The sequence below is a fragment of the Chenopodium album genome, chromosome 22 (genome assembly GCF_948465745.1).
Source record: "Chenopodium album chromosome 22, dcCheAlbu1.1, whole genome shotgun sequence".
Classification (NCBI taxonomy): Eukaryota; Viridiplantae; Streptophyta; class Magnoliopsida; order Caryophyllales; family Amaranthaceae; genus Chenopodium; species Chenopodium album.
The window spans coordinates 9,817,775-9,885,503 of NC_137855.1; the positions used below are offsets into that span (position 1 = coordinate 9,817,775).

Consider the following 67,729-nt stretch of genomic DNA (forward strand, 5'->3'; position numbering starts at 1 on the left):
TCAGGAATACTTATTTGACAATATTCACTGATTTCTGAACAACCATCCAAAATTTATAAGCAAAACAAACCAATACAGTAACCTAATCAAATAAAATTTCCTGAAATAAGCCATTTCAATGTCAAATCACATAACATCTGTTATCAATCAAATTGTTGGGACAACGGGGATAAAAAGGAATGAAATTGGAGGTGAAATTAAGCAAAATCAAGAGTATTAATATAAAATAGCACTGATTTTAGCAACTATGTTTGAATCTAATTAGGGATTTTACCTGAAAATTTTGGGGTTGTAGGAGAATTAAGATTAGGGTTTGCGGCAGAATATTCTCAGTCGTCATCTTCTTCGTTAGCAATGGAAGAATATTGGTAGAATGATACTCCAAGTCTCCAAGTTTCACTGGGATTTTTTCTTTTTTTTTTTTTTCCAATGAACTTCTTAATACGAGTAATAAAGAGTGAGTTGTTATTTGTCGCTCCCATTTTACCGGGTAACGCTCCCTTTTTTTCTTGAACTTCCAATTTTACCCCTAATATATAAATACGGGTTTTTTCCTTCCCGACCAACATTTCTCACTTCTTTACTTCTCTCTCTAACTCTCTTACTCTCCAACTCTCTTACTCTCTAACTCTCTAAAATATTTTTTTGTTTCAAAAAAAAAAAATTCCAAAATTGTTCTTAATTTTTTAAAAAAACAACAATCATCATAAACACAAAAGAAAATGGGTGATTCGAGGCGGATTAGGCTGAGATTCGGAGGGAGGACCCTCGGCGGCGGCGGTGGCAGTGGCATCGGTGGCGGCGACGGTGACGAGGTAATTTTTTTTTTTATTTTCGGATCCAGGAACTTCCGCCCAAAATTTCCGGAAGTTCCATGGAGGATCCGCCTGGAATTTCCGGATCCTCCATGGAACATCCGGAAATTCTGGGCGGAAGTACTAAATTTACATATTAAAAAATAGAATTTTAGTATTACCTGGTTCTTGGTCACCACCACGTTGAGTGTGTTGACGGTTCACATGCTCGAAATAGCTACGATCACGCCTGGTGTTATTTCTTCTCGGTCGACCTCGAGGGTTAACGTTGATATGTGGTTCTTCAAGGTGTGAATGATCTGGATGTAGCTCCTCCTCAATGATTCGCGTAACATTTCGACGTATGGCCGGGTCACTTTCCATGACTTCGTCGATCAGGGACCGAAAATGTGCAGCCTCCTCCGTCGAATCATTTACCACTTCAGGAATGTTAACACCATCACCGAAAAGAACCAGTGTCTTCCAGAAAGAATGAATTTGGCTGCTATACAATCCCGTCTGTGCAACTATCGATTCATGTATCTGGCAAGCACATGGAAGACCATGGGTCAGACGCATAGCACATCCACACCGTTCATGGACCTGGTAACTCAAATCCCGCATTCTTTTCATCTCATTATCCAGAACTTTCAAGCAATGTTGAGACACTTTGCCATTTATACGTGACAGTGGCAACTGTTTGTACATCTGACCAATTTTAGACCTTGATGCCTCCAAGTCATTACGAATTTGTATGATGCGATTACCGATATGACAATGGACTCGGGCCCATACGGTATCCAAAGCACCTGCCAATGATTCTAATTAGTAAATTCAAATACAATTACAATTAAGACAATTACAATTACGTAACAACGAGAACAACTAATAAAATAATACAACTAACCTGTGGATGATTCTAACCAAGTTTTCACTGCTGAATGTTGGCTCTCAACTCTGCAGTTGGTGGTGTTACCAAAATGAAGAACCTGGTTCGTCCAAAATTTCACAAATTTCTCCTTATGACAAAGCCAAGTTCTCTGAACATACTGAATCACTTCCGGATATTGTCCCCACCTCACTTGCATGGCAGTTAGAGCACGATCATACTCCGCTTGTGTTGTTGCATTCACGATTTTGAACCATCTCCCAGCTCTAAAACTGACACCAACCTTCTTGTTTCCAAACATTTTCGTCACCTTAGCCTCCACATCTCTGTTGATGTGCCATAGACAGAGTAAATGTGACGTCCCTGGAAAGACTTCTCTCAAAGCCGCACATAGGCCAAGATCACGGTCTGAAATAAATACAGATGGCTCTTTATCAAACCCAATCAACTCCCTTAATCTCTGCAACACCCACCGATAGCTAGCCGTGCACTCGTCGCGCATGAAAACATATCCAACTAGAAAATTCTGATTTGTCGGTGTCACGCCTACTATCTCAAAGAAAGGCATGTTATATCGATTGGTCTTGTAAGTAGAATCCATACCTATGACATGTGGGTATGTGCGGAGTATGTTGACCATGATCGGGTGCACCACAAATGCATGTTGCAAAACGTTGTAATCATCATTCGTGAACCAGTAAATGTATTTACTCTCTCTCGCCAGATGAAGAAATTGCTGAACAACTCCTCTTCCTTCGGACATCTCCATCCTGAAGTCATTTCGGCAATTGTAAATGTGTCGGATGTTTGGATGATCATCAGGAAATTGCTCGGCAATTGTGGACATGATGTTACGGGGAGCAACCTTGGACTTTGTCAAGTCCCGCACAACCTGTTTTGCACCCGGACTCAATCCGCTCACTTTATGGTGACCCTCTGGGTACACAATCATTGGGTGGTTATGTGTCCCGGTTTGATCATTTTTCGCAATGATCTTCCAACTTTCGGTGCTGACATCATAATATATCTTGATGTAGAATGGACAACCATTAGCTTTGGTTTTGGTGTCCTTCCGTATCGCGTTCTCCAAATCTCTCGGCTTGCTCCTTCGTGACCGATCACATCGCAAATACCGATACGGCCGACCATTCCTGGTTTTGTTATAAGACGATTTCACCAATATAAATCCCAAATTTATGGAAACACCATCAGCCCATGTAACAGCATCGTCAAATGTAGGAAAAAACGTATCGGTGAATTCCCACTATAATTCAGACCGTCACCGCCTTCCTCAGATTCCATATCCTTTACAAATTAAACAAAACATGCTTTAGGTCAAAATAATAATAATAAAAACAATAATAATAATAATAATAATAATTAAAATAATAAAATTAATAAAAACAATACTAATAATAATAATAATAATAATAACAATACTAATAACAATACTAATAATAGTAACAACAAATACAAAACAATAACAATATTAATGATAATAAAAAATTATAACAACAAACAATATCAACATATTACTAATAATAATAATAATAATGATAATAATAATAATAATAATAACAATAATGAAACAAAAAATAAACATATTACTAATAATCATATTAATACAACAAAATTACATTAATTATCAAATACTAAATCACAACAATAATCACAAGACCACGACAAAAAAAAAAACATAAAAAACAAAATTAATAAACTTACTTAAAAAAAAAAATTATAGGGACATCCGCCTAAAATTTCCGGATGTCCCTAGGTACATCCGCCTAAAATTTCCGGATGTTCCTACCGGATGTACCTAGGAACATCCGGAAATTTTAGGCGGATGTACCTAGGACATCCGGAAATTTTAGGCGGATGTCCTAATTACAGAAAATAAAAAATAAAAAAAAACTTACAGAATGATCCGACGCATTCTCCGGCGTACGTATGTTCCACTCGTCGTCCATGACCCAAGACCCGTCGGCAAATTTAACGATTTTTGAAAATAGAAAATTTAAGTGGTCGTGGGGACCGATTTGGGTCGTGGGGACCAATTTTGGGAAGCTCGGGACAACAATGTCGTGAAGTAAGGGGACCGTTTCATGTATTGTGTCCAAATGGGGAACAAGGTCCTTTTTATAACACAAATTGCATAAAGGGCATAGTGGTCCATTCAACTAAAAAAGGGAGCGTTACCTGGTAAAATGGGAGCGACAAATAGCAGTTGAGGTAATGAATTAGGGAAATTTTGTGTAAAAGTACCCTAAAGATAGGGTCGTTTGTGAACAACTATCCATTTTTTTTATTTGTTTAGAACTATCCTCAAGTTTGGAAACGTTTGGGTAGCACTACCCACTAACGTTTTCCGTCCAATTAAAGTGTTATTTTGGCAATTTTTCACTTTATCTATTACAATGGCCAATTAATGCTAAAATAAAATAAGCAAAAACCCCAATTCAATTAAACCTCCAAACCTTAGAAATCAAAATCCCCAAATAATTCTAAACTCATGAACCCTAAAGTGAATTCTAATTAAAACCCTAATTAGGTTAATTAAGGTGAATTAAAACCTTTAAACAAATTTGGAGAGTTAATTGGGTGGCAAAAGTGAGAAAAACGGGCTCTGATAATGTCTTGATTGGTCGAAAAATATTAATGGGTAGTGCTACCCAAACGTTTTCAAACTAGTGGGTAGTTAAAAATAAATAAATAAAAAATGGGTAGTTGTTCACAAATGAGCCTATCTTTAGGGTAGTTCTGCACACAATTTTCAATAAATTAGAGTAGTTTCTTGCCTTAAAAAAAATATTAGACTAGTTTCTATCAAAAAAAAAAAAGAGAGAGAGAGATCTATAGAGCCATTTCTCAAAAAATATATAAATAAATAAATAAATAAAATTAAATTAAAAAAAAAAGGTCTTTTATGTGGCTTACCACGGCCACATTATTTATATGAGTAACCTTCATTTATACGAAGTATGTATGAGTAAACTTATTCTTTTTCATAAAAGTTACTTTAAATTGTCTATAAAAGTAACTCAAATTCATTATACGAGTAAAATCAGGTAATTTAAAAATTAGTAACTCCATTTGTTCATTCGGGTATAGTAACCCATATTATTTAGTTTTTAAAAATAAAAGAATAATTCTATTTATTCAATAGAGTAACCCCTTTTTCTTATTTAAGTAACCTACATATATATACGTTAAAGTAACCTCATTTGCTAATCACCGTGACTCCTATTAGGTCTTGTTCTCTTCATCTTACAAAAATAATATTAAGTAAAAATAATACCAGTTCAGTAAAAATAAGTTCAGCTCAGTAAAAATAATTTCAGTTCAATAAAAATAAGTTCAGTTCAGTAAAATTCAGTTTTCTTAAAGAAGAATTATAATAGAAAATCAGTAAAACAATTTCAGTTCAGCAAAAATAATTTCAGTTTAATAAAATTAATTTTAATTCAATAAAAATAATTTAAGTTCAACCAATATAATTTTGTTTCAGTAAAAATAATTTCAGTTCGGCAAAAATAAGGTGAAGAGAACGGGGTCCTACTTAATTAATTGTCTTATATGTGATTATGTGAAATGGCTAAATTTGTGTTTTTACTCTACCTTATTTTTTATTGAATTAACATTACTTTTACTAAATTGAAATTATTTACAGAGTCTTAGTATTTTATTTCTTAAATACTACGTAGTAAGGTACTCATTACTACCTTTATTGAATATTATATGCAACAAAGGCCTTAACACGAACTACTCGGCAAAATTAATTTGATTGTGAGTGTTATATGGAGACGTGATGAAGAGAGTGATAGAGAGAAAGGACAGCTTAGTAAAATAGAAAGAAAACATTTGTTGCACATAACATGAAGCATTAATTTTTATCAATATTGTACATACTATGGATTTTTTAATGTACCAGTATATTTAGTTTCTCTTATGTATACATTGTACTTTCTCTGCTTTTTATACTTGTAATAGTTCGTTACATTATTCATATGTTCTACTTTTGGCTAACTTTGATGATTTATTGCTAAGCAAAGATATAGTCATGTGGGATATTATCAAATTAGTCTCGATATATACTATTTAATGTTTACACATAGGTATATAAAATATTAACATTTAAAATAATGCATTGATAAGCATTAAAAGAGAATAGTTACAACAAGTATTCAAAATTAATAATTTTTTTTTTTTTTTTTTTTTTTTTTTTTTACAAAAAAGCACTGTATTATTTTCTTTTTTTTCAGGATTGTCCTTAATAGAGCTTTGTGACTCAATTGTCAATTTTAAATCAATGTTTCATTTCTCGGGTCATCATTACATGAAGTTGACATTAAAATACTAAATTTTAATTTATGACTCAGTTTTTTTAATTAAATTTGCTATTCATACTGTCATTTACTACATATTAATATTTTGTATTCAACAAACAACATAAAGTGTGATGACATAATAATTTGGTGGTAACTGGTAAGACATTTGAGATGTTTGGTTCATTAATAGGAATGGATTGTTATGGGATCTCATACTAGAGGGGTATGGATTTCTAAAACCTATAATTCATTAATATAATAGATTGTGAATCTTAGGGGAAGAGATGAGTATGGTATTCTATAGGTATGGGGTGAAATTAAAACCCCTTGGGTATGAAATTTCATACTCCCACCGTATTTTAATAAGTATTATACTTTGACTAGTACAAAATTTTATGCAATTTAATTGACTTAAAATAAATAAGAAGTAAGTGGGGTAGTTGAGTATTAAAAAAATTGTAAAAAAAATATGATAGTGGGGTTAATATTTACGAGTTATAATTTCTTGAAAAGTAATGAATGTAAAAGAGAAATAATAAATAAATAAATAAATAAATATGTAGTAATGAGTTTAGGTGGGGACCGTGAAAGGAGAAAAATATAATATTTTACTACCTCTGTTACATATTAGTTGCAACTTTGGACAGTATTTGTGAGTTTTAAAATATTCCAGAGTTGCAACTAATATGTAACGGAGGTAGTATGTAGTTTTTTGCTAAAAAAAGTTTAATATTTATTAAAACACGGAAGGAATACTTAAAAAGTTCAACCAAACAAAAAAAAAAGATGAAATGGATTCTAAGTTTCCAACTAAATGACCCCTTATTAGTTTTACAATTAGAAGTTGCAAGTTCATATCTCATGGATAACTTTTTTTTTATTATTATTATTATTATAAATTGATGACATTTGAAAAACATATGGAGGAGAGTGCCGCATGACATACTATCTCTGTTTTATATTATGTGCAACGATTAGACATTTTTCCTCTCTACTTTATATCAAATCGTTGCAAATAATATAAAACGGATGTAATCTATACAAGTACTTTGTTTGGAACGCCTTTTAATACGAAGTATTTAGTAGAGATTTATAATCTTTGAAATTTTCTTTGGAATTGGATGTTGCTGAAATAAAATTATTTTTACATCAACTTATTATCATTTTTAAAATCCTAAAACTCTGTGCCCATAAAAATGGAGCAAGTAATAAGATACAGATGGAATATTTTTGTTTCAAGTTTTTTGTTCAACATGTTTGTCAAACTACGCGATGTCTTCGTTTGTCCTATCGGTCTAAAATACATGACTCTGCCATTGTGATCCGGTCCATTTTTTTTTTCCCGAATCGATTTTTGAACACTCCAAGAAGGTGTGTTACAACTAAAAAATAGAGTTATTTATTTTCTCAACCAAAAAAAAAAAAAAAAAAAAAAAGAAAAAAAAAAAGAATAGACATTAATGTATATCAGCAAATAATACTTGATCCCAAGTCATAGACACGAGTGCACGAGCCACCTTCCAAGATTCTACCAAGGTAATATATACTTCGTATGTAACATATTGGAAAGTCCATGACTTTGACTTGCAAATAGCATTGTTGCATGAATAAAGGGGAATGGTACAAATAATGGTACCAACCCTCACTAATATTGGTCATGTTTGAAAAAGACAACATAGAGCATAAACTAATTCAACTATAATGACTATTATAAAAAGAAAAAAAAGTCAACAAGAAGGATTGCCTGTGGTTTATCATCTTCTATATCACCTAAAAAAAAACCTGAAGTCCAACGAACCTCATTTACATGGGCAGGTTGCAATGCGCAAACAACCAATCTGTAGTTCTATAATAAATTAAATGTGAAAACTTAACAACAACCTCATCTCAGAGACAAAACTCAGAGAATGTAGTTCCTGCAGACTAATAATGATCTAAACGCTGTATTAAACTAAAGAAGATGATAAATGACTAAAGGGCCAAAGCCTTTACTGCTGCAGCCCTATGCAGTTGGGGCTTCAACCTTCCGCGCATATGAGATGACCATCACGAACTCCTTGGCAGAATCACCGACAACAGTCTGTATCTTCTTTTGGGCTGGTGAAGCATGAAGCCATGCTTCTAAAAGACTGCTTAGTAGCAAGTCGGGCTGCACTGGTTGTCCTTGGAGCAATATCTGGACCTACAATGATTGATTACTCAAAATTATAAGCATGCACAGAAGATAAAAAGGGAAGGTAGAGACTAGAGAGGATATCTCATTTGCATAACGAGGGGAAACTTCAAAACGTAATATTATACTCAACAGCTCATCTGGAACTTGCTTCTATAAGAAATACTTTTGTAGCAATTCCTATTGCTGCATGTTTGCCTCCCTAAGGTTAAAAGTGGTGACTTCTAAAACACATCATGAGTTCATGACATGGGGAAGAAATTAGAAAGAGGAAGACAGGACAAAAGGACATAAAAATACGTATTACCCATTAAAGAAAACTTACAAGCTAAACCAGAGGACATCCATGAACTCTTCACATACATACCTTTCAAAAAATTGCATGAACATCAAAACTACTCCGAATTGCATGTACAGTTGTACAGACTAAAAAGGCACTTCATGCAACCTAAAGAAATCCCTATACCTTATTTGCTACTCTCTCCAAGGGTATAAATAATACAGGCAAAGGTAAAAAAGGCAAAAAGATACGGTGTACACATTCAAGAAATCTATGTGCCACCATTTATTCAAGTATGCACTTGTGCTAGTGTGATAGTATGTCTTTCCCTATAAGGCCGTGCTAAGAGGCAGTTACCAACATCTTCAAGGAGCTACCATGAATACTTTTTACAGATATACAAAAACAAATTATGAGTATCACAGTTCAGTCATTTATTAATTAGAGGTTTAAGAGCTACAGACTACATTACCTCTCAGAAAAAAGTAACGTTAAAAAAGGAACATTGAATAAAACAAGATAACAGGGCATGTTAATGAATTTCTTTATTGGGAATGAAATATGAAATGGATTAACTAAGTACTCACTTCTGCCTCACTTGCGAGATCAAGTTTTTTGACGATATATTTCTGAATAGAAGAGATAGGCATGTTTCCATCCCTGTAGACAGACCGAGAAACAAAATATAGAAGGGATAAGTACACCAGTAATCAGTTATTGATTATCTGCAGATCACAACACTAAATAATAAGATCCTTGTATAAAAAACCGACTGGAAGATATTTTACCAAAACTTCATATATTCTAACATTTCTTTCTTTTATTATATTTTATTTTTTATATATAGGGTAATAATAAAAAGCTTCCTTTAACCCTCATTAGTAATGACTTTCTTTTAAAGTTTTTGAGAAAAACAGAAGATCTACATCATAAACTAAAAATCAAAATTGACTGCACCCATTCAAAATTCATTGAAACAAGGATATGCCACCAACATGCAAAGGCACAAACAATCACCAACCTCTACACACATATTACACACACACGTTTCACAATTAAGAGAAACAAATTTAAGAAATATATTGACCAAAGAAAAAATAAAATATAGAGTTAAAACTATTCTGTAAAAGAGTTAATAAACTCACTTCACTCTCAAAAACGCTGCAGGAATTTGTGGCAGGGGTTCACCTCCTTCCCTAAATCATTTAATATAAAAGTCAAGTTAAGGAGATAAGAAAAATCAACTTCAGATAAATGTTAGAATACTACTAACGGCTAAAGCCAGATGTTGTTAACTTACTGATCCTCAGCAGCAACCAATGTAAACCAGATTGGACCATCCTTCCAATTTCGACGAACCTCACTAACCACAACTTGTGGACTGCTTTGTTCTGCAGGTGCAGATGACCGGTTTCTATTGGATGGACGCAGCCTCTTACGTTTTGCCGGCCCTGGGACAGTTGGCACAGCATTCTTATCATCCTGGCCTTCATCTCTCTGTTCGTTCTCCTCATTTCTGGTCTTATTCATACTTATATCAGCATCTCCAGAACAAGATGAGTCTGTTTTAACATGAGAAGACCCTTGCAAATTAGACTTAGAAAACTTGCTTCTATTTGCAGCCTCAACAAGAGTATTTAAGGGCTTCCACAAATCAACTTTTCCTTCCCGACCTTCATTGCTATTCTCCAAGTGTTCACCACGATTCTGATCATTGGATGATTTGGCAGAAGAGCTCTACAGATGGCAGAAGAACCAACATATTAGCCATTACGTAACTCATAGACTATAAAATCTTGAAAAGCATTAGCTATGTGATTCTAATAGTAATTTATAACTCAAGTCCCCATATGGATTATGGATACTCGACAATCAGACGCATACATAAACAAGTAAAATTTTATTCAGGGCCACAAATTGGCCAAAACTAACTATACAAGGATTTAAATTTGACAACTCTGGCAAATCTAAGTACCACTAAGGAATTGGGCATATTATCTTTTTCCCTACATCCCACATTACTTGCTAGCTTCAAATTTTTTGAAGCACAACTTTTATGGGGCAGACGGAACACAATCCTTGTTGGCCTGAACAGACGATGATTCTATGATATTCACCTGTTTCTTATTCTGTATGATTTTATTCAGTGTCTCAGGTGAGCTTGATCCATCAACGCAATCTTCCATGGAATCCTCCTCTTTTTTAGGAGTTTCTTCGGTGGCAGGACTTGCACCCCTTGGAGCAGAACCTTTTCTTACACCAGCTCTAGTCCTTCTACCAGTGACACCGGCCTGCATGGATACTCTGGGGGTGTTCACCACTAAAGATGACAACGATCTTTCCTTTCTCTTAGCTGGTGGGGAAACTGGAGGAGCAACTTCAGGTTCCTCGGCCTTTCTTCCTTTAGCAGGGAAAATCTTGGCAATGATATCTTGCAGATTGTGGTCAGGCCTATGTATGCCAAAGGTGAACATGAGTATGCTAAATGAATTCACATCTATGTGTACTAAGAAGCTAAATTAATACCACTCCAAAAGCAGAGATATTGCTAGTTTAATTGTAGCTCTTTTGGTAACAACAGGTAAGTAATATCAGTAAGGGAAACAAAGATTAAATGATTAATGAATAAGCAAGTAGACATGTCTAACCACACAAGGAGTTGTTCACTAACACTACTATTTTTCAGCACAGTGAATATAATGTAGCATCCTAGTAGAGTAATTTTGGCATTTGATCATGCAAGCAAATAACAGGTTTTCGGTCAATGATTCCATCAAACCATTTTATCAGGGTTAGTAAACAGCCATTAGATTTCACTTGACTAGCTTCAGATATCATAGAATGAGGGCAAGCTAAGGGAGCAAGAGAGAAAACGCAGTAGACCTGAGTTTTTCCTCTGGAACAATTCCCAGGTTAACATCACACACCGGACAGCAATCAACGTCCTCATCTGAAAGCTTGTCATAAATGCATTTCCTGCAAACTGAGGAAATTTCGAAATTATGATGCATCAGGATCAGATAAATCAGATACGTTGCATTCATTTAAGTTTAAAAAATTACTATACTTCATTCTTCTTTCCTAAAAGATGGAGCATTTTCAGTAACTCGTGCACATTAGCCACCAATGTAGATACAAGTTCTTTCAGAATCAAAAGCTAGATAGGTTATAGAAAAGACTAAGGTACACTAACAGTAAAATAAACATAGTATGATGCAAGCAAAGATATGATCATCAGAATTATATCAAACCAATAACAAATCCCAATAGATAGGATTATGCATTGTACAAACAGGAAAAAGGCTGAAGATACCCTCAGCATTGCAGAGGCAATAAAACAAGCCGATCTAAAGACTGCACAATTGTCAACTACACTTATTAAGAGATCGACCTTCAATCTGCCTACAACTTAGCAGGCTTTCACCTTGATAAGAAATCGACCTTCAGTCTGTTTACGAATTAACAGGCTTTCACACCCATGCAACCGATAGTCCATTTACGTAAACTAACCAACACAAAAATGATGTTAATTTTACCATCTCAAATCAACAAGACACAGTCATCACTTATCAGCTCACCACAAACTCAAAGCATGATTACAATTCAACAAATGAATAAATCAATCCCACAACAAATTGCAAAACAATGAATTGCAATTTGCAAACAAGTGAAACGACAGAAACAGCTGCTCATCAATTCAGAAATACAGCAGCAATTAACTCTCAAAACATGAAATTTACCAAAATCCAACAGAAATTACATGAGCATGGCACATACAATCCAACAGAAATTACATACTTTAGACACACGATAATAGTTCGATCAATCGAAAACTCGATTTCAAACTACAGCGTAGACCAAATACATAACTCTATTGACTATATCCACAAAACCAACAATCGTAAAGAACACACAAATTCAGTCATCGATCACTTACGTGTCACCAACATGAACAATTACAAATCACGCGAAAACAACATTTTGCATGATTAATACAGATTCAACTTCATTCACGTAAACAATTCACACTACTTTACGTCCAAATTAACGGAAAAAATCACAACCCCAGATCAGATAATTCAAGAAATTCATAATAAAATCTACAACAACACAATGTGATTAAACTCAATTCGTCAAAAAACCCGAAAACTCGAAACCATAATCAAATTAAACCAAATTAAACAATACCCAGTTGATAAAACCCAACAATTAAACAACCCCAGATAACAAAATCAAAAGACATTGGATAAAAAACAGCAAAAACAATACTAATATCATAAAACTTACATGTATGAAGGCAAAGAGAAATAGTAGTGGCTTCTCTGAGAAGCTGTTTGCAAAGAGGGCATGTCATGCATGCCTCTAATTTGTCTCTGCGAACCTGCACAACAAGCTGACTCGCCATAGTTGGAATTTGGTTAATTTCTCTCTCTAAAAACTGGGAAATTATTGGTGAAGAAGAAGGAGGTGAAAAGGGGGGTTTAAGTAATGGAATTGAAACGTACAGAAATGGAAAGAAAGCGAAATGGATCTGAAAGGATTATTTGGGGGGAATCATATAGATGTAATATCAGGGAGGATTTTGATTGATTTTTCTGTGTGATTTTGCTTGTAAATTTTCAATTTTATTTTATGGGAAGGAAACTAAAATAATTGTATTGTATACGTTGGGTTTTTTTTTTATTTATTGTTGATTTTTAATTTTGTTTTTTTGGACACAATGAGAGAGAGAGACGACTGAGTTTCAGTTACTACTAGATTAAGGGGAGAGAGAATCGTGAATGATGAATGTGATGCGTGTGTAGTTTAAAACATTTTTTTTAACTCATGTAATGCACGGGATATTATATTACGTACTGTAGTATATTTATATTACGTAGTATATTGAATGGTACATATTTTATAATTACATTTTACATTCGAGTGTATATAAGAACTTTTACAGCATTAGTGTATTTTGAAGAAGTTAGGTTAGAAAAACTAAAGGTTTTATTTTTTTGTTAATTTGTTACAAAAATGTGATTAGTTGTACATAATACGATTATACGGAGTATATTGTATGGAACGATCAGTTGGTCAAACTGACACTGAGAAAGTCCACGATAATAATTACTTTAATATGAATGACAATAACATGAAGTGTTCACTAGTACTTTTAACCTCATGTTGATACAAACATGTATTATTGTCATTAATGACGAGAGTAATTATTAGTTCAAACAACCTCAAGTGACACATAAGCACAAATTTATTTATGGTAACAATAATAATAATATATATGGTGCATTATGTATGGATAGGCTAATTATTGGTGTTTTCACACTTTTTTCAATTTGTAATTATTGTCATATGTAATCAATCAACATGCATTTAATTCCCTCTTTTTTTATTAAATACATGAATTTAAGATCAATATTATTGTTATTTTATTTTTTTTTGAAAATACGCTGCGAATTAATATTAAAGAAGATCAATTTCCGCCAAAGTTGTCAAGTTTTGGGGAAACGGACCAAGAGAAACACGTTTAATACAATCCCTTGTATCCCATCGTGCAACACTATGGGCAAGGGTGTTACTCGCACGCTTTACATAAGAGAAACAAAACGAACTAAAACATGAAGCCAATCTAGAAATATCATCATATAACAGGAAGATTAGAGAAAATCCCTTAGCACTCGAGTTCACTGCCTTCACGACACTTGCTGCGTCTGATAGTCTTTTATACTCCCTCCGTCCCCAGGCCAAATGATAGTCTTTATGAGCAAATTTTAGTCCCAAAATGTTTACCTCATTTGCTTTTTCCAACAACCATTAATATTAATCTTTACCAGAATTCTCTCAAATTTGCAACACTATTTGTTCAAATTTAAATTTTTCATGTAAAGTTTGTTTTCCCATGTACTTTTATTACTTTCTCCCTCTATTTTTTTTGCATATCCAATGCCAATTTATTTTTTCAATGTAGTTTTACTATTCTTATTTGTGTTTATTAATTCTGGTGAAAAATGCCCATAAGGGACTACCAAAAGGAGACGAAGGGAGTAGTAAATTTTAAGAGCCTATGTGGTTCATTTTAATTAATACTTAGTTTAACTTATTTTTGTTTATCTCATCTAAGCTTAATTAGTTTTTCTAATTTGACTAAAGTTTAACCTTATATATACGCTAATCTATCTAAGATCATAGAGGGAAAAAGTATCAAATGAGGTTTAATTAGATTTATAATGATATGTATTTTATTAGCATGTGTTTCAAAAAAAATTCATCACATAACATCCCGCACTTTGCCATTGACCTTATAAGATAAGACCTTCTTTGATCTGATCCGCAAATAACCCACACCGACCCTAACCTGACCTGTCTAATAACCAAGTCTAGCTATGAGTTATGACACAAGACCAAATTGAATTGGTTCCCAATTTCCCATATATGTATGCTTGGCTATGAATCTATGATGCATCACAAACTTTAGCCACCCTAAAATTATTAAAATACTTACCTCCGTTTTTTTAGTCGACACATATTCCTTTTTCGGAAGTTTATTTTAATTGATAAGTTTTATTTTTGGGTAGGTTTTATATCTTGCATTTTTTAGTGTACACCACTTGCTTTATCATTCTCTCTAATTCATTTTCCTGTCTTTAACATGTGTGCCAATATTGAATGCGCCGATGTTCAATTAAATAAAAACGGAAAAAGTACTAAGGAATAAGTAATTCCTTATGGGAAATCCAAGTTTATCTCTGAGATTAACTTGGAATGTTAATCTCCTATCACAAGATATTGTAATTATTTTATTTTCTAAATTATAAAAGTAAAATAATAAAGTGACACAAAAAAAAAACTTAAAGTTGTGAAAAGAGATTTACTTGTTAATCTTAGATACAATATCAGAGATTAAGGCCCTGTTTAGTTCGCCTTATATTTGCTTACCTGAACTTATCTGATCTGGTCTGGTGTGGTCTGATATCATCTGATTTGAATGTGAGATTTGACCAAACTTTGACCCTAAATATACGATAATCAATACGGAAAAAATGTATCAAGTGGGGTTTTGTTAAATTCAATATGTGATTTTCAGAATTTTTTTCATAACGAAATTAAATAAATTTAGCGATTAAAAACTGTACATAAAACGATGATCTGATTTGAATTTATTTTCTGATTTGATCTTATCTGAACTTATTTTTTCTGAAATAAGTATAAATAAGGTGAACTAAAGAACGCTTGACTTAGGCTTCCCCTTCCAATTTGACCCACTTTACCCTCATAGGCTCATACAGTCACACTAACTAAATCAGCCCAGTCATCTTGTTTCTCTCTGGTGGGCTTGATGACTGGGCTTGTTCGTGATCTTCCTCCTCTGTCTCCTGATCTCCTCCATTCAAGCGTACTATGAATTCTCCATTGAAGCGGCTTTTAAGCTTTCTCATTCCATTGAAACAGATTCTGAGGTATAGTCGGTTTTAGTGTTCTTCTAAATTGTACTATTGAACTATTTCGTTATAATTACTCAAGATTGATAACGAGCGATATTGTTGCTAAAATTTTTCTACTGCATACGTTGAGAAGAATTTTTATGCTATTTTTAAAGCCCAATTTTGAAAATTGAGTTAAATTTGGTTACTAATGTGTTGCAGGATTTTGTTTCTAACCCTTTAATGTTAGGAATTAAACTTTAACAAATCAGAATAAAGGAATCTAGGGTTTTACAGGGACCAGAAAAGTGGTAGAAGAGTTGAATTTGTTGCGAAACAAATGGGTCTAGAGTTGATTATCTGGGTTTGCTGCTCTTAGCCTGTTAGTAGTATGAATAGTTATGTTCTTGGTGTTCTTGAGAAAACTTTTCAGTCTAGTTCCCATTTCTGCTAATAGGGTATATTTTCCTTCATTTTTTTTGAAGTTCACTTCTTGTGATTTGATCCATGTAATGATGTAAATATGTAATTTATCGTCGATTAAGCTAGTTGGCATCCACGGGTTTATTATTTTAATGGTAATTCATTTTACATGAGTTTGTTTGTTACATTTGGTATTTGATTATGTTAATTGCTTTCAACAAAGAAATGTCTTTTTTTTGTTTGTTTGTTGGGTTAGTTGGTTGAGGAAGGGGATTATAGGCTTATAGCTGGTTGAATTTTGTTTTTGGTTGATTGATATCCATGACAATGAAAATGATTTGTGCTTGTGTCATTGTGTGGTCATTTCAGAACAACTTTGGGAAATTGGAGATTCTTACTATATTTCTTACGCATAGAAATTGAAGAATCTGGGATAGCTATGCGTTTAGAATTTATTCATGACATTCCCTGTTATATATAGCATAATGTTTTTGACCAACAAGAGTTGGCTCAAGTGGTAAGCAACTTGATGTCGCTTAAGGGAGGTCTCGGGTTCGAGCCTCGCCATATGCAGAAACTCTTGCTGGGAGACTCACCCACCATAAGCCAGGTGTGCTACTCGAGTCGGGTCCGGATGTAGTCGGAGCTAAGCTCTGGTGAACCGGGTGGGCATCCTAAAAAAAAAAATATATATATAGCATAATGTTTTTGAAGTAGACACCAATTTGAGCTCGACTCCTATTCTTGACATGCACCTTGTTGTTGACAATTTTCATGTATTCAGGATTTCAGGTTACTACCAATAGCTATTACTACCATAAGCTAGAGCATCACTTGTATCTGAAAAGGAACCCGAAGCTTCAGCCAAGATTGATGCTGAAGATAGAAGACTCGAAAGGATAAAACTTACTCACCGTTATGGTACCAGCTACTAAGGCCCTGTTCTTTAGAGCTGCTCTGCTCTGCTGAAATCTGCTTTGCTTTGCTCTGCTCTGCTGAAATCTGCTTTGCTTTGCTCTGCTCTGCTATGCTTAAAATTAATATTTATTATTGAATTATTATAATAATAATGTATATTTAATAATAATAAATACTTAATGATAATAATAATTAATATTTAATAATAATAATAAATAAATAATATTTATTAATAATAATTAATAGTTAATAATAATATATAATTAATATTTAATAATAATAATAACTAATATTTAATAGTAATAATAATAATAATATTATTAAAAATTAATATTTAATAATAATAATGTTATTAATAATAATTTTAATAATATTTAACAATTATAATAATAATATAATTAATATTTAAAATATTAATATTATTAATAATAATTAATATTTAATAATAAAATTTAATGATTATAATAATATTTAGTAGTAGTAGTAGTAGTAGTGAAATCTGCTCTAGCCGTACAACCTTTTTTCTTTGATATGTTGCTTTTGACTGATAATGAAATATCTAGATCAATGGCATTTGTTTTTCTGCGTTATCAATTAGTCAAAGCCTTAATCATATATGTTGACTTGAATGAACAATACAAGAGGGGGGGGGTGAATTGTATTGTGGAGGAACTAGGGTAATTTTTGCGGAATTATAAAAGAAACTTAAACAAAAACTTTAAAGTGCAAGAGAGATTTTACGTGGAAAACTTCTTGGCCATAATCAAGAAGAAAAACCACGACCACAAGGGATTTTAAACACAATTCTTAGTAATAATAGGGCAAGCAACCTATTACAAATTAAGACTCTAACCTTAAGTTCCTTTACGAACTTAAGTTCCCCCTCAACTGTTCCCTCAATCAGTTGAGCTCTCAAATCTCTCTCTTTCTTCTTGCTTCGCTCAAAGCAAACTTAACACTCTAGAGTTTACCCAAACTCTACCCCAATACAACTCAAATTAAAACTCTAAGATACTAAGTACAAAAACACTCAAGGACTTAAGTGGATTTTGACTCTTTTCCAAAAGCTTAGAAGATTGTAATGCTCAAGTGTACTTTTCAAAACAGAAAACTAATTCTATTTATATTAAAAGGAAATCAGTTGAAAACTCCCACGTCTGCCTTAACTCCCACTTAACCACAACTTCCATGAAACTAGGAAGTGCAGTTCGTGGAAGCTTGGGCAGCAAGTTGAGGGAAATGGTTTACTGCTTCCTTAAATATCTCAACTTCCTTGACCAAGTAAAAGAACCGTTAAAAGAGTTTGAAAAGAGATTTTACCAAGTCAGATTTTCCAAAACAATAGGATAAAATTAAAACAGAAAATCTTTAAATAAATAGAATAAAGTAAAAGATAATTTTCCGAAAAATAAAATAGAATCTTTTTAAACAAGGAAAATAAAATCTTTATAAACTGAAATTAAATCCACTTAAAATCCTATCAATAATCAAAGTACTTAGGGGGCGTTTGGTTCACGAAATATAGGTATGAGGTATGGGTTTAGAATGACTAAAACCCATACCATATGTTTGGTTGTTAAAAATATGAATTTCAAACCCATACCTCAAACCCATGAGGTATGGGGTTTAGAAACCTTGGGGGGGAGGTGGGTTTGGCTCATTCCATTCCCTTAGGTATCAAATAAAAGGAGAATAGTGAGATATTCCATTCCAGGATTAAACCAAACACATGGTATTAAGTATGAAGTTCCAACCCGATACCACCTTAACCCCATTCCTGATTCCAACCCCATACCACTCGGTGAACCAAACGCCCCCTTAACATATATACAAGAAGCCTAAAATAAGCAGTAAAGATACAATAGACTCCTTGGAACTTAGTGAAGCTTCGACTCTGGAGCTTCAGTTCCTCACTCGCTTCTGATTGTCTTCTATACTCGTCCATAGCTTTTCCTTTGACCTTGTTCCATGCTCCATTCTGACTCTAGAACTTCGTAGCATATAAACCTGTCAACACTTCAAAACTAATAGACAGACGTTAAAGCCCTTATGGGTTTGCTTAGGTTCCTCGAGTCATCATCAAAACTTAAGATCAACAATATTCCCCCTTTTTGATGAATGACAAACCTAAGCAAACTCATAATTAAAATTAAAAGACAATCAGAAAAAGAAAAACAAAAAAATGAACTAGTGAAATTAACAAGGAACTGTAATGAGAAAAAAATATACATTCTTTACTTAGATGGATGGAGAGCTTGTCAACAATTGAGTTTGCCTTCTTTTCCCCCTTTTGGCGTTCATCAAAATTAATGCACACAAATATATATATCTAAACACAGCACCATTGTAATGGTTTGTGTCCAAAGCATAGAACAAAGCACATATAGGCAGAAATAATATGCAAATAGTCATAAAGCAAACATGCAACATCCATATAAACAAACGGAACATCCAAAAGCAAACAAAATACCCTGTTTTAAGTGTCTACAGACCAAAAAAGGCAAAATAAATCAAAGTTTTCAATCCAGACCAAGTTCAAAGGTTAAACAGATTCATAAACAGGATAAAGAGAAAATAGGATTAGGCTTCAGGGGCAGTGGACTGGTGCTCCTCTCCTGCATCTTCAACTGGCACTTCTTCAAGCACCAAGTCCTCCAGTTTCTTCAGAATGTCAGCCTGACCTTGAGAAATGCTTGAAACATTTTGCTGAATTGCTGATGTGAGCTCAGTTGAGGCCTTTGCCAATTCAGACACCATCCTCTCCAGAGCCTCAATTCTTTGAACTAAAGCACCTTGTGCATCCACCAGCTTTTGCACTGTACCCTTAAGATTCTTCATTTCCAAAGCAGCACTGACAGAGTTGAATCCTGCAAAGCCTACACTTTCTCTTGCAGGAACAGACTGACTTTAGTTTCTTGCACAAAAGTGCCCTGTTCCCCTGAACTAGTACTTTCTCCTCACTTAGATCAACAAAAGTAGGAGCTCCAACCTTCATTTTTGGCTTAACAGCCAATCTTGTGCTCTTTCTTTTCCCTGCAACAGGAGCACTACTTTTCTTTTCCTTCTTCTCAGAACCAGAACCTTCTTCTTTTTCTTTCATTTTTCCTTTCTTCTCTCCCTCTTCCTCACTGTCCTCTCCTTCCAGCCACTTATCCAACTCCTCATCCTCAGTCATGACTTTCACTTCCTCCTTGGCTTTTGTTTGTTTTGGGATGAGCTGGGTGACACCATCAACAACATGTAGGTTTCTGCTTTCAAGGGTTCTGGGTTGGACAAAGTGATTTGTTTAGAGTTTGAGGCTTTCACAGTTCTCTACAGAAATCCCAAAACTCTCTATGAGAGTTATAATCAAGTTTGCATAACCAACTTTCAAATGATTTGAGAGGCAGTGAGTAAGGTGTTTTATCATGATGGACGGGAAATTGATTTGGATTTTGTTTTTAAGACAATACATGAGCACAACATCTAGATGGTTTGCCTCATGCTTATGCTGGGTTCTAGGGACAATGGCTTGATGGACAAATATGAATAACAGCTTTTGAATAGGAGAAAACAGATTATGGTTAGTTTGAACTTTAGACAGCTTCCCACCAATAGATTCCACAATATCTTTGATAGACACATCACCAACACCAAATTCAGTAGCTCCTTTAAAGTATTCATCAAACCCCTCATTCGGAGTTCCAAATATAGCAGTCAAATAATCAGCATCAAAACTAATTTTCTTGTTTTTGACTCTAGAAACACACACACCATCAACATTCTTGAAATTTGCACAGAATTCTTTCAAAGGAGCATGAGCAAGCACATTATTATAACTTTCACTAAATAGTTGAATCCAATTTTGAGCTTCTAAAATCTCAAGAAGTTTAGTATACTTACAAACTTCACACCAATTTAGATTGATGCAAAAACCATGAATGAAGCGATCAGAGCTTGCTTCGATTCTCTTGATAGAGGGAGGTTTCTCCAGCAGAATCCGTTCTCCCATCTCTACCCATCCTCGTTCCTCTGGTTCCTCTTCCTCCAGCTTGCGTTTTTTCGATTCACTCCGATCTACAGGCAAGTTCTTTGGCTTTTCTAAGGGTTACTTAGGGTTGAGTTTCTTGCTCGATGTCCATGGGTGAGTCCTTTTGTGAAGTGAATTGGGTTTTAGGTGAAATATCCATGGGAGAGTAAGATGAATCGTTGAAATGCAATATGTATTTTACGGAGTGAGGGGTTGAAGAACAATGATTAGGGTTTGGTGAGTTTGGCTTCATTTTATAGTGGAGGTAATTTCTAGGAAAATGGGAGACGGTGGAAGAGTGTGGAAGGTTAATTGAATGGGGTTTGTGTCGTTTGAAGAAGGATAGAAAAATTACTTTTCACTTGGTCAGATTAAAGAGAGAGATTCAATTAACGTGATTTGACATGAAGGGTCTTGATTAAATAGAGAAGTTTTGATCAGAAACTTTGAATTTAATTTCGAAAAGACTAGGGTATTTAATTGAAGATAGATTTGAATTTTAAAAGATAAGCTTGAGAGAGCAATTCAAAATTAAGATTTTTTCAGAAGATAGAAATTAATTAACTGACTAGCTAATTAATTCAAGAAAAGATAGGACGAAATCTTATGACAATATTAGGAGGAACTTGGAACAAATCAACATAATTTGTTAGTAGTACAGATAAGCAAGTGCAATTTGATTTCTTCACATACAGCCACAATCCCATATGCAATGCCATACATTCTAATACTCAGGACTATGTTTTCACATATACACGTTGTGTAAGACAAATATAATGCATGCATGATTGACTTATACCTTGGGGAAACTTGAGGTCTTCTAACTCAATTGTATCATACCAAGTTCCATGCGCATCTTTTCAAATTTGTCCCTGCTCAAAGGCTTAGTAAGAATGTCAGCAATTTGATTTTCAGTCTCACAAAAATCTAATTTAATTAAGCCTTTTTCCACATTATCCTTAAGAAAATGATGCCTTATATGAATATGCTTTACACGAGAATGACAAACTGGATCTTTTGAAATGCATATGGCACTAGTATTATCACAATAGATAGGAATGCAATTATACTTCATACCATAGTCCCTTAGTTGTTGTTTTATTTCAGAGCAACAGGCAGCAGTTGCCACATATTCAGCTTCAGCAGTTGACAAGGCCACTGTGTTCTGTTTCTTGGATCCCCATGAAACTAGACATGGCCCAAGAAACTGAATCATTCCCGAAGTACTTTTTCTGTTCACCAGATCCCCTGCATATTCAGCATCTGCAAAACCTTTTAAGTCAAACGTATCACTTCTAGGATAAAAGAGACAAAGATGGTCAGTTCCTTTGAGATATCGTAGGATCCTTTTCACTGCTGTAAGATGTGACTCTTTAGGATTAGATTGAAATCTTGCACATAAGCCTACACTAAAAGCAATATCAGGTTTACTAGCAGTTAAGTATAAAAGAGATCCAATCATACCTCTGTACCTAGTTTGATCTACACTAGTTCCTTGTAGATCTTCATCTAACCTTGTGCCTGTTCCCATAGGTGTATGGTTGGTCTTTGCTTGGTCAAGATTGTATTTCTTCAGTAGTTCCTTGACATACTTTTGTTGGTGAATTGCAGTACCTCTTTCTGTTTGTTTAATTTGTAGCCCAAGAAAGAAGTTGAGTTCCCCCATCATCCTCATCTCAAATTTACCACTCATTAGTTCAGCAAAGTACTTGCACAAGTTTTCGTTAGTTGCTCCAAAAATAATATCATCAACATATATTTGAACAACTAGTAGGTCAGTTCCTTCAGATTTTAAAAACAAAGTTTTATCTACTTTTCCTCTTTTAAAATCATTTTGAAGAAGGAACTTGGAGAGCCTTTCATACCAAGCTCTAGGTGCTTGTTTCAGCCCATAAAGAGCTTTATTAAGCTTAAAGACATGATTAGAAAATTGGGGATTTTCAAAACCAGGAGGTTGTTCTACGTATACCTCCTCTTCAAGAAAACCATTTAGGAAAGCACATTTAACATCCATTTGATACAGTTTGAAACCCATAAAAGAAGCAAAAACAATTAATATTCTAATAGCTTCTAATCTAGCAACAGGAGCAAAAGTTTCTTCGAAATCAATACCTTCTTGCTGATTGTAGCCCTTCACAACAAGTCTGGCCTTGTTTCTTACAATTGTTCCATATTCATCCAGCTTGTTCCTGAATACCCACTTGAAACCTATAACCTTTTTGTGTTCTGGTTTCTCTTCAAGATGCCAGACCTTGTTCCTTTTAAACTCATTAATTTCATCTTGCATGGCAATTATCCAATCAGCATCCTTCAGAGCTTCATCATGATTTCTTGGCTCAATTATGGATAAGAAGGCTTGGAAGGCACAGAAGTTCCTCATCTGTGATCTGGTCTGAGTTCCTCTACCAATATCACTTATAATAAGATCTGTTGGATGAGAGCCTTGATATTTGAATGGCTTTGGATGAAACTCTCTAGCAGGAACTCCAATTTGAGGCACTTCTTCGGTTTCTTCTGCGTTTTCCTCATTGCCGGATTCTCCATGATCTTGTTCCTCCGGGGTTTCTTGATTAGGAACTTCAGCATTTTCTTGATGTTCTTGCTCAGGTTCCTCTCTTACTTCCTTGGTTTGCTTGGAGGATTCTTCCTCTTCTTCCCTGTCTCTAATCATTCCAATTTCATAATCATTATTGTCTTGTTCCTGTACATTCATAAACATGTTAGATTCATCAAATATCACATGAATGCTTTCTTCTACACACAATGTATTTTTATTGTAAACTCTGTAAGCCTTGCTATTTGATGCATAGCCAAGGAACACAGCTTCATCACTTCTTTCATTAAATTTTCCTATGTTCCTTTTTCCATTATTATGGACAAAACACTTGCATCCAAAAGCTCGAAAGTGAGAAATATTGAGTTTTCTGCCCTTAAACAGTTCATAAGGAGTCTTATTGATGATTGGTCTCATCATAACTCTATTAATAATATAACAAGCAGTATTAATGGCTTCAGCCCAGAAGTTCCTTTGAAGACCACTTGCTATGAGCATGGTTCTTGCCATGTCTTCTAGAGTCCTGTTCTTTCTTTCAACAACTCCGTTCTGTTGAGGAGTTCTTGGAGCTGAAAAGTTATGATCCATGCCATTTTCTTTGCAAAAGTCATCGAATCTTGAATTCTCAAACTCTGTTCCATGATCTGAACGAATATGGATAATTTGATTTCCACTTGACTTTTGAATTCTTTTGGCAAATGACACAAATTCTTCAAAAGTTTCATCCTTGCTAGACAGAAAAATCACCCAAGTAAATCTAGAAAAATCATCAATAATAACTAAGACATATTTCTTTCCACTTCTACTTTGAACACGCATGGGGCCACACAAATCCATATGGATTAGCTCCAATGGCTTTGTGGTGCTTACCATGTTTTTGCTTTTGAAAGAAGACCTGACTTGCCTCTCACACATGCATCACAGATATGTTGTATGAGGAACTTGACTGAGGGAAGCCCTATAACCAAGTTCCTTGCTCTAAGTTTATCCATGAGTGAGAAGCTAGCATGTCCAAAACGTCTATGCCATAATAAAGGATCATCACTAACGGCACTCAGGCAGGTAAGGTTGTTCCTTGGAACAGAGTTCAGATCCACAATGTATGTGTTCCCTTTTCTAGTTCCTTCAAGAACAACCCTTCCTGTTTTATCATTAATGATGTTACATGAATCAGAGGTAAAACTTACAGAGTTTCCTTTATCACAAAATTGTAATATGCTCAGCAAATTGTGCATTAGACCCTCGACCAAAAGTACATTTTCTATTGAATGAGAACTGGACCTTCCTACTTTTCCTTTAGCAATCACTTCACCCTTCTGGTTGTCTCCAAAGGTTACAGTTCCTCCTGGATAGGCCTCTAGTGAGAGAAAGTTTGATTTGTCTCCTGTCATATGCTTTGAACAACCACTGTCGAGGTACCATGTGTTGTTCCCCCTCACTAGGACCTGCAAAAGAACTTATTGGTTAGATTCAGGAACCCAGGTTTCCTTGGGTTCCTTGGACGTTGAAGCAATATCAGATTTCTTTACCCAAACTTGCCTAACATTCTTGTTAACAGACTGTTCCTTCTTGTTACAAGTAGCAATAAGATGGCCAGTTTTACCACAGAAGGTACAAACTTTATAGCTAGGCAGGTCTACATATTTTTTCTTGCCTTTATGCTTAGAACGAATGAATCCTAGACCTTCAGTTCTTTTGGTTTGAGCATTTTCAATCCACTTAGGAATTCCAACATGACTAATGCATCTTTCTTTTCGAAGCTCAAGTTCCTTCTCCAATTTTGCCTTTTCAATTCTTAACTCATCAAGATCAAATTTTAAATTTTCAAAATCCTCATTAAATTTAGGCAAAGATTCAGAGGAGGAACTTGGAGATGCTTCAGCATTAACTAGTTTATATTGAGTCAATTCTACACTAACCATAATATTTTCAAACTTGAGTTTCTCATTCATTTCTTTTAAAAGAAGATTTTTGTCAAAAAGTTCAAAAAATCTGCTTTGCACATCAGTTCGTTGATTTTCAATCCACGTACTGTGTTCCTTGCAGACTTTGAGAGCTCTTGACATTCACCTAGACGAATACTAGTGTGAGTCCATTCATCTTCCATTTCAAACACTAAATCAATGAGAGCATTTTTAGTATAAGTTTTAAGCACATTAGGATCAAGGAATACCTCTTTAGCAAGCTCATCATTGTAAGCCTTGTCATCACGTTTGGCCATCAAACACATATGAGGTGTTTCTTCTTCAGGTTGTTCCTCTTCATCCTCACTTTCAGAATCTCCCCACGCAGCTATCATAGCCTTCCTGATGTCTGTTTTGTTGAAAGGAGTTTTGTTGTTGTTGCTCCTGACTTGTTCCTTTGCCTTCCCTTTACCTTTCTCTGTTTCCCAAAGTGGACACTCACGAATGAAGTGTTCCAGTGATCCACATTTGTGACAACCAGAGTCAGCCTTTGAAGTAGAGGGTTTCTTGGTGAAGTTCCTTGACCTATTGTTTCTGTTGAACATTCATTTGAACCTTCTCACCAGCATAGCAGCCTCTTCTTCATCTACTTCAAATTCTTCTTGATCTCCGGCTTTGAGAGCCAAGCCTTTTCCTCGGTTTCCTTCACTGTTGCTTGTTCCTAGGTGCAACTCATGGGTCATGAGGGAACCAGCGAGTTGCTCAATGTTGAACTTAGTGAAGTCCTTTGTTTCTTGTAAGGCTGTTACCTTGGCTCTCCATCTCTCATCTTCAGGGAGGCTTCTTAGAACTTTTCTGACCTGCTCATCAATAGGGATTTGCTTTCCAAGAGAAACAAGCTCATTAATAATATTAGTGAATCTAGTTAACATTTCCTGAATTGATTCTTTTGGTTGCATTTTAAATCGTTCATATTTTGACATAAGCAAGTCAATTTTAGAGCGTTTCACTTCGTTAGTTCTTTCATGAGTTACTTGAAGTAAATCCCAAATTTCTTTAGCATTTTTACAACCCATCACACGATTGTGTTCATGGGGTCCAAGACCACAATGAAGTAATTTAACAGCAAGTGCATTAATTTCCATTTTTTCAAAATCTTCCTTATCAAACTCAGACATAGGTTTAGGTACTACCTCATTTTCACTGTTGGTTTTGGTAATTTCGAAATCACCAACTTCGATAACTCTCCAAACCTGGTAGTTGTCAGCTTTGATAAAGATCTCCATCATGTTCTTCCAATAGGTGTAGAATTTCCGATTGAACATAGGAGGACGCTGCGTAGAGTAACCTTCTTCCAGTTTCTCGTGATTGTTCATCTTGATTCCAGGAACTTAACTCGTCAGGGTTTCCTGATTTCTTCGAGGAACCAGCTCTGATACCAATTGTTGACTTGAATGAACAATACAAGAGGGGGGGTGAATTGTATTGTGGAGGAACTAGGGTAATTTTTGCGGAATTATAAAAGAAACTTAAACAAAAACTTTAAAGTGCAAGAGAGATTTTACGTGGAAAACTTCTTGGCCCTAATCAAGAAGAAAAACCACGACCACAAGGGATTTTAAACACAATTCTTAATAATAATAGGGCAAACAACCTATTACAAATTAAGACTCTAACCTTAAGTTCCTCTACGAACTTAAGTTCCCCCTCAACTGTTCCCTCAATCAGTTGAGCTCTCAAATCTTTCTCTTTCTCCTTGCTTCGCTCAAAGCAAACTTAACACTCTAGAGTTTACCCAAACTCTACCCCAATACAACTCAAATTAAAACTCTAAGATACTAAGTACAAAGACACTCAAGGACTTAAGTGGATTTTGACTCTTTTCCAAAAGCTTAGAAGATTGTAATGCTCAAGTGTACTTTTCAAAACAGAAAACTAATTCTATTTATATTAAAAGGAAATCAGTTGAAAACTCCCACGTCTGCCTTAACTCCCACATAACCACAACTTCCATGAAACTAGGAAGTGCAGTTCGTGGAAGCTTGGGCAGCAAGTTGAGGGAAATGGTTTACTGCTTCCTTAAATATCTCAACTTCCTTGACCAAGTAAAAGAACCGTTAAAAGAGTTTGAAAAGAGATTTTACCAAGTCAGATTTTCCAAAACAATAGGATAAAATTAAAACAAAAAATCTTTAAATAAATAGAATAAAGTAAAAGATAATTTTCCGAAAAATAAAATAGAATTTTTTTAAACAAGGAAAATAAAATCTTTATAAACTGAAATTAAATCCACTTAAAATCCTATCAATAATCAAAGTACTTAACATATATACAAGAAGCCTAAAATAAGCAGTAAAGATACAATAGACTCCTTGGAACTTAGTGAAGCTTCGACTCTGGAGCTTCAGTTCCTCACTCAAGGAACTTGGCTTCTGATTGTCTTCTATACTCGTCCATAACTTTTCCTTTGACCTTGTTCCATGCTCCATTCTGACTCTAACACTTCGTAGCATATAAACCTGTCAACACTTCAAAACTAATAGACAAACGTTAAAGCTCTTATGGGTTTGCTTAGGTTCCTTGAGTCATCATCAAAACTTAAGATCAACAATATAAGTGGGGTCGGCTACATGAATCAAATTTGATTATTACGTGTAGTCATCGACAAAAATCTTCCTCCTTTATCCCTTTCGACCCAATGCTTCATCCTTATGCAAATCCATATACTTCATATCCTTCCTAACTCCTTCCAAGTCCAACCAAGTCATTTTCGGTCTCCCTCTCCCTTGTTTAACCCCTCCATGATCCCACTCTTCCACTCTTCGTACCGTGCACCCTCGAGCCTTCGTCTTAACCCTGCCACAACTAATTTCTTGCAGATAACCTCATTTCTGATTCTATCTCTTAGAGTGTCCCCGCACATCCACTTTGCAACCTCTATCTTTTTGTTGTGCTCTTCCTTAAAAGCCCTAACATTCTGTACCATAGAGCAACACTGGTCTTACGGAAGTGATATGATAAAACCTTCTGCGTTATGTTATGGTAAAACGTTTGAACAGGTTCTATTAAGTTTTAACACAATTCATATTTAATGAAGTTATGGGGCATCTTGATGTATGCATGTACCATATGGTCAGAGTGACAAATTGTTAATTCATCAAGTGATGAAATGCTAATTACTAATGAAAATTTACTTATGGATTAGTCAAAGATAAACAACTGTCATTGATAATTTAGTAATTTTAAGCTATCCAGACTACTAATAATAGAGTAAAAAGTTTCCAAAATTAGCGGTCACATGCATTGGACTGTATTTGATACAGTTTAGAAGTTTAGAACACTTGTATAATCTAGATCAGATTTGATTTGGAATTAGAATTATTAGATGTCTCTGTTGCAGATTAAGGAATCAAAGTGGTTAAGTCAAAAGGAAGATCCCGATGCCATGCCTGATATAAACTGTATTTTACAGGGAACTCCTATAGACAAGACAGCAATTGCAAGTTCCAGTTTGGACACTCACTACAATGTTCCCCCACATGATCTCTCTGCTACAACACCAGTGAAGGCTTTTCTGCTGGATAAAATTATTCTCAAAGGAGAATTACATGACAAACATTTTGGAGCTGTTGCTATCTAGGCAGGAGATAAACCAGATGTTTACACAGGTTTTGCGTGCCATCAATGTTACAAAGTGGAATTAAGAAGGTTAGTTTTTTTAAAAGATAAAGACTTTTATTCTGACTGAAATTTACTTATTTAACTTAATGCAGTTGTATATTGAAATTGGGTAACCTTATTAGAACTTCTTTTTTCTATTTTTTATGTTTATAATTTGTATGGGCCTATGGGGAAAAGAACATACATGTAGCTAGGCTGATAAGCTGATTGTTTTTACAGTCTTACATATTTAACATCTTTTTCCCTGAGATGCCATGTTAACTTTACATTGTCATCATACACAATCTATAAGTTTTGTTCTTTGTGGAACTAGTAGTGAATTGTGATAATCAAGGCTTCATCTACATCTTGCTACAAGAGAATTGTGTGTTGGAAAATAGTTTAATTAGTATGTGCTTTTGTTTGCTTGAAGTAAAAGTGTAAAACAATAGCAGAAGGTAGATAAGGAAATTTAAAGGGAATTAGGTGAACTTATTCTGCTTATAAATTGTAAAGCCAGCTTTAATTTTTGTGCGTGTGTATATGGGAGGGGGGAGGGATAACTTTGTTGGTCTATATGAGTGAAGTAGGAGCAAATGAGAGTGAACTTGGGCTATATTGTCAATCTTTCGTGGCAAATGTAGTAAAGGGTAATAGGGTATGTACATCTTTGGGTTGTGTAATAAGATGGTAAAATCTGGCATAGTATATGTCGGTCATACTGTCTGACTGTCTGTTCATGGCTAGTGTTTTGGTAGCTCTGTGCCTTTTGTGCATGTCATGTTTAATTCTCGTTGCCTAACTGTTCTGTCTAGATCTCATTGCCCTAACACTCGGGCTAATGTCATTGATCTCAATTCTCAAATCCCAATACACCTTATTAACTTATTTCACCTAAATTCTGTTTATTTTCCCCATAGATAAATATGTATGTTATTTTCTATTCTTGCCGCTGCAGGATGAAGCACAAAAAAGAAGGCTTGCTGCCATCTTGTCGTATGTTTCTCAACTCATAAATTTCAAGAATCAATATTCTGCTGGTGGCAGCAGCAAATCTACCTCCCAAGAATTCTGTTACAGAAGTTCAACAAAATGTTTTTCGATTCAGATAAAAACAGGATCATGGATGACAAAATAAGCTTGTTCATCAGTTATGTGCTGGTTCTCACCTTGTTTGTTGATTAGTTTCAGACTGATTTTACTGATATTGCCAAGGATCTGAAGGTGTCTGCTTTGAGTTTAAGACCTTATTTGGAGAATTTGCTCTGTAAGTTTGTGGGAAGATATAAAGTGACTGTTGCTACCCTTCCTTTTTCCTGTCAAGCTCCCAACACTGAAGAAGAGGGTAGATGTAATCATGTAATTATGGCTTCTGCTATGGATGAAAGGTAAAAGTTATTGACTTGTTGCAATTGTTGAAAATTGTACGATTGTACTAATTTTGATGGCTTCATGATAATGTGTTTTTGAGTTACGTGTGTATAGATATACGTATCAAGTTTTTTTAAAAAATTTGTTTTACTAATATGAAATGGAAAAATGTGCTTTACTCTGTTTTGATTAAAATAAATAAATAAATAAATAAAATAAAAACAAAATTGTTTTACTGATTTGAAATGGATAACCGTGGCCCTAACCTGCATGGAAAGGAATTCCTTTCTATGCCCAGCTCTTGCACCCCTACTTCTCCCCTTTCTTTTGCCCTCTTCTAGCTCTGCTATCCTGCTTTAACCATTGAATATTTCATTCCTTTTTCACTTCTTCTTTCAGCCTAATCTTTCCTTACTTTCTCCTTACTTGAAAGTAAGTGACTACATATACCTTACCTTTTCTTTTCCTTGCTAGAAATGAAAAGAGGGACTTTGTTTTTGGAATATCTTGGCAAGATTGTTTATATGCATATGCTGTTTTAGTGTTTAATTCATATAGTAACTGATTTAGAAGTCTTTAGGTGTTAGCAGCCCACAAATTAGTTAGTTGGTTCTGACTTGAGATGGCCTTGAGCATTGCCTTGACCGTTAGTGTTAACTTGGTTAAAGACATTGCATCAAGGTCTAACCCTCAATCGCTGCATTGATAACTATTCTCACTGTCCACTGTCACTTGAGCGTTCGTCGCCATTTACAGCCAACAAATTGATTGGTTACTGACTTGAAGGTGGCCTTGAGTATTAAATTTAAGCCACTTGTACAACTTGAAAATTTGTTTAGTTTGCAATTTTTGTAATCTACTAGCGAAGTCAAACAAATTACAGTTTTCAAAATACTTTTAAAAAAGACAGTGATAGACTTTTGATACTCCGTAATATTATATTTTAATGTTGTAGATGTAGGATGATTCGAAACGTGAAAGTTGGAACATGTTACGGTGGTTAATTATTTACATTAGGATGTCTTATTTTTTCAATTATTCAAAGAGATTGTAATTTGTCTTTGACCTCTTTAATAATTGAGATCCATAATGAAACTAAGATATTAGTGAGAGAAAGAGAGTAAGAGAGAGAGAGAGATACAATGGAAAGCCATATTATTCAATCCATCATATACCGAGCAGCAGCACAAGGAGATACAAAGTACCTGCAGGAGATCGTGACTGCAAATTATGTTGCTGAAATACAGCAATATAAATCACCTGATCTAGGAAACAACATTGTTCACATAGCAGTTCGGCAAGGGCACCTGGAGTTTATCAACAAAGCTGTAAGTCTGTTTCCAGATCTTCTACAGCAGCCGAACCAAAATGGCAACACCCCTCTGCATGAGGTGGCGGAAGTGGGATCTAAGGAGTCCGTCCAACACCTTATTTCTATTCTCCGGAAGAGCACAACTACTAGCACTACTATGGTGCAACATTTGCTGGTATCAAATAATCAAGGAGACAACCCATTTCATGTTGCACTTAGAAGCCGAAACTTGGCTGCAGCTGAAGGGTTGCTTGAATGCACTGCTGAAGACCAACCACAGATTCTGGCCGTTAAGAACAAGTCTGGGAAGAGTCCTCTACTCCTCTATATCCAATATTGCGCTGGTATCTATTCTGCACTAGTTTTATCTCTTCAACTTACTTTTTGACTGTAATTTAAGAGTTTATACGAAGTATATATAATGGTGCTTTACTGCTTTTACTCTTTCATTCATTGTTGCAAGTTGCAACTAGGGTGTTCATAAAACCCAAAAGATTATGTCATTGAAGTAGAATAATCGTGCATAGAGGAGTTAAAGATTATGTAAGCATGTTGATTGTAGATCCTTCAAGAAGGGAGAATCGGAGATTGATTAGTCATTTAGGACAGAAACCCAGAAAAAGATTACCGACCAAACTTTACTGGCCAGTGTTTACCGATCGAATCGGTGATTTTTTTAGCGACCGATTTCCAAGTTTTATGGACGGATTTTGTCGGTCAATAAAATGCTGCTGTCTTGTTGTGTCCCACACTCTCACTACTACCCATGACCAAGTCAACATACATAAATCCTACGTAGTACTCCGTACTTTTTTATTAAAAAAAAAATTGTTTTTTCTTTATTTTTTATTTAAGTTTTTTATTTATATATTTTTTTTATTGCGGCTGCTACTCAATAATGTACTTTTTTGTTTTTATTTACTTGTTACTTTGGCAAACTTTAAGACATATTAATTGACAAAATTTTATTATTGACAAATAAATAAGTGATAAGTTGATGTAATTTAAGTTTATAATTTAATCCGTCTGTTTAACTAGTTTAATCACTTTTTCAAATAGAGTGTTTAAAAGATTTGTTGTAACTTGTAAGTATGTATTAACTTTTTTGAAACATGTAAGTACGAATATTTGACATTAACGTGTAGGGTATAAGAATTTGATATGAAAGGAAAAGAAAAGTGGAAGTACTGATTATAATTACCATATTTATGATTAGTATTTCAATAGTGGTATGGGCATTGCGTGAAGTTTAGACTATAAGAGTGTGATACATACATTTTGTGTACAGGTGGGGTTTTCCCCCAAAACTTAAGGCACGATGACAACCACAATGAAGTTTACAAGCCAAAGCTTATGTTCCGATTACTCGAAGCCAACTTTAAGGAAATATTCGAATACGATTCAAAGGGCTTAAATGCTCTAATGAGAGCAGCCCAGTATGGTCGCGTCCTCCTTGTGAATCGTATATTAGCTAAATACTATCAATCAATGGACTGGCGGGACTCGAATGGAAAGAGTTTTTTGCATCACTTGCGATTAAGGATAGCTGACCTTAATGCAAGAGATAAAGATTATACGCTTTTCATTTGCACCAAAATCCTAGCATTACCTGGAGTTGATGCTCTCACATTGGGGCGAGACAAAGATGGAAATACACCGTTACATTTGGCCATTATTGATCGAGATTTTGATCTCGTGCAGTTGATCCTTGAAAGATTTATCATCAAGGATGCAGATTCAAACCTCGAAGAATCCAGTGCTAGGAAAGAGTTGATTGGGAGCCTTAAGAATAATGAGGGAAAAACAATTTTCGACTTGATTACGTCTGCATTCAAACCAAAAATCGTATGCAAAACTAATATTATGCACTAGAGCAACTTATCCATCTACTTTGAACCTCTTTATAAGTATTGTAATAATTTATTTGCTTTGTAGGAAAAACTCATGGAACAGGCTATAAAGGGAAGAGTACTGGAAAAGAAACTTAGCGAAGCAGCAGCAAGTGGGAATCGGGATGTGTTCACACAACGAACTGGTACGTAACGCGCTCCACAATATAAACAATTCATACACTTTTTTTTTTTTTTTTTTTTTTTTTTCCCGTTTTTTGGGTTTGAATTAACACTTTGATTTATGTAAAGTTCATTTTGTTGTCAAAACATTTTAATACAAAGGGCCTGTTCTCTTACGTTGAAATTCAATTCGGTTCAACTCATTTTAGCTCCTAATTTCCTTTTCTTATAAAATATTCATTTCAGTTCAGTTCAGCTGAGTTTAGTTCAGTTCAGTCAATGAGAACATACCCTAACTCTATATAATCACGATGCATGCGCTAATTCAAGAAACCATTTTTTATGATTGTGTTACACATATATGATCGAAAAAAATGTTAAATGTAAATATGAAATGAAATAAATATATTAATTTGCAAATTTTATTATTTTTACAACTAACCTTAAAATTTGTGTTATGTCATATATATTACCTCTGTTTTTTACAACTATAAATTGTTTTACTACCAATTAAATTGTTTAGTTTAGTCGTATCACCTCTGTTTTTTTTTTGTTTTTTTTTTAAGGAAATTTTGACGATTACCACCTTCTGTTATGTCCATTTTAGCAATTACCACCTTTTATTATTTTTTTTTTGAAAATTACCACCTTCTATTTTCAAAAACATCAAAAGTTACCACTTTTTGCCCCCCAACTAGCACGTGACGTTATTTTAGGCCCAATTTTTCCCTTCCCTCCCTATTTCCCTTACATTTCTCATTCCTATTTGGATTCTCATCTCCCATTTCATTTTTCCTCCCAAACCACCAATAATTGTTCGTCAATTTTGATTTGGAGGAGTGAATTGAAGTGTTTTTGATTGTTTGGGGAAAAAAAAGCGAAAGGGGGGATGAGAATCAAGTTAGGAATGAGAAATGTGAGGTAAATAGGGAGGATAGGGAAAGAATGAGCCCAAAATGACGTCATGTGGTAGTTGGGGGGCAAGAAGGTGGTAACTTTTGATGTTTTTGAAAATAGAAGGTGGGAATTTTAAAAAAAAATAAATAAATAGAAGGTGGTAATTGCTAAAATGAACATAACAGAAGGTGGTAATTGTCTAAATTTCCTTTTTTTTTATTGACATATTTTAACTTTAACACTATTCACACACTTCCCTTTAACTTTGTGTTTTGTGCTTTATATATGTAATGAAAATTTATAGTCATGTGAAATCTTATTAGATTTGTCACATTATAGATTTTTAAAATATCAACTTTTTACATTTTTTTTTATCTATCGTTAATTAAAGATATGACTGGTTGAAGTTGTGCATTGACAAACGTGATTAAAGATACGTGTCAATTAAAAAGAAACAGATGATGTATATTTTACCACATCATTACTAAATTATATCACTAAATTCGTTAATCGAGCCTTTTTTTTCTTTCTTTTTGGAGAAGTATAAGATTTTTTGAGTCTTGTATTTGCGGTACATTTAGATACTTTTAAAAGTGAGTAGGAAAAGGTAAGAGATCTGTACGTATCCTTAAATATCTAAATGTATTTGCGGTACATTAAGATACTTTTATATATTTGAATAATGTATAATTAAAATATTAATGGTTAAAGTTGTATTTTGATATACGCATCCGTTTAAATTTTGCGATTATTATAAAATAGATGTAGTAGTACACTAGTACACTCCCATCAAAACTTCATACCTTACGTACGTCATAATCAGAATATCCAATAACAGACTAATTTTATGGTCAGGAAATGAATCGTATGACACATTAATACACACTAACGATATGCATATACTAATCACTTGCTTAAAATCAAGAATCTCTAATCAACTTTTATGCATTACTTTAAAAACAGATGATGCAGCTTTTCTTTCTCAAGACGTCGATGGAAAAAATGTCCTTCACATAGCGCTGGAACATAAACAAGTATCCTTCATTAACGACGCTATTGACAAATTCCCAAATCTTATCTACCAGAAAGACTGTAACGGTGACACACCATTGCACATCGCTGCAAGGCTACGATCTGATGCAGCATACGAATTGCTGCAGAAATCTCTCCATTATTGGTGTGATAACTGCAGGCAAGATTACTGGCTAGCTCTTCGTGTGCCACCATGGAAATTAACAAATTCGAGAGGATATACGCCACTTCATGAAGCTGCACACAACTGTAACTACAGAAATTTGCTTATAATGACTATCCTATGTGAAACCCTTGGATTTCAGTCGGAAGCATTGTCAGACGTAAACCAGGAAGATGAGACTGCTCTTCATTTGATTGCAAGATACTGCAAAAAACCCAGTAAGCTTCTGCCCTTTTACTTAATTAATTGTGGGATGTACAGTTTTACAGGTTAATCTTGCACTTTTATATTCTCTCTGTGTCATAATAAACATTAGACTTTGCACAAAATTCTAGAGTGGGGAGCAAGCGATTTTTTTTAAAGTATATATAGCCATATAGGGTATGTATTTTTTTTTTTATCACCTTATGAAAATAGATTTCATGTTTTAAAACATCACATAAATTTAATAAGTTTAATTGTTGGACTATTTGCTTCAAATTGTTAGTGATTAGTTAACTCCTAATGTACAAGATTATTTTCTACTAAGTACGAAGTATTAGTTTGTGTTAATGGAGTCATAATAATAATGAGTTAGTTTAGTGGGTTAATGTTAGCATGATCAATGATCATGGGATCATGTTCCTTACTTATAGCTTAGTTATTTTGCACTATATAAACGTTGTTATAGTATGTTTTAAAAAAGATTGAATGTATGTATACAAGTTTATGTTCTTTTCCCTCTCTCATCTCTTTATTTATAATTTTAACATTAATTAGGTTATTCAGGTCTATTGAATTCCTATAAGTCTCTACTAAAAAAAAAGTTCCATAAGATTCAGTGATGTTTAATAAGTTTCATTAAATTCAATCGGACCTACTTAGGCCTTGTTTACTTCACTTAAAAAAATAAAAATCAATAAAAATAACTTATTCAGTAGAAATAATTTTAGTCCAGGAAAAATAAGCCCAGTTCAGTAAAAATAATTTCAGTTCAATAAAAATAACTTAATTTCAGTTTAGTAATAATAATTTTGGATTAGGAAAAATAATTTAAGTTCAGCAAAAATAAATTAAGTTCAGTTTAGTAAAAATAATTTCAGTTAAGTAAAAATCAATAACTTTTAAAAGGAAATATAATAGAAAATCAGTAAAAATAATTTCAGTTCAGTTTAATTAATTCAGTTCAATAAAAATAATAATTTAAGTCCAGCAAAAATAATTTGAATTCAGTAAAAATAATTAAATATCAGAAAAATAAGGTGATATGAATGGGGCTAACTTCTAACAACTTCAATTAATATATTATAATTTATTTTTTAATAAAATACTATTCACAATGTAGCAGAACTTTAGATAGATTTGATTACTATCTCTTTTTAAGTCACTAGCATATAGTATTAGCAATTTAATTCACTTAATTAAATATATTTTATTTTTGAATGACACTTAATTAAATATAGTAAAAGGTAAATGGGGTGATTATAGTATTTCAAAATTGTTAATTGAAAAGTAAGATTGTGAGATGAAAGAAATAATCATTAACATAATACTAAAACAGACATCAGGAGTGACACGTGTCATATCCTGGTGTTGTTTTTTTCCTCCAAAACTCTCCTTTCCTTTTTTAAATTTTTTTTTTAGTTAAAATTTGATTCTATAATAATATCATTCCAAAAATTTTATTTTCCTTCAAAAAAAAAAAAAAATCATTCCAAATCTTTTATATTATTTTTATGACAAATGTATATTCCTTTTTATTTGGTGTTCAAAATTATTCTATATATATTTACCTGAATAATTATTTTAACTTATTTAAAAAAAAAAAAAAAAAAAAATTCAACTCCTTTTTAACTATCTTATAAATGGAGTATTATTAAATTTTGCCAAAAAAGTTATAATAAGGGCCTGTTCACATTTACTGAATTGAGCTGAACTGAACTGATTGGAGCGGAACTGAACTGAACTGAACTGAATTGAGCTAAAATGAATATTTTATGTGAGAGGGAAATTAAGAGCTGAACTGAACTGAACTGATTGGAGCTGAACTGAAATTAAGTTAATGTGAACAGGGCCTAAATTGATTTTGATTTTTGGAAGAGAAATAAATTGATTCATATAATAGATGTTAAAGAAATTACTTTAAAATGTTCCTTAATATATATATATATTTTTTTTTTGAAAAATTGCTCGGCATAATCTGACCTTTGCCTCATCCGCCGAAAATAATCCCATCTTTCGATTATTTTTTAATAATCCCACCTTTGTACCTCATCCGCTTTAAATGGTCCAAACCGGTCATTTAACCTGTTATTACAAGTTACTAGACATGTGTCATCCTGTGATTGGTCAAAATTTTAAAAAAAAAAAATAGAAATGAAATTATAAAAAAAAAACAAAAAAAAAAAACAAATGAACCCAAATTCCGGCAGTACGTAACCACCGACCCCTACCCAATTCCGGCACTGTCTTCCTTTCCCACCCCGATTATGGCCACCAACATCCTTCCCTTTCCTAATTCTGTCCATTCCCTCCCTGTTTTTGGCCGACTCGACCCCAGCAACAGCCCGTGAAACCACCGAAATTGCAGCGCTGTCGCTCCTCCTCCTTCGTAATCGCACTACCCACAAATTAGCAACAGCATCACAAGCATTCTCATCGCCGCAAACTAACACCAAACGAACCCACCATCACAATAAATCGAGCCACCCACCACAGCTAGTCAGCTGCATCAACAACCGCCGGAAGACACCACACACCAACCTCTTCAAACGCCCACAAATTAGCTCTAAAATCGAAACCCATAATAGCAGCCCTTCATATTGGAAAGGGACGGTTTCGTTGGTGGGCGAAAAATGGGTAGAGGAGGTGGATTAAGTGGTTGGATTGGGTAGGGGAGGTGGTTTTGGTGGTGGGTCTGCCGATAGGGTGGTCGTGGGTTTTTTTTTTTATTTTTTTATTTTTCAATTTTCTTTTCTTTTTTTTTTTTAATTTTTGTTTTTGTTTTTTTTTTTTTTTTTTTTTATTATTTTATATATTTTTTTTAATTTTAATTTTTTGCCATTCACGTAACAACACGTGTGCAAACAACCCTAAGTCACACATGGTAACTTGTTTAACCGGTTTCAAGTTACTTGGGACCATTAGGAGTGGATTGGGTATAAAGGTCGGATGATTAAAAAATAATCGAAAGGTGGGATTATTTTGAGCGGATGAGACAAAGGTCGGATTATTCCGGACAGTTTTTCCTATTTTTTTTATACTTATTCCAGTTTCAATTTAATATAACTATACATTCAAGATAATTACAATTTTGTTTATGAAATTTTACTACTATACGTACATATTATCACAAATTGATTTATAGAGTATAGTATAACTATAAATGTTATGTTTAACAAATAATTTTTTAGATATAAAGGTGATATATTATTTGTAAAATTGTGTTTGTTTGCACTTTTGCTAATAATATTAGTGGATACTTTAGTTTGTTTTTTGATTGATTTTTGTTGTTTATTAAAAATGCACTTATAAATAATTATTAACTAATATGGCCACTAGACTTTATCAAGCCCTGCTTGAAAAATTCTCGAGTTCGGGCAGACTAAAAAATTCAAATTTTAGATAATTTGTTGCTTTACCTATTAATATAGATTGTGACATTATAATTTCTACATATTTGATTTGTATGTTTTATCAAATTTTATTTGTTGGATATAATTAATTTTCTTAAAAAAATTAGACTTACTGTGTATGTCACGAGCCTAAAGCTAGTTAAAAAAGTAATAGTTGGTTTGGTGGAGTCTAAGAGAGGAAAAGAGAAATATACGTAGTAATACTTTCCTTCATTTAAAAAAAATATATATATATATATTTTTTGGTGTTTAGGGAGCCACAAGGGCAGGGGTGAGAATCGATCCTAGGACCTCCTGAAATTGGGAGAGAAGCTCGAATCGCTTGAGCTATTCCTCACTCTCGAGATATAATATTCCTTAAGTTTCTGAATAATTGACACATTTGACTTTTTTTTTTTTTTTTTCACTATTTATATCCTAATTTGACCATTGTTTGTTTGGAAAAATTGGCTACAACGAACAACACCAACTATGATAAAGGTGCGTGTAGCAGCACAAACTTTTAAGGGTGCGGTCTGCAGCACAAACTATGTAATTGGGTGCACATATAAGCATAAATGACACTAATGAACTAAGGTTCCATGGAAAAAGTGGAATCTTTATTATTTTATAGTACAATTGTTTAAACAATATTTAAACTTGTATGATTTTTCATCACGCGTGACTAAATTAGCCTTACCTTCTTATTATTTATTTTCAACCAAAATTTTTTTACCTCTTTAACAGGTTACTGATCACTTTGGATCATTTTGAGCGAATACACCCTAAATTTCGGATTATTTAAAGATAATCTGACATTGGGATTATTCTGAGTGAACCGACGAAAGTTGAGATTATTTTTGTCGATTTAACCTTTATTTTTTGTCAAATTTTCTTAAACAATCTTAAGAAGATATTTTTTTTTCAATATTTAGCTTATATATATATATATATATATATATATATATATATATATATATATATATATATATATATATATATATATAAGAACCCAATCTTATATAAGAACCAATCTCAGCCCTTTATTAGTTTTGATCTAACCATCTAAAATGATCCTTTAATAATGGCAATTCTGTAATTTTGAGAATTTCGTATTTAGAACATAGAAAAAAAATTTAGAACATAGAAAAAAAATTTAGAACATAAGTAGAAAAAATTTAGAACGTAAGCAGAAAATTTTAGAACATAAGCAGAAAATTTTAGAACATAAGAAAAATAATTTGAAAGATAACAAAAATTTAGAACATAAACAACCAAAAAAGTTAGAAAAAAATAATTTAGAACAAAAGTTGAAAAAAATAATCGTAGCATAGGTAAAAATTAATAACGTAATCTGAAAAAAATAATTTAGAACATAAGCTGAAAAAATAATGTAGAACATAGGAACAAATTTAGAACATAATCTAAAAACAATTTAGAACATTAAAAATAATTTGGAACATAAGTAGAAAAAATTTAGAATATTGGAAAAACTTTAGAACATAAGAAAAAATAATTTAGAACATAAGTTGAAAAAAATAATCGTAGCATGGGTAAAAATTATAACGTAATCTGAAAAAAATAATTTAGAACATAAGCTGAAAAAATAATTTAGAACATGGGAACAAATTTAAAACATAATCTAAAAAAAATTTAGAACATTAAAAATAATTTGGAACATAAGTAGAAAAAATTTAGAATATAAGAAAAACTTTAAAACATAGGCTGAAAAAATAATTTAGAACATAGAAAAAAAAATTTAGAACATAAGCAGAAAAAAATAATTTAGAACATAGGAACAAATTTATAACATATTCTAAAAAACAATTTAGAACATTGGAAAAATTTTGGAACATAAGTAAGAAAATTTTTCGAATATAGGAAAAAAAAACTTTAGAACATAAGTTGAAAAAAATTTAGAACATAGGAAAAGGTTTAGAACATAATTAGGGTTCTTACATAAGAAAGGGTTCTTATATAAGGTGGGATTCTTACCGGATCCTTCTATATATATATATATATATATATATATATATATATATATATATATATATATATATATATATATATATATATATATATATATATATATATATATATATATATGATATTTTTAATTTCATATCTTTTATACCTTTTGTATAAGGTTTTTCATTATTATTGCCCAAATATGTTGATCAAAGTTTGTCAACTAAATAAATTGGTAAGGGGAGAGAGTTGTATAAGTAACCTAGATGTCTTTGTTCTAAGGTATAACTTTGGTAAAAATTTGTATTATTTTATGCGTATTATAAATGTTATGATTTTCTCTAATTTATTTATTTTTTGTAAATTATTATAGAGCTAACTAAAGGCTGTAATACCGTAAGTATTGCATGGTACCAATCTTGTTGTCTATATTAAATTAAGAACCGGTATAAAACTAAGTAATTTTGTTTATATTAAAAGAAACTATAACTTTTTCTTTTGTGGAAATTATTGTATATCTTATTAAAGATTGTAATCATTCATAATAAAATTTTGTTAAACCTGTGCATTTGCACGGGATTTAATTTAGTTCAATTAATTTTTCTCACCAAGTGGATCCACCATGAATCATATTTTATTAATTTCATATTCTCACTCTTCTAATTCTCTCCATTACTTTTGCTTTTTACAATTTTTTTATTTTTCCACGTACCCCACTACCTCCATATTTAATTAATTATTTCGTAATTTTTCCAATTTTTCCTAAAACTCCGCGCATAGAAAATGAAGCAATTATTTAAAAACGGAGGAAATATGTATTAATATAAAAGTTACAAAATATCAACATTCAGCGCGTTATATATGTAGCTAGTCATATTGCACTACTAGAAATAGGCCCATTTATGACAGAATTTTTCCGTCGATAATACCCTGAAATTCGTCGGAAAAGGGGTTTTTGACGGAATTCTGTCGGAAGTGGTTGTCGAAAGCGGCATGGTAGGAAAAATCACTTTTTCCGTCGGAAACACTTTTCCGGCAGAATTTCCGATGAAATTTTCCATCGTTTGAGATTTTCAGGCACCGGAAAAGTCAGTCGGAAATTTCCAATGAATAATATTACTATTTCCATTAAAGAGAAATTTAGCTCTACAAATCCTCTTACTACCAAGTTATTTACTTGGAAAGTGAACAACAATCCATCTTAATTATAGCCATTCCATCTTATATCCACTTACTACCAAGTTATCTTGATTAGTGCATATTTGGATCAAATGAAAGTGTGTTTTATAATCTAGGACGTTTTTTTTGTACTAATTTCTAACCTTGAACTTGAAACATCTTACACTTATTCTGCAGTTGTTGAAGATCCTGACCAATATGAAATGAATAATTTACATATCCTTGTACGAGACTCTAAAAAAGCTGCGTATATGCATGACGTAGATGGCTTAACCCCAATCCTAAGAGCGGCAAACTCTGGACAAATTTGGCTAGTTACTAATATTGCTAAGTTTCATCCTAAATCAATAAGCATTACAGATTTCAAAGGCAGAACAATATTGCACCATCTGTGTACTTCTGTCTTAGATGATGCGAACGAGTTAGAATGCATATTGCAATTATTCAAAGAAGGTTATGAAGAATCCTCGACCTTTTCTAGAGCAGATGATCTCATATTCTCCAAAGATTATGAAGGAAACACACCAGTACATCTTGCAATCATCAACCAAAACTTCAAGTTAGCACACTATTTCATTAGACATTATATCAAGGTTGATTTAAGCTTAAAGCTGCAAGAGTTGTTAGAGATCAAGAACAATGATGGCAAGTCAATCAGCAACATGATTACATGTAGATCAGACATTTCTCAAAACCTGGTATGTCAAATCATTCTCTGATTCATCTATGTCCTTACCTTCATTTTCCTTTGATCCATAACATGTTCTTGAACTAGCTTAAATCCCATGCATGCAACATCTACCATTTTTTGTCGACTTGTACAAATTTTGCACACCTATTTTATTTAGATTTGATCCATACTTACTTTCAACTCTCATCTCTATCTTCAATATATTATATTTTATATGCTTAAAAGTTAAAACACACCGTTTTGGTATGCATTTTATGGAATTGCAGATATTAGACTAGATAAATGGACAAATTAATTGAAACTAGCAATATGCACGTGATGCTTTAAAAGAAAAAACAAACTTATTCTAATTATTTATTACGATTTACACCCATATGATAAAATGTTATAGGAAAGTAATTATATTAATCTCCGATTATAAAAGGATAATGGAGGAAGCCCCAATTTCTCACCATGAGAAACGAATTCGTTTCTCATGGGGGCATTTTTGTGAATAAATCAAAAACTTTTTCAACTTTATTCAACTGTGGAGCCCACAATATTGAAAAAGTTGTTGATTTATTCACGAAAATGCCATCATGAGAAACAAATTTTGTTTCTCACCATGAGAAACAGGGAATTTCCCAGGATAATGATAGACAATTGAGCTTCATGCTCAACTAAAAACAAGGATCTTATAATGAGAAGAATGAGAAGGATGAAATGTGCATATATTTTTTACAAAATGTGCATATTTGATCTTGGACCTGATACCTTTTTTGCAAATATGGAAAAACGAGAACTTATGCACATTATGTGCAAAAAATATGCACATTCAATTTCGGTTAGATATTTTTGCACATTTTATTCAAAAAATATGCACATTCAGTGAAAATTTTATGCACATAAAATCCTTCTCATCATTCTCATTTTAAGGAACTTCTCATTTGAATATATATATATAAACTTCTTTCGTCCTAAAAAAATTTGCTCACTTTGCATTTGCAATGTCTCTAATAAACATTTTTTTCTTTGAATATTTTTCGGCTATGGGTATAATTGAAAGTTTAAAGAATTGATGTTTATAAAATTGTAATTATAATAATGAGAATCTAATAAGATCTTGAGTGCTAATTTGTTTCTATTGTATAAATCATACCATGTAGTCAAAGTTATTGTATTTTGACTATATGTATACAGTGAGTCGAGCTTTCAAAAACGAAAATAGTATTATTAAATAGATTATCAGATAATAATCAATTGTTGTATCTTTGCAGAAGAAACTGATAGAACAAGTTAGTGTAGCAGGTATTATGGAAGACAACATATACAAGGCAGCTATAGAAGGAAATATGAATATATTTTTGGAGGATGAAACTAATAGAACTGCAATTAGGAAAATATTAAGTCAAGCCTGTGATGGAAGTAATATCTTGCACATAGCCATTCGGCATGGTCATATCTCCTTCATAGAGAGAGTTCTCGACGAATATTTAGAGCTTATATATTGGAAGGACTTCAAAGGAGATACACCTTTACATCTTGCTGCTGGACTTCAAACTTCCGTAGCATTAAAATTTTTCGAATTGTGCCTCACTACTTGGAAGAAAAATAATTATGCAATAGACCCCCAGCCTTGGACTGTGAGAAATTCAAAAGGAAATACATTCCTTCATGAAGCAGCACGGTTTTGTAACTATGAAGTTATATCTCTACCATCGATAGATAACAATGATATTAAGGATGTGAATGACCATGGTGAGACTGTTCTTCATGTGATAGCAAGATATGCCACTTCTGCAGGTTAGTTTAATTTTAATCCCTTTGCAAAATACTCCCTCTTTATGAATTCTAGTCGGATTGATTGATTTAGGTAATGGGTGTTGTGTTTGATCTGTGTTGCAGTGTGGAACATCGATAATATAATATATGATACTTTGTTAGAAATTATCTAACAAAACCTAAAAATTTGTGAAAAACTGCCTAATAAAAAAAAATATTATAGAAACTACTGTACCTGTTAAAAGGTAAAATATTGTAAAAGATTACCATTGGCCGAATTTCCACCTTTATCCATCACAAAAAACACCCAACTCATATGGTAAGATAAATTGGTTTTAGCTGAGGATGGTCTTATGATTGGTGACCTCCGAGGAAGTTTCTAAGGTGTGCATTAATGATGTAAAAAATGGAACAGAAGAACTTGTGTTGGTTTGTGGAGCCGGTAAGTTATAGAGAAAATATTCGTCATGGAATGTCTTTTACTAATGTTGTTATCTGAATCTACAGAATATATAACCAACAAAAGCGAACAGAGGGAAAATACAGTTCTTTCACTCAAGGATCTCCTAGAAAAAAATCCTAACTTGACAAAATCTCTTGTATACATGCGTGATTTTGAGGGATTCACTCCTGTGCTAAGAGCAGTGCAATGCGGCCGACTTGGCTTGGCTAGGCTTCTTATCGAACAATACCCTCAATCCGTTGGAATTCCTGACTACAAAGGTAAAACAATTCTGCAACACATGGGGGCTCAGGCTGTAGACCTTGTTGATGACCTGAAAGATATAATGCCAGTTTGGAAGGAATTTTTTCAATATCGTGAAGTTGATGATCTTCGAATTGCTCAAGATGAAGATGGGAACACGCCGTTACATTTCGCTATTAGTAATGACAATTTTACTAAAGCCAAATTTCTCATGGGAATGTGTCTTCTATCAAAAAACCAAAGGGAATTGGACATTGTTAACAGTAATGGTCTCACCGTATTTGATCTAGTCGCATCACGAGCCCATATTCCGTCCATGGTACATTTTACTTCCACTTTCTCTCTCTTAATGTGTATGTATGAGTCTTATACTTCTCTGTTTTCTGTGTTATATATTGGTGCAATGATCGCCGCTTAATTAATAAGCCTATATATTTGAAGGTTAGTGTACATGAAAGGCAAGGGACCCTTGTGAAAATTGTTAGAGTAGTTTTAGGCTACTATAGATTTTTATGATAATTTTTCAACGATTTTCATAATAATTTGTTGTGAGTTTAACTGTTTAAGATGACAATTTAGGCAATATGAAGTATTTCCTTCAATTCCTTTTAGCTAACACATTTTCACTAAGTGGACTATTCAAAGAAACTTATTTTGACTTTGTCTAGCGTAGTGATTTAGTGTTAAGAAAAACTAGCATAACATTTAGTTGGAAAATTGTTATGGTCTTTATCGTTCCCAGAACAACATTAGTAATCATTGATTCATTGTTAATGTTTTATTTATTTATTTATTTATTTTTTTTGACGGGGTAATCATTGTTAATGCTGTTAATTTAATTTAATTTAATTAATTAATTTCTTTTTTATTTTTTTTATTTTTTGGTTATTGATTAGACTTCTTGGATTATTGTCCTACATATTCCCTCCGTCCCCTTTTGATAGTCTGGACAAATTTAGTCCCAAAATGTTTACCTCATTTGCCTAATCTAACAACTATTAATATTAATTTTTTTACCAAAATTCCCTCCAATTTGCAATAATATATGTGTAAATTTAACTTTTTCATGTAAATTTTATTTTCCCATGTACTTTTATTACTTTATCTCTCTACTTTTTTGCATACCCAATGTCAATTTACTTTTTCAATGTACTTTACCTATTTATTTTTGTGTTTATTAATTCCCGTAAAAAATGCCCACAAAAGGGACTATCAAAAGGTACAGAGGTAGTATTGCAATCAAACGTAATCATTAATTATATATGATGTTACATTTTCTTTTGGTTGCGCAGAAAGAGCTGCTATCATTGGTGAACAGAAGTCGTGTAAAAGAAAGAGAATTGATAAAAGAAATGATGGATGACGACCTCTACATAGCAGCAAAAAAGGGTGACTTTGGAGATTTAATAGCAAATACTACTGAGACTACTGATGTAGAAAACAGGCCCCCGAGAGACGATCAGTGGTTTTGCCGTCGAACACCAGGCGGGAGCAATATAATTCATGTAGTCCTTAGACACGCAAATGGGAACGATAAAGCTACCAAATTTGTTACGACTGCTTTAAGTAAGTGGCCAATTCTAAGCATGCGACAGGATAATAACGGAGACACGCCTCTTCACCTGGCTGCAAAGTGGAAGACGGGCGTGCCACTGAACTTATTAGTAGACGCATCCAAAGAATTTCTAAGCAAGCTAGATAAGGAGGAAAAAGCTTTTCATGTTGCACCATGGGCGGTTAAAAATTACAAAGGCAGTTACCCAATTCACGAGGCTTTACAAGCTGACAATTTGGGCGCTGCTTGGGCTTTGCTTGAGTGTGATAGGGAAGCCGCTGATCGTGTTAATGACTTGGGCGAGACTCCACTTCATGCTTTCGCCAAATATGGGTTTTCTATTGGTAATTCTCTTGCTTAACAATTGCTACTGTATTATTTTTAATAAATTGTTCATACATACTCTCACATTTGCCTAAAATTACACCGAATTTTTGATGAGATGTGGTCAATCTTTAACTATAATTGTTTATTAAAACAAAATTGTTGACATCATCCTTGTCCACATTACACTTTCTTATCAAATCTATTGGATAAAAATCCACAACGGAGACCATGATAGGGAGATAGATGGTAAAAGATATTTTTTTAAGTGCATCTTTTGTTTTTATTTATTTGCAACACTTTATAATAACTATGCCAACAACTTAATAATCCGTATAAAACAACTTATCCCCTTCATGTTCTTCATAACATATTAATCTCGTGATCATTCACAAATGCATTTGTGTTCTTTTGTTGCATATGTCTATGTAATTTACGTCTATTAACTACATATAGTCACTACTCACTAGCTTAGTATTATAGCACACAGCATACATCTTCGTTCAAACTATGATCGATATTGTTCTTTGTACATCGGGTAACTCACTGTTCCATGCAGATAAGGATGAGGCATACACCTTTGTGAGAAAATTGAAGGAGTTAAGCAAGCAAGCAGCATATCTACGAGACGATGAAGGGCTAACACCATTGTTGAGCGCAGCAAAGTCAGGTCGTTTCCAAGTTGTAAAAGCTATACTTGAATATTGTCCTCAGTCAGCATACCTCCGAGATTCAAGAGGCAAAACCTTTTTGCATCTCCTGCGGTTCACGGGCGAGGATGTCGATGAGAGTTTAGCCGGCACATTTAAGAAAGCTGGGAAACAGTTATTTGATATCCCTGAAGCAGATACTCAAAGATTGGTGCAAGATTATGAAGGAAGCACACCCCTCCATCATGCTATTAGAACTGGGAACTCTATTACTGCAATTGTATTGACGCAAAAATGTTTACAAGATAAAGAACCAAGGGAACTTGCATTGGTGGATAAAAAAGGTGATACAATTCCTGATTTACTTGCATCACACGACGTCCCAAACGAGGTATGTTTTACTTAGTACTCTCTCCATCTCTTAATACAAAACCTTAATATTTTGTGAAAAACTACCTTATAAAACACTTTTTTTTACGAGAAACTACCTAATAAAAAAAATGTTGTAAGAAACTACCTTATAAAAGGGTAATGTTGTAAGAGACTACCATTGATCGGAAAGTCACTGTTGAATTTCAAATTCCGGCGTTGACCACATCACATGCCAATCACGTGACTTTTAATTCACTCTTTCCCTCCTTTTTTCTTAATTAGCATGTGACATGATCAACGCCGGAAAACATAAGTCAACAATGATTTTTCGACCAAAGGTAGTCTTTTACAACATTTATCCTTTTATAAAGTAGTTTCTTACAACATTTTTTTTATTAGGTAGTTTCTCGCAAAAAAAGTGTTTTATAAGTTAGTTTTTCACAAAATATCCTTCCTTTTTAAATAAATCAAAAAACAATGTCTCTTTCTATTTAAAGATGATATTTTTGACATTATTACCTTCTTTTTAATGAGTTGTCATCTTTTTACTTTTTGTACTTTCAACTTCAATATCCAACACGTTTTATCTCTATCTCTTGAAATATTCCCAACTACTTTTCTTTCTCTCTAACCCCAGAAGCACATATCTACTCTTAATCATTAGTTTTAAAGAATTTACAATTTTCTTAATTCCCGCACAAAAACCAAAAAAGGCTTTCTATTAAAAGACGGAGGGAGTGCATACATTTGTAAAGTACATATATACTATGTAGTATGTACTCCCTCCGTTTTTAAAAGAACAACCTTTTTGGGCATTTTTCACGGTTATTAAGATCATAAATGGGAAGTACAAAGTGTATCGGGGAAACTAATAAAAATATATTGAAAAGATAAATTTATATAAGATTTGTAAAAAGGTAAAGAGAGAAAGTAACAAAAATACATAGAATAAGCAAAAATTACATGGGGAAGCTAATTTTGCATAAATATTACTGCAAAGTAGAAGGTATTTTAACGCAAATGGCCTGGGATGAACATTTTGGGACTAAAATTAGGCCAAAAGAGTTGTTCTTTAAGAGACTGAGGGAGTATAATAGGTTTAGGTATGTTTTCATTCAAGTATGCATGGAGACAATCAAATGATAAACACTTCTTTTTTAGGAATCAAGTGATAGAACAGTAGTCTCATAGAAATTCAGAAACTTTTTAGTGTAGTAGGTCACACCGTGCATGTGGCAGGGTTACCCGAGTTATTTAGTTAGGGGTTACTCAAGTTATTCGGTTAGGGGTTACTTGAAGGGTTACTCTGTCAAGAGTGGCCCAAGTAACCCTAACCGAGTAACTTGAGTAACCCCGTCAACTCGAGTAACTCCTGACTGAGTAATTCAAGTAACCCAAACTGCATGGTACAATAGGCCACACACAATAAATTGTCTTAGAAATTATGTATCTAATTAGAAAATTAATATTATTCCCTAAAAAATAATAAAAAAACTTTCGTTTCATGTTATTTGCAACAAATTTTTATTTTTTTAAATTGCTAACAATTAATTCCATTTGTTACAGATTAAATAGGAAATTTTGACAATTATCACCTTCTGTTATGTTCATTTTAGCAATTATCACAATCTATTTTTTTTTTTTTGAAAATTACCACCTTCTATTGTCAAAAACATCAAAAGTTACCACCTTCTTGCCCCCCAACTACCACGTGATGTCATTTTGGGCCCACTTTTTCCCTTTCCTCCCTATTTCCCTCACATTTCTCATTCCTATTTGAATTCTCATCTCCCCTTTCACTTTTTTTCCCCCAAACCACCAATTATTATTCGTCAATTTTGATTTGGAGGAGTGAATTGAAGTGTTTTTGATTGTTTGGGGAAAAAGAAGTGAAAAGGGGGATGATAATCGAGTTAGGAATGAGAAATGTGAGGAAAATAGGGAGGAAAGGGAAAGAATGAGCCCAAAATGACGTCACGTGATAGTAGAGGGGCAAGAAGGTGTTAACTTTTGATGTTTTTTAAAATAGAAGGTGGTAATTTTCAAAAAAAAAAAAGAAGGTGATAATTACTAAAATGGACATAACAGAAGGTGGTAATTGTAAAAATTATCAATTAAATAATAAAAAACTTGCACTTCCAAATCAAATTTAGGAAATTATGACTGAAAGTATGTATAAGTTCTTTCTCCATAATAATTGAAAAAAGAAAAATAAAATAAAATAAAATAAAAAGTATAGGTAAGTTTATATATCAAATTTAGGAAATTTGCACTTCCAAATCCTGCACATGTTTGTAAATTAGTAAAATTACATCTTTAATATTACTTTTCACTACCCTGTCAAATATATATATATATATATATATATATATATATATATATATATATATATATATATATATATATATATATATATATATATATATATATATACTACTAGACCCCGGCCCAAATAACTTTCCAGGGCTGAAATTTGGGTTAATCCAAATCCAAAATAAACTTTTCAGTAATAATTTTGGCCCAACCCCAATATGACCCAAAATGTTAGCAATTTTGGTGTGAAATAGTGGGTTTTGGTACTAAATTTTTTGTCCAAATCTGGCCCGGCCACGGCGGCCAGCCTAGCCTTACTAAACACACTTACACACACTGTATCTGTTAGTCTGAAACCAGAAATTGTAGCTCCTTTACAGTTTACACATATATTGGTTCTACAATTTTTTTGACATATATATTGGTTCTACAATTGGTATGATGTTTGTGATTGATCCCTTTATTGCTTTCATGTAATGCACCAGATTATAACCGAAATTCAGAAAAAAGTACCTCATGCAGTGTACTTAGCAAGAAGCTCATATGGTATTCGCAAGACAGAAATGAAAGAGTCTGCCAATGCCCTTTCTGTGGTTGCTGCCCTGTTGGCTACCATAACATTTGCAGCCGCGTTTCAGGTACCAGGTGGGTTTGATGGTGATGATGGTTCCCCTGTTCTTCTGACAAAACCGGCATTCATAGTATTCGTTGTAGCCAACACGATTGCAATGTGCTGCGCAATGCTCTGCCTATTCTTATTGCTATGGGTAATGGGTATTGGAAAGATTCACGGTTCACTTGCAGTATTAGATATCTCGATATATCTGCTTCGTGGATCTTTTCACCTCACCCTGCTAACATTCACAATGGGGGTGTTTGTGGTAACTGCTAAAAAGAATTTATTGTTAGCTATCTTCGTCTTTGGACTTTGCTTCTTTACCTTTGTTTGCACATTTAGATATTCAATCAACTTCCTTGCAATGTGTATCAACCTTGCTCTGCGAAAGAAAAAAAGGAACACGAAACCGGTTGGTGAGGGCAGTGAAGGAGGTTCAACCATTAGAAGATTTGTAGCATCGGAAGGCAGTCAAATTGGAATAAATCGGTCCACTGCTGCAGTAACTGAAATGCATTAAGTTCTACTCCGGTGTACTATGTGGCTACTACAAATGTTTTGGATATTCTGATGATATTGTTGACATTGTTTTGTACTATGTGTACCATTTGGGCAGAGGGACAAATTATTAATTCATCAAGTGATGAAGTGCTTATTACTAATGAACTTTACTTATGGATTAGTCAAAGATAAACAACTGTCACGTGTAATTTAGTAATTTTAGCTATCCACATTACTAATAAGATCAGAAGTTTCCAAAATTAGTGGTAACTGGTAACATGTATTGGATTGTATATTGTACAGTTTAGAACGTACACTTTGTATAAGCTAGATCAGATTTGATTTGGAATTAGAATTAGAATTATTAGATGTCTCTGTTGCAGGTTAAGGGTATATTGTCAATCTTTCGTGGCAAATGTAGTATAGGGTAATAGGGTATATACACCTTTGGGTTGTGTAATAAGATGGCAAAATCTGGCATAGTATATGTCTGTCATACTGTTTGTAATCCCATAAGTGGGGTCGGCTAACATGAACTAAATTTGATTATTTCGTGTAGTCATTAACATAAATCTTCCTCTCTATCCCTTACAATCCAATGCATCAACCTCTTGCAAATCCATATACTTCATATCCTTCATAACTCCTTTCAACCAACTCATTTTCGGTCTCCCTCTCCCTCATATGACCCCTCTATGGTCCCACACTTCCATTCTTCAAACCAGTGCACCCTCGGGTCTCTGTCTTACATGTCGAAACCAACCCAAACAATTTTCCCTAAAATCTGTCTTATATTCCCCACAGAGATATTGGGTGTAAGTTTGCGAGAAGAAATAAGGTGGCTGTTGTTACCCTTCCTATTCCTCTCAAGTTCCCAACACTGAGGAAGAGGACAGTAGGGTAGATGTAATTATGGCTTCTGCTATGAATGAAAGGAAAAAGTTATTGACTTGTTGCCTTGTTGCAATGGATGCAAATTGTAGGATTGTACTTATTGTCTAATTATGATGGCTTCATGATTTTATATTTTTGTCTTTTTGAGCTTTCAATACATATCAATCAAACAATTAATTTGTGTTTTTGAAAAAAAAAATAATAATTTGTTTTACTGATTTGAGATGGAAAAACGTGCTTTACTTTGTTTTATATTTTTTTTTAAAAAGAATGATTTACAGATTTGAAATGGAAAAACGTTCTTTACTCTGTTTTTGGATCATCTTACTATCTTAGCAAGATTATTTATATAATTAAGCTGTTTTATCAAGTCTGGAAAATGATTACACATTGGATTAAATATGAAACCCTTACCACTACGTACTAAATTTGCTTTGAAATCGTCACTTTGACCCTCTTCTATTTAGTTACAAATTATTACGCTTACAATGTAATGAGATACAATATTCAAACTCCCTCCATTCTCGAAAGTTCGACTCATTTTCAATTTACACGGTCTCCAATGATCACCTTTGACCATAAATATATTTGGCTATGTAAAATTATAAAAAATTGATATTTGAAAATTTTATAATAAAGGGAATCTAATAAGATCCACATGCTAGTTTCTTTCTATTGAATAAACGGAAATTTCATGAAATGCCCCTTAGTAATTTTTTTATTCACCAAATACCCATAAAAACTTTCAAATTCACCAAATACACTTGACTTTAAAAAAATGTCACCAAATGCCCTTAATGACTAACGGCGGTTAACACCGTTAGTCATTAATGACTAATATGCCACGTGGCAGCCTCTAATTGGTCGTTGTAATATAAATAAATTAATTATTTAAAAAAAATTTTAAAATATAATAATAAAAACAAAAAAAAAAACCCACCACCCCCAAGACCCACCCCGACCCACCACCAGCCCCTGCCAGACGGTGTCGGCGCCGGCCACCAGCTCCCAGCCAGAACCAGCGCCGGTCGCCGGTGAGGGCAGCCCCCCCACCGTCGACACCCCCTCCCCTACCCCCAGCCCCCTCTCCCTCCGTTTCCCCTCCCCTTAAACCCCCTCCCCATCCCTCAAAAAACCCCCCCTCCTTCGCGACCAGCGTTCAAATCCCCTCCCCGACGCCGGCGAACATTTTCCGCCCCACCCCCACCATCCCCACCCCTTTTCCCCCCAAACCACCACCCAAAAAACCGAAAAAACCCTTTAATCGAAAAAACCCCAAATCGAAAATTAGGGTTTCGATTTGGGGGTTTTTCGGTTTTTAGGGTGGTGGTTTAGGGGGGAAAGGGGGTGGGGATGGTGGGGGTGGGGCGGAAAATGTTCGCCGGCGCCGGGGAGGGGGTTTGGACGCCGGCCGCAAAGAAGGGGGGTTTTCGAGGGATGGGGAGGGGTTTAATGGGAGGGGAAACGCAGGGAGAGGGGGCTGGGGGTAGGGGAGGGGGTGTCAACGGTGGGGGGCTGCCCTCGCCGGCGACCGGCGCTGGTTCTGGCTGGGAGCTGGTGGCCGGCGCCGGCACCGTCTGGCAGGGGGGTGGTCGGTCGTTAGGGGTGGGGGTGGGTCTTGGGTGGTTAGAGTATTTTTTTTATATTTTTAAAAGTTTTTTTTAATAATTAATTAACTAATATTACAACAACCAATTAGAGGCTGCCACATGGCATATTAGTCATTAATGACTAACGGTGTTAACCGCCGTTAGTCATTAAGGGCATTTGGTGACATTTTTTTAAACTCAAGTGTATTTGATGAATTTGAAAGTTTTGATGGATATTTGGTGCATAAAAAAATTACTCAGGGGCATTTCATGAAATTTAATATAGATTGCAGTCAATTTTTTTTTTATTTATTTTTATTTATTTATTTTTTATTATTTTTATTTTAACTTTAACTACATAAATAGTAATTGAGTTGAACTTTTAGGAACGGAAGTATTATGTAGATTTACCATTAATATTTCTATTGGTTTGGATAGTTTGAAAAGTCTATGATTCAACAAATCTTTGAATGAAGAGTATATGTAATACTTTCATGATTGCTTTAAAGGGTTTGATATACTTCTCATACCAACAAGAATACAAGATGTATTTTCCTTTTAGGAGCTGCGCATGAGAGAGGAAAAAATGCGCCTGAAGGACCGGTGTTGGTCTATGAGAACAGTTGTTGGCCCTTGATGCGCATTTCGTGACAATTGTTAGAGGACCAACTCAACCAAAAGCTTAAGATGATGGTTGAGGCCCAGGAATATGTTTTATACTCTATCACTTCCCCTCACATAAAAGGCCCTTTGGGCTTGAAATGTGGATGCAACACAGGCCCACCCATACCTGATGCGAATTAATTCCACTTTAAAGGAGGGGTGGATGAGATTCGAACCCGTGACCTTTGATGGTTGAGGACCAGGAATATGTTTTATATTCTATCAACAATAAACCCCTCCCTAATTTGTTTGGGGTCGGGGTGTTATAGCTTATGTACTTGAACATACCTCCATAGACCAATTAATGGAACAACTAGTAGTTCGCAAGTTACAGTTGACATAACATCTGTAAATCTGTCATATGAAGCTTTCACATGTATTTGCACCTGTAAAACCCTGTCATATACTGTTAATAGTGATTTTTGCTTTTTTTTTTTTTTTTTTTTTTTTTGGTTACTGAGACATTTTCAGGACTTCTTAAATCTTGACTGTTAAAGCTTTCACACAATTTGCCTATAGTATAGAGTAGAGACTTCTTCACACCCTAGTCAGTACTCACCATTATTTAGCACTTGTAAGAACCACCACAAGGTACCAGGAGTCCTCTGCTACGATATAAACAGGGCTCGTTATCATGTTATATGTTTTCAGTGTCCAACTCCGACCCAGGCCCAGGCGCCCAGGCAGCGTAGACGCCTAGCACAAAATTGAGCTTGGCAATCAAAAGCCTAACTAATTCATCAAGAGAAGGGAGACAAAAGACTAATGCAATAATGTGTAATTGATTTCTGCATCATTATTAGCAAAAGATACAAGCTGTGCATATTTTGAACCCTTGGGATGTACTGTAATTTTAATTTTTTATACCTTGGCAGAAATTCGAAAATGTCACATTGTATAATTATAATTGCTACCCAAATAAAATTTAAAAGATATGTTCATACAAGTAACTTAATTTGTCTAGTATGCCTCAGATCATGCAATCTGCGTCACGGACCATTTGTAGCTTCTCTTGAGCCAGATAAGAACTTGAGCTAATGACTTTCTTGTTTCAAACAAAGTTAGATGAAAGAAATACAAAAACTATAACAGTGGAAAAGCTTACTTGAATAACTTCTGAATAGATGCACAAATTGCTGCTTATTTGTGCCAATGCAGAGACACAAGAGAAGCTGTTTCTACGAAATCAGATTCGTTCATTTACAGAAAGAACAAGAGGAATTATGTTCTCTTTCCCTACATCAGGTTGAAGCATGTACAATTTGATTAAAACAATAGACAACAAGATTAGATGAATACGCTAATGCTCTTATAAGTAATTATGTATAGATTATGCAAATATACAATGATTTCAACTCAAGATTTTCAAAGATACAATAAGTTATCTTGAGTAGAATATTGAAAATAATACATACAGAAGTGTGAATGTGTGATGCTGCTAATGCTCCTTTCGTAGTTTTGTACATCTTACTTAGAGGCAGCATAGCCACAATTATCCTTTACAACCAGATATGGAGAGCGTGAAGCCACAAATTCCAAAAGCCGAAACCAACCAGTCCACCACATACCAATCAGCTCTCATTTGGATCACTTAGCACAGTTAGTTTTGAGCAAAATTCACATACAATTGTCCTACAGAGTGTCAACTTCTTCATCACTCCTGAAAATGATATCACAATAAATGCAGAAGAAATGAGGATCATAGGTTCGTTGCCTCTTGATATTTTCAAGGGATGATTTATACATGATATGATTTGATACCTCTGAAGGACTTGAAATTGTGGCTTCAACAGATTCCTCTGCAATTCTTGCTTCTTTGCTATCATTTATATATCTATCAAATAAGAAAACACAAACAAAGAGTCAGTGTGAAGCGAAGATCATAAAATTTTTCAAGGGTAATATGATGTGATAAACCAAGAGGATCTAAACTAAACTACAGTATATGGGAACTAAACTACTCAATAAAATGTGAAACAATTAAGGATAATAGTCACTTCCAAATAAGTAGCTGGTGAACATATCAAAAAATAAACTCATGTTTTGCAAGCAAAAAGGTAAATTGAAAAATAAATATATTTCAAGTTATTCACAGCTTACGTTGAAAGTATTGTCACCCATATAAGCTCCACACAATCAACCCAAAGCAATCTTTGTTCCACAGGAATAACACCATAAGTCACAATGTGTGCGAAAGGCCAAAGTTTCCATCCTGTCTGCAAATTAATACCAGTATAGATTTTTAGGAGGAGTATAAGAAAGGTGCAAAAGTTTCTTCAATGCAGCAACACCCCAACACATTTAGGTAGCCAATGAAAATGTCTGTAAACCTAAAATTTAGGTTCGTAATAAATAGCCATCAGTTTACAAAAAAAAAAAGACTTTTGTGCTAATAGCATACAATTACAAGAGGGCCTCAGAAAGCCTCTTGAGATACAATATTATCAAGAAGTGTTGAATTCATGTTAACCAGACACAAATTAGGTGTCTACTCGTATACGGTGTCCAAATATCCGACTCGGCCATTTTGCAGAAAAAAGCCAAGTTTATAGTTTACAAGGAAGTATTGATACGACACACGATTTGTGAGGCAAATCTGGGTGTCAAAGTGAAATTGCAGTAGAACTTTATTCAAAAATATTTTTTTTTAACAAAAATGTGTTCATTTTAGACAAGATGACCCAGCTTATAACATATGATCAAATGACTAAGGAGTGAATACAAAGTTGAACAAAGGAGACACTCCCATCCTGTAATGTTTACTGACCAGCCAAGTACTTCCAACCATGTATCAAAAGTTATATAACAGCTATTAGATGATAATTTCAAAAGTTACTATGTAAAAAAAAACAGAAAATTTACTTACAGTAAGCAGGGGCCAGAATGTTGCCTTCAGTTCCTTATAAATATTAGCCGGTGATTCCAATCGCATCAACCCCAAACTCACAAGATAAATGGTATTCCAAATTCCTGTCCAAACAGTTTGATCGAAGGCAGCTTTCACAGGAATAGCCCACCAATCACGGACAGGGAATACCGCCTGAAAGTGGTAGATTAGTTAAGTCCACAACCATACAAGGCAATGAAGAAAAAATTAACATAAATTTATTAGAAGAGTGAACTACAAGTTCTATAATATTACCTCACATATTTCGTAATAATAGTGGGATAGAGAACCATGAAAAGCAAATCCTACAAGTCCAGATCTAACCATGCGGGCACGATCAAAGTCAAAAAGAGGTTTGCCTTCATAGCACTGCAAATCAAAGTGGTACAGAATCAGCAAGATTGTCAACTTGGTTAAAGATCAAGAGTAGCCAAGGTGGTCTTAGGTGAAGCAAACGAGGTATATGTATTGTTGCATAAGCACTATTACCATCCAAATACAAATCATCTATATCCACTAACTACGAGAACTAACCTGTGCTATCCAATCACCTATCGAGTACACTACTCCACTAATCACCATTTTTGCAAGTACAGGGTTCGTTTTCAGAATTGCTTCATAAGCAATCCAGTTGTGTTGTGGAGCATATCTCAGAATCTCATAAACCGTCCATCCCTGAAAAAAAAGAGATGTGTCAATGATGAATACAATACTTCTACATAGTTTTCTTGAGATAACAGCCAAAAACTTTAATGATTAGCGATCTTCTACATCATAATTATGAATCAAGGAAACCTAAATGCAATACTGCACAAGAGTCATCTCAAAAGTAAGTAGCCAACAAAATACAGCTCTCAACACATGATATGTTTTTGCTTTAACTCAAAAACAATAGTTAAAAGCTTCAAACTCTATAATGAAAATATATATTTTCTCCTAAAATCAACTTCAAAATTTCAAGTCCAATTGCAAGCAAATTGACATAGTTTGATGGAAATTTGATTAGCTTCCACCAAATTTGAGACTCAAATCATAGTTCCAGGCCTTTGAACAAGATTGAAAATTTTAAAAATAGAAATTAAGACAAAACAAACAAGATCTCACATTCTTGCTTAACCATCTTAATTCTGACACACAAAACTCTAAAAATAGGCAAATGCAACATGTAAAAACTATATGCATGCAAATGAACAAGTACACTCATTTATAACCAAACTCACCAACCAAACAATCACAACTCCAGCAAAAAACCATGCTTAACTCAACAAATGAATAACATCCAATAAAAATCAAAACATGTCAATAATCATGATCAATATTACTGAGAAATTAGCAAAAATAAAAACCCATTTCATAAAATGAGACAAAGAAGGGAAATTGGACTTACATGCCAATAATCATGATCAATATTACTGAGAAAATAATAAAAACAAAAACCCATTTCATAAAATGAGAAAAATAAGGGAAATTGGACTTACATGCCAATAATCATGATCAATAGTGACCAATTTGGTAACAGCATAAGTACCAGCAGCAAGAACAATAGTCGCATTAATAATCCTATCAATCAACTTATCCAAATCTTGACCACCACCATTTCCTTCATCACCACCGCCATTACCACTCTCACCGCCGCCGCCAGAAAGACCCTCCAACGTCAATTGCCCACCAACCACGGAGGTTTCCACCGCCGACACATCACCGGTAACGGCGGCGCGGACGACGGAGGAGCGCCGGAAAGTGGTGGGTAGCGATAAAAGTGACGGTAATTTCTGGGTTTTTGTGGGTTTGTTTGGTTTTGTAAGAGGAGGAAGAGATTGAGCTGAAATTGTACGCAACGAAGCCATTGATGAAGTGGGGAGTAAAACAGAGGACGATTGAATAATCGACTTGTTTTTTCTCCTACTTAAAAAAAGGAAATTAGGTGAGGAAAAATTGATTGGAATTTATACAAGAATTAAAGAACAGTAGATTGAAGAATTGATTTTTTTGTTTGTTTATTAACTTTGATTTGGTATTATGTTATCAATTTGGTTTATTTATTTTTATTGAATGAAGATGCCAAAATTGTTCAACCACTTAAAATATTCAAAATGTAGAAAATAAATGTGATCCACGTTAGTTACACATCAGCTGAAATTCAATTATTACGTGGCAATTTTCATCTTGTTCCTCGTTCTTGTGTAGATTATTATCTAATGGTACCAATGGAGGGTCAAAGATGTGGAAGCTAATTTTTGTGTGCTCATCTTGTCGTCTCACCTCACGTCGTGTTACAATTTTCAATAGTTCGGTCGAAGTAGATGTGTCAATTCGGATATTGGGTTAGATTTTATGAGGTCGGGTCGGGTCAATTTAAAGTTGAGTCATGATGAATTATTATGTCCACACGATTTCAAATCTGAATCGGATATTTTTCGAGTCGGTTTCGTATCGCGTCGGGTCGGGTGTGCTTTTGACACCTTTAGATTGAAGGAGTATGTGCTAACCTAACTCGTTCACCCTTTTAGCGACTAATGAAACATCAAAGGGGCTTTCCAGGGTCACATCCCGGGATAGCTAACCTTCTCTATTTTGCAGGCCTAGCTCTCAAGCGTCAAGGCAAAGCCCTCAGACATAACTTTGCAAGGCGGAGCTAATAACGGACCCTTTAGATAATTAAGCTTAGATTCTTGGACATCGATCTTGGTATCCTTACCCTAACACTCCCAGATGCAGTTTGTTTCCAGAAACAATAAGCTAGAAAGGATATATATAAAGGGGTAATCTTAAAATCATATACTAATAAAATATAATGCAACGGGTAAATGAGTTAACACAAATTATTAGGTACGACAAGCCGCGCCCAATGTTTCGTCAGTCAGAGAAGATAATAGCAACTTATCATCGTCATCTTCTTGCGATGAACAAGTTTTCACCCGATGACAAGTTGGTGGTGGTTACGACGAAATAGAGGAGCAAAGTCATCCATGGCGGAAGAGAGAGAAAGTGTAATTGCTTCAAATTCTCGAATTTTTAGAAAAATGTCCAAAAATCGAAATGGGGCTTTCTTATGTGATGTATAATTGCTGAAATTGATTGTTTCATATTATTGTATGTTGAATTGTGAGCATTTTGATAACAAATACATGTATTTTGGTTGGGAAATGAACGAGTGACGTTATCCCAAACTTTTCTTCCAAGGCTATATTGTATGGATTTATTCCATATATCTCCATGACAATACTTCCACTTGAATGAATGAGCAGCCAACATTAGATTAGATGTGTCATTCTATAGGCCAGTGGCCTTTTCGAATATATTTGTCTTCCTGTACCAAAGGGTATGAGCTCAAAGACTTGTCTTTTAAAATCAGTTTCTATATCCAAAAACCGTCTAGGAGAAACAATTCAGGATTTGGCCATGCTTTTGGATTGCAAGCAATTGACCATACATACATGGAAAAATATTGTGTAGAACGGATTCACGTGAGTCCAGTCATACAAATAAAAAAAATATAAAATTTTTAATTGTCAGAAATTAGATAATAATGGTCAGCTATTATCTTATAAAAATCAATATATTAGATTAAAAATTTAAAAGTGTCAGGAATTAGATAACAATGGTCGAATATGAGATTATAATTATCCTATATTATATAATAAGTGTCAGATATTAGGTTTCAATTGTCAAAAATTAGATTATAATAGTCAGATAGTATATTATAATTATCAGATATTAGATTATAATTGTAATTGTCAGAAATAAGATTATAATTATCAGATATTAGATTAAAAGTGTCAGAAATTAGATTAATATAGTCAGATATTATACAATAATACTAGATGAATCCCGTGCGATGCACGGTTTGTTTGATTTTTTTTTTTTGTATTTATGAGCTAAAATTTGTTATAAATTTAGATAAAATTCCTAATATTAAAAAATAATATTTAATTATTTTAAACTTAAAAATCTCATTCGCCAATTTTGCTTACGTGGCATTTGAATTATTTAATTCTAAAATAAATTAATATTCTCTTATTTAATTGGCTATTGCTAAGATTTATAATCCTACGTGGCGCGCTAAGAAAATTAGATCCTAGGTGGCTCTCTAAAAACTCGGGAAAAAACTCCCCTTTATATATATATATATATATTAGATTGATCAGAATATTTGAAACAGGGGAACTCAAAGATCGAACTCCACTTACTTCCCTTGATTATCTTATCCTTGTTACTCTCACCTCTCTCTCTTACTCTGTCTCTTATATGATTATCTGAGCTCTACAACAATGGCGATCAAGAGAGTCCACCCATCATCGCTGCTCAGCATAAGTACGTTCTCTCTCATTCATTGTTCTTCATCATTGAAATGCTAAATTCAAACTGTGTCCATCAATTTATGACAACGTAATGATGAAGAAATACAATCACCTGAGGAATCTTTTAGAGTTAATTATTTTTTGGTGGTTGTTGATAAGGCAATATAGATGATTGAACTTGGGCTAGGTAAAATTTATGCCAAATAAATACGGAAGCAACATATATATGTTGATAAATATGAGTGACAGATGTAGAAATTTTAGTTTGGAGGGTTATCTAGGAGCAAATACATAAGGCCATTTTCGTCTTTTCCTGCATTAAAGTAAGGATACAAATGGAAAGCTCTTGTTATCCCGTATTAACTACTCCGTTCCGCTCATTTTTAAACGGAATCTTCTTCTAACGTCTGTTGCTCCCAGTTAACGTCTGTTTCTCTCTCCTCATCAATAATAGGGCTTTTTGTGCAAGGAAGTCTGAGGAAGAACCGACCATTGCGACTTTTTGGGATACCCAGTTTCGATAATTTTATATTCTGATTCAAATGGAGGTAATTTCCAAATTCGATTCCATAATCAAGTTATTGTTGATTTCGATTGCAAAGTACTAGAATGGTTGATTGTTGAAATTCATTGAAAACGAATTCAAGTGCGACATCAATTGCAAGAGCGACATCAATTGCAAGAGCGACATCAAGGTATACTTCAGTTCGATTGCAAACTCAACTCATCGTCATATCAAGGTATTCTTCAGTTTGATTGCAATCTGAAGGCGTTGTTCAGTTCAATTGCAAGAGCAACGTCTGGATGGTAATGGAATTCAATTTTAAAATCAAAATAATGTCATCTCTTTGACTAAATGATTAATTGTAAACTGGAAATCCAAATTCGGACTAAATGATTATTTTAATTAAGTCGGTTGCCAAAGAGTTCAATGGTTTTTTTTTTTTTTATTTTTTTTATCTCCATTTGTTTATTTAGCTGTTCTGCTAATGTGCATTGCTCAGATTATTTACTCAACCATATTGCTCAGATTATTTACTCATCCTATACTTTCGAATGGAAAACCTATTGAGTTTGGAACTATCTCTCTCCTTCAATCCATGATTACAGCATTGCGAATTGAAACGAAAATGGAATTTGTATTTCGAGTTGAGTTTCAGTTGGACGAAGATACAGGGTTAGCCATTAACACGAGCAAAACCTGTTATTCTCTTACCCCATCCATCTTGGATCTCAACAAAGAAGGGGTAATGGCGTTAAACTCACCGTCAACAATGTACCGTTACAAGTTTATATTAAAAAATTGAAGCTACGGAGTCCACATCAGCTTTTAACTAATGCACATGTGACATTCAGCAAAAGTTCTCAAAAATTACAACAATGCCATTATATCAACAGATTTTCGTTGATATACGATATCAATGGGGTGTGGCTCGTTATCTAGTTAAAAAAACACGGATTAAACTTAAGCTAAGGTAAGTGCATTACCAGTGAAACAAAGCTAGTGTAAAAATTGCACTGAAAATTGTATTGAAAAATGTGATTAAGCTAAAAAAAATTGCACCTTACATAATTTTGGTGGAGCTCATGCCTCATTGTAGATCCACCATTAATATTTATATTGGTTTGGGACACTCAAATATGTGTTTGAAAAGTCTACGACTCAACAAAGCTTAGAAAAGTATATCAATATAAGGGCCTGTTCTCTTACGTTGAAATTCAGTTCAATTCAGCTCAGTTTAGTTTAGTTCAATTTAATTTAGTTCAGTTCAGCTTTAATTTGTTCTGTTCAGCTCAGTTTAGTTTAGTTCAGTTCAGCTCAATTCAGTTCAGTTCAGTTTAGTTCAGCTCTTAATTTCCTTCTCTTATAAAATATTCATTTCAGTTCAGTTCAGTTCACTTCAGCTCATTTCAGTTCAATTCAGCTCAGTTTAGTTCAGTTAAGTTGAGTTAAGTTAAGTTAAGTTCAGTTCAGTTCAGCTGGGTTCAGTCAATGAGAACAGGCCCTAAGTGTTTACTCTTTCTTTCTATTCATATACTCCGTAGCAACTTTGACTATAGATAATTAGTATGGTATGTTAAATTAGATTATATATAAAATTGACAAATGCTAACGAACACCCTAAAGCCATTGATAAGATAACTAAACGTAAAAAATATTAACTTGAAATAAAAATTAATTACACCGATCGACGCTAGATTTTGACATACTTTCCCAAATTAATACTACCATTTTAAGAATTATTTAAAAGAGTTATCTAACGGGCGTTTGTTAACAAGATCCTATAAAATTTTATAAGATTAACTTTTTAACTTTTTTTTTTAATATATATTGAGTTATATACAAGTGACATAGTGTCATGTTATAGCGTATCAATTATTTTAAGAATAACTATCTCTGTTAACATTTAGGTGCAACTTTAAAATATTTTATGTCTCTCAAATACTACCCCAAAGTTGCAACTAAATGTTAACAGAGGTAGTATAAAAAATAATGTAGTAAATTACATAATTAGGATTTTACAAAAAATTAGGGTATGTTCTCTTCAGCTTGATTTCAGTTCAGTTTAGTTCAGTACAGTTCAACTCAGCTCAGCTCAGCTCAGCTCAACTCAGTTTTGTTCCTAAATTCCTTCTCTCATAAACAATTCAATTCAGCTTAGCTCAGCTTAATTTTGTAAATAAGAATAGACCCTTAATATGTATGATTTGAAAATTTTGAAATGTTATATTTTTAGGAAAAATTCTCTTAACTAAGACCTTTTATAAAAAGAACAAAGTTTTAGCCCCATAATGGTCTGGGGTTGGATTACATGAATCATACGTCATAAAAGTTTTCGTAAATAAAATAGAGCATATTAAGGTAATTACTCCCTCAATTGTTTTTTTTTTCTTTTTTTTTTTAAATTTTTTATTATTAAGGATTTTTCAAAAAATAACACCACAAAATTTGATTATATATAGCATCACAAATTTCAAACTTTTATTATAACACCACTAAAAAACCAAAAAAAGTTGATTTCACCACCACTTTCTAACACCATCCAAAAAACCATTAGTGAGCACCACGCTTTACATGTGCCAGTTAACTATTTGATTCAAAAAAAGAAAAAACCATAACTCCTAACCCTAGCCACCACCCTCACCACCGACGCCGATTCTCCTTGCCTCCACCGCCATCACTCCATTCTCGGTTGTCGGCTCCTCCAGACGACCACCCTGGACTGACGAAACTAGCAACCCTACTCCTCTATCGCAATCCCAATTAACCAAGCCTCACTAATCAAGCCTCTCGCCATCATTGGTGAAACAACCTCACCCAAGCCCAGCCACCAAGCCTACCCGGCTCTTAAAACATCCTAACTAGCCACGAATGAAAATCATCCACCTTAAAACACCCCTAGCCTTGAAACAGCCAGCCCAACCATGACCTGGCCTTAACGCCCGAAAACCACTAATTTTTTACCCTTTTACCCTCAAAAGGGCCGGAATCGACCATGGAAACCCAAAATGGTTGATTTCCACTACTACAAATAGGCCTATTTCCGACGGAAAAATTCCGTCGGAGACACCCCGTTTTCCGTCGGAAAAGGCGTTTTCGACGGAATTTCCGTCGGAAGTAGTTGTCGGAAAACAGGTCGTAGGAAAATGACCTTTTACGACGGAATTTCCGTCGGAACCACTCTTCCGACGGAATTTCCGACTGAAATCGGTCTGTCGAAAGAGGTTTTCTTGCCCGGAAAATCCGTCGTAAATTTCCGACGGATTCATGTCGTCGGAAAGTTACGACGAAATTTCCGTCGGAAAATCCATTAAAAAAAAATAAAAAAAATCTGGTGGCACCACCGCCACCAGACCCACACCTACACTTGCACCTCCACCACAACACACCACCTCAAAACACCACTATACTCCACCCCACAGCACCAAAATAACAAACAAAATTTTAAAAAAAAAAAAATACGATTACCCTAGCCCCAACAGCAAACCACCACCGCCACTACCCCTCACCCACCGCCACTCTAGCCCAACTAGATCTACCCACCCAAACCCGAACCAGACCCACCCACCCTTACCCGAACCAGACCCACCCACAAAAATTAACCCGAACCAAACCCACCACAAATTAAACCCGAACCAGACCACCCACAAACCCGAACCAGACCATTTTCACCACCCTAACCCATCCAAATCAACCTCTACCACCGAGACAAACCCAGATCTACAACCCTAATACTACCAACACCCATCCAAATTCCACCACCACCGCCAAAAACCAGAATCACAACAAAAAAAAAAAAAAAAAAAAAACTAAAACAAGAAATCATACCTTAACAACCAAAGCTTCGAATCCACTCGAATTTGGTTTAACACGGTTAAATTCGACCCTAAAACCTCTAGATCTAGAGATTTCATGGTCAAATTTGGCCGTATAAACCATTAATATGTCGAAAGTGAAGCAGTGTTGGAGAAGAAGCAACCATTTTGGGTTTTTTCCGGAAGCAAATCCGGGATGAAATAGAGTAGTACGAGTACAATATAATTGGGATTTGGAAAAAGATTTTTGAAAGAGATAGATTATCAATTTATTTTGGAGGGAGGAGGAAGGAGAAGTTGAGAGAGATCAGAAAGAGAAGAGATCGAGAAATTGAAGAGGACGAGAGGAGAGAGAAGGGGAAGAGAGGAGAGAGGACAGAGAAGAGGAAGGAGAAACTGAATGAAAAGGGTAGGAGTTGCGGCTCAATGAAATAAAAGAGGGTTGGAATGTTAGGGTTTCGGTGTAATAAAAAAAGAAAAAAAAAATTTCCGTCGAAAATTACCGACGGATTTTAATTTCGTCGGAAATTAAACTTTCCGACGGAATTTTCCGTCGAAAAGCCCATATATTCCGACGGATTTATATTCCGTCGGAAATTTCCGACGGATTTTCAAAATCCGTCGGAAATTTCCAACGGATTTTTTTTCCGTCGTAAATTCCTATTTTTGCGACGGATTTACGCGTCCGTCGGAACCAGTCCGTCGGAAATAGGCC

The 67,729-nt window shown here is 34.1% G+C and overlaps 6 protein-coding genes across 11 annotated transcripts in view; 3 read left to right on the forward strand and 3 right to left on the reverse strand.

Moving 5' to 3' along the window:
- The window catches only part of LOC145605443 (F-box/kelch-repeat protein At3g23880-like), a 7,841-nt gene extending 7,417 nt beyond the window's left edge, over positions 1-424 (reverse strand). For both annotated transcript variants that reach the window (XR_014105080.1, XR_014105079.1), the window contains exon 1: positions 275-424. The gene's annotated coding sequence lies outside the window, so the exon portion shown is untranslated. The remainder of the gene's footprint in view (positions 1-274) is intronic.
- A 7,297-nt stretch (positions 425-7,721) lies between these two features.
- Positions 7,722-13,119, reverse strand: LOC145605590 (E3 ubiquitin protein ligase DRIP2-like). 2 transcript variants are annotated; one of them, XM_081661661.1, is made up of 8 exons: positions 12,749-13,119; positions 11,345-11,444; positions 10,579-10,912; positions 10,135-10,198; positions 9,762-10,023; positions 9,607-9,657; positions 9,049-9,121; positions 7,722-8,190 (listed from the first exon to the last, which is right to left on the reverse strand). In XM_081661661.1, exons 1-8 carry the CDS (start codon positions 12,864-12,866, stop codon positions 8,011-8,013), a joined length of 1,182 nt encoding a protein of 393 aa, XP_081517787.1. In that variant the 5' UTR covers positions 12,867-13,119; the 3' UTR covers positions 7,722-8,010. The 2 variants fall into 2 exon arrangements, with proteins under 2 accessions (XP_081517787.1, XP_081517786.1); XM_081661660.1 differs by having other exon boundaries at positions 7,723-8,190; positions 9,762-10,198.
- Positions 13,120-15,758: 2,639 nt separating this feature from the next.
- Positions 15,759-36,728, forward strand: LOC145604935 (protein ACCELERATED CELL DEATH 6-like). Of its 3 annotated transcripts, none has more exons than XM_081660927.1 (8): positions 15,759-15,915; positions 16,672-16,967; positions 17,087-17,223; positions 29,088-29,395; positions 30,306-32,374; positions 33,319-33,875; positions 33,966-34,065; positions 35,903-36,728. In XM_081660927.1, exons 5-8 carry the CDS (start codon positions 31,861-31,863, stop codon positions 36,406-36,408), a joined length of 1,677 nt encoding a protein of 558 aa, XP_081517053.1. In that variant the 5' UTR covers positions 15,759-15,915; positions 16,672-16,967; positions 17,087-17,223; positions 29,088-29,395; positions 30,306-31,860; the 3' UTR covers positions 36,409-36,728. The 3 variants fall into 3 exon arrangements, with proteins under 3 accessions (XP_081517053.1, XP_081517052.1, XP_081517051.1); XM_081660926.1 differs by lacking the exon at positions 16,672-16,967 and having other exon boundaries at positions 30,306-30,735; positions 31,674-32,374; XM_081660925.1 differs by lacking the exon at positions 16,672-16,967.
- Positions 36,729-38,968: 2,240 nt separating this feature from the next.
- Positions 38,969-45,352, forward strand: LOC145603911 (uncharacterized). Its single transcript, XM_081659881.1, has 3 exons — positions 38,969-38,972; positions 43,052-43,572; positions 44,822-45,352. Exons 1-3 carry the CDS (start codon positions 38,969-38,971, stop codon positions 45,350-45,352), a joined length of 1,056 nt encoding a protein of 351 aa, XP_081516007.1.
- A 579-nt stretch (positions 45,353-45,931) lies between these two features.
- LOC145603912 (uncharacterized) lies at positions 45,932-52,612 on the forward strand. Its single transcript, XM_081659882.1, has 4 exons — positions 45,932-46,351; positions 47,325-47,931; positions 48,471-48,952; positions 51,732-52,612. Exons 1-4 carry the CDS (start codon positions 45,932-45,934, stop codon positions 52,380-52,382), a joined length of 2,160 nt encoding a protein of 719 aa, XP_081516008.1. The 3' UTR covers positions 52,383-52,612.
- A 3,316-nt stretch (positions 52,613-55,928) lies between these two features.
- On the reverse strand, positions 55,929-60,314 carry LOC145603462 (uncharacterized). Of its 2 annotated transcripts, XR_014104863.1 has the most exons (8): positions 59,875-60,314; positions 58,931-59,071; positions 58,652-58,765; positions 58,376-58,549; positions 57,610-57,725; positions 57,271-57,343; positions 56,925-57,169; positions 55,929-56,745 (listed from the first exon to the last, which is right to left on the reverse strand). XR_014104863.1 is itself a non-coding variant. In XM_081659375.1 (7 exons), exons 1-7 carry the CDS (start codon positions 60,241-60,243, stop codon positions 57,164-57,166), a joined length of 993 nt encoding a protein of 330 aa, XP_081515501.1. In that variant the 5' UTR covers positions 60,244-60,314; the 3' UTR covers positions 56,797-57,163. The 2 variants fall into 2 exon arrangements, 1 of the variants encoding a protein (XP_081515501.1); XM_081659375.1 differs by lacking the exon at positions 55,929-56,745 and having other exon boundaries at positions 56,797-57,169.
- Between the last annotated feature and the right edge of the window lie 7,415 nt (positions 60,315-67,729).

Coding starts and splice junctions, on each gene's coding strand:
- LOC145605590 (XM_081661660.1), bottom strand. CDS start 12,866: ATGGCGAGTCAGCTTGTTGTGCAGGTTCGCAGAGACAAATTAGAGGCA. Junction 11,445..12,748: donor TTCTCTTTGCCTTCATACAT/GTAAGTTTTATG, acceptor AAATTTCCTCAG/TTTGCAGGAAATGCATTTAT. Junction 9,658..9,761: donor TTGGTTGCTGCTGAGGATCA/GTAAGTTAACAA, acceptor TAAATGATTTAG/GGAAGGAGGTGAACCCCTGC.
- LOC145604935 (XM_081660927.1), top strand. CDS start 31,861: ATGGAAAGCCATATTATTCAATCCATCATATACCGAGCAGCAGCACAA. Junction 32,375..33,318: donor CTATATCCAATATTGCGCTG/GTATCTATTCTG, acceptor TTTTGTGTACAG/GTGGGGTTTTCCCCCAAAAC. Junction 34,066..35,902: donor TGTGTTCACACAACGAACTG/GTACGTAACGCG, acceptor CTTTAAAAACAG/ATGATGCAGCTTTTCTTTCT.
- LOC145603462 (XM_081659375.1), bottom strand. CDS start 60,243: ATGGCTTCGTTGCGTACAATTTCAGCTCAATCTCTTCCTCCTCTTACA. Junction 59,072..59,874: donor TTGATCATGATTATTGGCAT/GTAAGTCCAATT, acceptor CTTTTTTTTCAG/GGATGGACGGTTTATGAGAT. Junction 58,766..58,930: donor TAGGTGATTGGATAGCACAG/GTTAGTTCTCGT, acceptor TTTGATTTGCAG/TGCTATGAAGGCAAACCTCT.
- LOC145603911 (XM_081659881.1), top strand. Junction 43,573..44,821: donor CAGACATTTCTCAAAACCTG/GTATGTCAAATC, acceptor GTATCTTTGCAG/AAGAAACTGATAGAACAAGT.
- LOC145603912 (XM_081659882.1), top strand. CDS start 45,932: ATGCGTGATTTTGAGGGATTCACTCCTGTGCTAAGAGCAGTGCAATGC. Junction 47,932..48,470: donor CAAATATGGGTTTTCTATTG/GTAATTCTCTTG, acceptor TGTTCCATGCAG/ATAAGGATGAGGCATACACC. Junction 48,953..51,731: donor CACACGACGTCCCAAACGAG/GTATGTTTTACT, acceptor GTAATGCACCAG/ATTATAACCGAAATTCAGAA.